The following is a 72,089-nucleotide window of genomic DNA, read 5'->3' as shown; positions in this document are numbered from 1 at the left end:
GCTGCTACATTTCCAGCCACCAACTATTTGCGAATGTCTAAGCTGGTAAAATGGTGCTGCTCTTCATCTACTCAAGACATCAGTGGGTGCAAAACTGTAGTCAACTGTGATCTTGTACAGCTTTGCATTATGCTTGTGGTGCGAAATTCCCAAGATGATGCTATTACGGAGCAACACATAATTAATGTTTGTGCGAGTGCACTGGAACAATGCAAACAACCAGAATTGGGCAGCTTGTGGCTTTTTGCGTAATTACGCGAAACCAAATTAAGAGAATTTCAAACCCACCTCTAGTCTTAACTTGGCGCTTTCAGTGCTTGCTATTTGTGATAAGGCCCGAACTTTTGCAACATCACTAATATGTTCATTTTGGAAGGCACATAATGTCACATAACGTGACGTGGAATCATATGCTATAATATGACATGATATAGAATAATATATCATGACATAACATACCACCGAACAGTAGCGGCTGCTACCAAGCAGGAGTAGTGGGCCAGGTGTGGGGGTGCGATGTGAAATTTAAAAAAACATTTACCTGGGCCGGCCGGCAGCCGCCTCTTCTCCGTCCACTTCTTCCTGTCTCTGTGAGCTGCAGGTAGGAGACGGGATCACCCGGGCTACCCATAACCAATCACAATCAGGGCCGTAACACAGGCCCCCGCAGCCCCCGGTGTGGGGGGGCCCGAGCTGCAGGGGACCCCCTCCGCAGTCCTGAGAGTTCCATTGTAAATACAGAGTGGGGGCCCCTTTATGTACCTTGAAGGGGGGCCCCCTCAACTTTCGTTACGCCAGTGATCACAATGCTGCAATGCAGCGTTGTGATTGGTCTGAGCGCCAAACCACAATGCTCAGACGAGGACTGGGAGGCTTTGCATGTTCCTCACCAGGCTGTGTAAAGCAAGCCTCGTGGGGAAGATGCAAAGTCAGCAGGACTGGCTGGCCGGCCCGAGAGGGCCCCCAAGCAGTCATGCGCACTTAAGGAGTGCAAACCACTCTGCTCCCTACACTGGCCTTCCCTGCCCCGGGAGCCTCTCACTTAAATAGGAAACATAAAATGATAATAATGGTGCGTTATTATCATTTTATTTTACCTATGGAAGTCAGTGGGGTGATGCCCCTCTGCCTTAATGAGGGAGCCGCCACCAAATAACACAACTTAATGTAACGCAATGTAAAGCTGTGCGTTTTCAGACATGATGACGTGTCATTGATGTCATTTGATGTAACAACATTAAAGTTAGAAGTTAAGAAACCTGTGAGGCACAACCAAGATCCGAGTAAAAATGTTTAGTGCCTTAGACGAGCTTATTAAGAAAAGAAGAAAAAAAGTGACAGATGTAGGTGAAGGAAGGGAGGGCAGGAAGAAGACAGGGCCTTCTCTTTCATTTTAGTCTCTTTCAAGGGTTTCAATAACATAAAATGTGTATTTGTAAAGCGCACGTTCACCACTAAGGGTATCTTGGCGCTGAATAACAGATGTTTGTTGTTACCCAACGGTACTCATTTTATCGACCTCAGATGGATGAAAGGCTGAGTGGAACCACCAGGATTTGAACCTGTGACCATGAGATTGAACACAGGCCCCTGCAGTAGACGCATTAGTCCACTGAGCCACCAGACCCGGCATAAGACTTCCTAGCCTGTTAGAGTTAGTTCTAGTATTGCAAGGAGAGAGGAAAGCTAGATGCCTAAGGGTCCTCATGCATGGGGTTCTCCATTGCCCACCATCTGTAAAGCTTGCCCAGGTGTCACTATGCTTTGGGGGCAAACGTCCATACACTGGGCCAGTGAGTCTACCAGAAGGCAAAGAGAAGCTTTAAAGTTGTGCAGGGTGACTGAGGTAATTGTCTACTCACAAATTCATGAAGCTAAACTCTATTTGGAAGGAGAGTGTGAAAGAGGACTTCGGCTTATCATGTAATATGAATCATGGCTTAGTTACTGTTAGTCCTACACAAAATTGGCATTCAAGGGTAGGTTGCAAAAACAGATGCAATTGTTTAAATACAACTTGAATCAGGGGCATAGCAAACACTCTGTTGCCACTCCGGTGCACCAGGCCAGCTCATTTCAGTGAGTCCTACTACTGCTTTCTGTTGGTGTCGTGGCCTAGAATCGGTTTCATGCCTCATCAGGGGCACTTGAGCTCTGTGGATCAATGGGCCTGTTGCACAAAAAGCATTACCTGAGAAGCAGCAGCGGTGTCTCACCTGAATCTCTGCTGTGTCTGGTCACCTGTGCCACACGTGGGGTGTACACACAGCCACTTTTTGAGTCGAGAAAGCAAGCGATTTGGGGAAACACATGGAGTCACACATTTCAAATATATTAACTAGAGCACCATTTATTTCCAAGGTGTTCTGAAGGGAAATTTGATATTTTCTAACACATATGAGCCTGGCACAGTCAATCATTTGTTTGTGGTCTGGAGAAATACTGGAGACACAGCAGACAAATATTTGCACCAACTGTGTGAACTAATGCCTTATGCGGTGTGCGACAGCACTCCAGGAAATTGTAAACAATGAAACATTACACCAGGTTTTTGTTGTTGTAAATGATCTTTATTGGCTTTTATGCTTTCCACAACATTACAACAAGCTATTCAGAATAAACTGTACAAGTTTTTGAGTGATTGTAGGGTCATCTGTGAATCACCTTGTACTGTTTTCAAGGTATCCGATCTGAGCTGGATCCCAGCAGTTCCGCGCGGTAATGCCCAACATGAACCAGCTAAGACATTATATGCAATAATAGAACAGAACTCTCTCCCCCCACCCCGTGCTCCATCACTAGGTTCGAACAAATTATCCCATTTCACATTCCCTCGTTTTATTATGTCAGACAGGGATCGCGAGAACCATGTCCCCCACTCACTTGCTGTTAATATTTGGGACTTGTGGCCAGTCCCCGACCACTTCAGGGGGTCCTAATTAGGGGTGTTAAATGTTTTAAATGTTAAAAATCTCCGCAAACACGCGGAAATATCGCGAAGATGCAGAAGTTTTTTTCCCGCCCGTTCGCGGTATTTTCTGCGTGGTCGCGGCTCGCCAACTTACCCATGCGGTTGCTCGCGGGCGCGGCCATCTTGTTTTCACTCTTCTCGCGGTGCATGATCACGAGAAGAAAGAAGTGATCGCGCGACCAATGACATTACTGCGTGCGCGAACTGTCGCAAGACAGCGCAAATGGCTACCAACAATCCAACATCTCGTGGAGAACGCGACCGGATCGGGAAAACTTGTCGGCGAACGCGGGGATTCAGGTAAGGCGATCGTGCGCGCGCGTGAATGTATTATTTTACAGCGCGAGCAAGAAACAAATTATCGCTAAGCTGCGGAATGCGGAAATTTTGACATTTTCGCGTTCTCCGCGGAACGCGAAAATGTCAAATTATCGCAATTTCCGCGAGCGGAACGGAAATTTAGCCCAGGCCTAGTCCTAATTACACCAGTTATAAGTAATGTGGCAGGCAAGAGGATTCATTTTGTTAGCATAAAAACTAAAAGGCAGTTGAAAAACATGTGCCATAAAGTTTGTTTTGGTTGCTATTATATGCAATTGTGCTGCCACCACATGCTGGAGTACTTCTCTCTCTCTCTCTCTCTATATATATATATACATATATATATATATATATATATACACACACACACACACACACACACACACACACATACACACACACACACAGACACACGCAGACACACACACACACGCACACACACACACGTGCTTATATATGCATTAGCTACTGCCGGTCGTCAGTAGGTAGTAAAAGTTTTTTTGACTTGCCTATATCTTTGGTGCCGTTTGACGAATCTTCACGAAGATTTCCCAAAAAGTGTCATAGTGAGCCTTGCTGTTCATGGAAAGTTTAGGGGTGATCTGTCAAGCGAGGGCCGAGAAAAAGAGGGGTCGAAAAAAAAATATGATTTCCCATGTAAATTCCCAAAGGAGCTTTGAACACATCTACAGCCAGAACCGCTGGACGGAATTACACCAAATTTGACAGAAAGGTAGATTTTAGTTCGCTGATCAAGCTTTCATTTATCCGGTATAAATCCAGTCAGTAGTTGTTTAGAAATTTAAGGGAAAGCAAATAAGGATATCTAGGCAGAGTCTAAGCACAGATCTCACGGTGAGATTGGAATGACTGTCAGCACTTCACCCAGGTATTGTTGGCAGCCATCTCAGGACTCGGCTTCAGCCGAGTCCCACAAAACAATTTTTAAAAAAAGAAATGGGTGCAGGGTAGGAATAACCTGTCTCTCTAAGTGTGGTGGTAGGGTCCCCATGTGACCCCAACAGAGCCAAAAATCCCTTTTTTAAAACACTTTTTTCCGCAAAAACGCAAAAGAGCCACAAATCCACTGCAACCTTTTTCTAAAAAGCAAGCTCAGGCTCCTGTGCTTGTTTTGAATGCAGCCCCGGTTGGGCCAGGCACCGGAGGGATTTTTATTAAAAAAGGGAGGGGCGCATATGGCCCCTCCTCCTAAGGCTCATTGAGCCCCAGGGACCACCACCTCCCGAGGGCTTTATTGATAAAAAGGAGGCGGTGCTCAGGTCCCCCCATTGGCTCTATAAGCCCCAGGGACCACCACCTCCTCAGGGCTAAAAAAAAGCTAATGAGGAACCCCACAGACACCCTTGGGCACTGGGAACCACCACCTCATATTTTATTTAAAAATGGGAGGGGGCGTCGCACAACTCCCATTCCTGGCCATATACGGCCCGGGGATCACCACCTCCTTGGGGACAGGCCATGCAGATCAAAGCAGGGGGTTGCACAGCCCCCCTCCTGCAGCCAATAATGGCGCTGGGGACCATCACCCCCACAGCAGGCTCCTGCTATATCCCAGGGTACTGATCCCCGGGACATAGCTGTTTGCTCAGACTTGGCGGGAGCTTAGACAGCTGTCGTCAAGTCAGAGCAAACATGAACTCCACTCTCAGCAAATGAGAGCTGTGAAACTACTCCCACATGCTGAGAGCTGAGTTTGTGTCTGTTTGCCTGTCCACTCTCAAGTGGGCAGGAAAACAGACAACATTATTGCTTTGACAGACAGGAAGCTGCATGTTTAGCAACTCCCTGTCTGGGAGAGCAATGCTGGCTCTCATAGGAGGCGGGGAGCCAGCTAGGACCTTGACGCTTCCCCAGAAGTCCCGAGGGGTAAAGACAAGGAAGTGGCAAACTAAAGGTGAGAAACAAGCAGAAAAAGGCAGAATAAAGGTCAGTAACGAGCAGAAAGAGGCAAAATAAAGCAGAGAAACGAGCTGAAAGAGGCAGAATAAAGTCAGCAATGAGCAGAAAGAGGAAATTTAATGTAAAAATTGAGCAAAAAGAGGCAGAATCAAGGTCAACAACAAGCAAAAAGAGGCAAAATAAAGGTCAGAAAGTAGCAGAAAGAGGCAAAATAAAGGTAAACAACAAGCAGAAAGAGGCAAAATAAAGGTAAGAAACGAGCAGACAGAGGCAAAATAAAGGTCAGCAGTGAGATGAAAGAAGTATGATAAAAGTCAGAGATGAGCAGAAAGAGACAAAATAAAGGACCGAAATGAGCAAAAGAGGCAAAATAAAGGTCCGAAATGAGTAGAAAGAGGCAAAATAAATGTCAGAAACGAGCAGAATGAGGCAAAATAAATGTCAGAAATGAATAGAAAAGAGGCAGATAACTAGGGATGGGCGGTAAACTTCACTCTGCAGGTGGGGTTTGCGGAGTTTTGCCACTCTGCGTGGAACGCCAAGTTTGGCAAAAACTCCGCCAACCGCTGGTGGAGCAAAGTTTACCGGCGCTCACCCTTAGACTTCATCCACCAACCAGTAGTGTGCCAGGAGGCACATTTGCAGAGTAGTGAGAAAGGGGGCGGGGCTTCTGACAAAGTCTCAACAATCCCACTGTGGGGGACTTACTTGTCCAACAATAGGGGTTCTTGGCAGGGGCGCACCTAGACCCAAACATTGGGGAGGCTAAAACTGCCCAGCGCTGCTGGCGGCTGTTACGACAGTCTGCTTTGGCACTCTCCTCCCCCATATCCTCCTTCTCCATGAATTCCCTCACTACCACTCTCCAACAGTGCACCTCATCATTCCATAGTGTCTCTCTGACATACATTTTTTATAGTGCTACTCATAGTTCATTCACACTCAGTTCTGGGATCTGCATGGTACATGTTCTTTGCAGGAGGCACATTAACCCTCCATTCTACTTCACAAGGAGCCAAAGCTGCAAGTAGACAACATTCTGATCTCTCACTAGATGGAATATTATTCACCAGATTTATCTTGATAGTTTTATTGTTGCCTGAAAACTACCTGATGCACAAGGAAGTTCATCTGCTTTTAAACCAAAAATTATTTTTAAACACAGCGTCACCCAGCAAAGTCAATACCAGGTGTTGCTACACCAGTCACACCACCCTAAAGCCAGTCCTGCTCCCAGCAATGGGACAGGACAAGCATTTCCGAAAATGGGGCGAGAGGTCACCACATACCCATTATATAAGGCAGAAGATCTATGTAAGGGGGGGTGATACTTCCCCCCCCTTACACAACAAAACAAGTTAACAGATTTCTTGTAGATGATTTAAGGGAGAGTAGACTTCTCCCCTGAGAATTTATTGAAACTTTTGAGATTACATTTTCAAAATTGCTGCAGACACTTATGGGCATTCATGAAATATTCCTATACTTTCATGGTGCACCAGGGAAGCCTGGCCTTTCCTAGGAGTAGATCTTGTTTTTTTCAAATGTCTTAACTCAGAAATTACTTCCCTATACCAAGGTCATCATTTTTTTATGGGTGAGCCCCTCATGCTAAGGAGTACATTCAACAGGGCAGTACCCGAAATTTACCATGGATACTTCAGCCACAGCAATGGGTACCTCTAAAAGTTCCCTCTGGTGTACAAGGGTCAGCATTTTGCCATTGACACCCCTTATAAAATGAGTACAGGAAATCTTATGACGAGTTTTCTCAAATATCAGTTCCAACATTTTGCTATGGATCCACCCTATATGTTAAGAATTACTTGCGTCATGTCAGGGCCTTCGGCCAGGTGTGGTGGTGCGCATTCTGTGTCCCTGCCGCTGGGTACGTCTGGGCTAGTGGCTTTCTAAGTTAGTCAGTTTGAGTCTACACAGCCAAATATGGTGTCTTATTAGAAGCATATCAGTGCCTGCAGTTTGCCATTGGTAACACCTCCCATCCATATTCTATTAGTGCCCTTGTCCATAAGGCAAGAACAGCCTCCAGTATGCCAGACCTGCAGCACACTTGCACTCATTACAAACATACACTGACACACACACATTCCCTCACACACACATTCGCTCTATATCACTTGCACTCTTTCGTATATAATAATAATAAATTGTCTTGTCAATGTTTGTTACAAGTATGATATGAATGAAAAGTAGACTTCCTTAAAATAGCTGTACCGGGGCTTATAGTTGGTTTCACGTAGGGATCAAGCAGTTACTGTATTGGAAATGAACTAATCCACATTTTAACATGTACTATCACAGCATCCAACTGATCTAATGAAATGCTTGACTTCTTCGGCAACCATGGATTTTATCCAGTAACACTTTGCATTTTGTGGTTTTTGAGACCCAAATTACCATGTAAAAAAAACTACAAGTCCCAGAATAAAGCATTGCGGTGAATTGAAACCAGTAATTGCTGAAGGTGTCACTCAATCCTAAATCCATTACCATACTCCAAAGCCTCAGCCCTGGCTTCCCTATTTGCACCATCCCACATTCTCAGTCCACTTTCCTCTCTTGCACCAGTCCTGTTGTTGCAGATGGAATTAAGTAGGCATCTAGTACTATGGAAAGAGCAGGTATATGTGTATATTCATGAGAGTTGTGTAGTTTTTATATGTGCAGAGTAAGAAGTGTGCTCATGTGCGTGCTGGGTGATAGTGAATAGTGTGAGTGAGTGCAACATGACTGGTGTGAGTGTAGGGTGAAAAATGTGCTGATGTGATTGTTGGGTGAGCTGCATGAATGCAATTTGAGAGGGGGGCCCATGAGTGTCGGGTGAGAGGAGTGTGTGCAGAGTGAGAGGAGTGAGTGCAGGGTGGAATGAGTGGTGTAGATGCAGGGTGTGTATTGTGCTAATGTGTGGTGCAGGCTGAGCAGTAAGAGTGAAGGATGACTTGTGAGAGTGACTGGTTAGTGCATGGTGAGAGGAGTTAGTGCAGAGTGAGTGGTGCATCAATATGAGTTCCGACAGAATATTGTCCCTGTGTGCAGGCTGTATGAACAGAGTGCCTGTATGAATGCAGGCTGAGAGGTTTGACCATGTGAGTGCAGGGTGAGAGGAGGAAGTGCAGGGTGATTGCTGTGCTTGTTTGCGTGGTGTGAGTACCCTGCCCAAGTGAGTGATGTGTGAGCTGTGTGAGTGACAGGAGTGCCTATGTGAGTGCACAGTGTGCGATGTGACAGTGTGAGAGTCGGGTGAGAGGAGTGACTGCAGGGTGAGTGATGTGACATATATATGTTTGGGTGAGGGTGAATTGCAGAGTGGAAGGAATCAATGCATGGTGAGTGATGCACTTGTTTGAGTGAGATTGCAGAGTGAGTATTGAGAGTGACAGGTGAGTGAAGTGTCATATGAGTGCAGGGTGAGTAGTGTGCCTGTGCAAGTGGAATGTGATTACTGTGAGTGCAGGCTGAGTGGTGTACTCATGTGACCACAGGGTAAGTGAAGGGAGAACAGTGTGAGTTCATGGCAAGGGGAAGAAGTGAAGTGTGGTCCCTGTGAGTGCAGGGTGAGTGGTGTGCTTGTGTGAGCACAGGATAAGAGGAGGTTGAACGGTGTGAGATCAGGGTAGCAGTGTGAGTGCAGTGTGATCACTGTGAGTGTAGGGTGCGTGGGGAAGTGGCAAGAGAGTGGAGTGTCATGTGCGTTCAGGGTGAGCGGTGCTCTCGTGTGAGTGCAAGGCAGGAGGAGGGTAAATGGCATGAGTGCATGGTGAACAGTGTGATCGCTGTGAATGCAGGGTGAACATGAAAGCAAAGTGGTAAGAATGAGGAGGGAGTTCTCAGAATGCAGGATGCATTCCCAGACACCTGGATTAATTTAGCATTGCATTGACAGCTGACGTAGGATTTCAGATATAGGTTAAACTATTGCTATTTTTGCTATCAATCAGGACTGGAGGGTGAAGGAAATAAATAATGTGCTTATCCTGCAACAAACCTTCAGTCTCCTGATTGGGGTTGCCAGCTGGTTGAATTTATACTGGCACCACCAGTATTTTGATGTACCAGCCAGTACAAAAATAAGCAAAATCACCTAACACTGATATTTGTAGCACTTATTTGTGCATACTTCAAACAGCAAATATAAAGTGCACTTCTAAATGTGTTCTAGGGCTGCATTAATGGTCCACGACTAATAATTAAAGGAAACAAAAGCAGAAACGTCATGTTACAAATGAATACATATCATTTTATTTATAGCCCTATTTAGTGTCACAGCAAGGCCTTTGCATACTCTTTAAACAACAACAAATGGGCGGTATTTTTCTCTTGTAAAGGTGGCATCCCTACTCGTGAGATGCCTTTTCACAAAATGCATTCTCCCACTATGGCAGTAAAAATAAAATACAAATGTAAGGAGTAGGCAAAGTGTGGACCTAGGGATTACTGGAACCAGTGAAAAAACACAAAGCCTCGTTAACCAGTTCACAAAGGCATGTAAATGGTCTTTAAAGATTCGTGAAAAATTCGGGTGTGGTGAGATAAGAGTCCAGACACTGCCCAGCAGAGCCCACAGAAGCTCAAGCTGCAACAGCCCAGTCTGAGACACACAACGGGGGAGAGGGTAAAGCTCTCTTAGCCCTACCGGTGTTGCGTGCCTGGTTCATGACCCCCAACGATCCTCGGCAGCCAAGGGGACTTCATCCCCCAACAAGTAGTGCACCAAGAAGCCCCTTTGCAGAGTGGTTGAGAAAGGGGGTGGGGCCTCCGACGAGGTCTCAGCAATCCCACTGCAGGGGCCTACTGGTGGCAGAAATAGGGGTTCTTGGTCCCTGGTGATCCTCAGCAGCCAAGGAGAGTCCATCATGCAACCAGTAGTGCACTAGGAGGTGTGTTTCCCCAGTGATTGAGAAGGGGGGATTCTAACGAGGTCTCAGCAATCCTGTTGTGGGTGTCTTACTTGTGGCAACAGTAGGGGTCTTGGCCCCCAACAACCCTCAGCAGCCAAGGGAATTCATCCCCCAACCAGTAGTGTGCCAGGAGCCCCTTTGCAGAGTAGTTGAGAAAGGGGCAGGGGCCTCTGACTAGGTATCAGCAATCCCTCTGTGGGGGACTTACTTGTGGCAACAATAGGGATTCTTGGTCCCTAAAAACCCTCAGCAACTAAGGACATTCCATCCCCCAACCAGTAGTGCACCAGGTGGCGTGTTTGCAGAGGGACTGAAAAAGGGGACGGGCCACTGATGTGGTCCCAGCAATCCCACTGCAGGGCACTTACTTGTGGCACCAATAGGGTTTTTTAGCCTCAATGACACTCAGAAGCCAAGGTGACGTCCTCCTCCAACCTGTAGTGCACTAGGAGGCCCCATTGCAGGGTGGTTGAGATAGGGAGTGGGGCCTCCAATGAGGTCTCAGCAATCCCGCTGTATAGGACTAACTGGTGGCAACAATAGGGATTCTTGGCCCCCAGCGACCGGCAGAATTTTGTGGAGTTTTTCAGTAACTCCATGGAATTCCACAGAGTGAAGATCCATGAGCTCTGCCCATGCTCCAGAAAACGATCAGAAAATGAGCAGAACCTACTCAGTAACTCATACACCCACTTACAGAACAACTCAGATACTCTCACAGCCACACACAAACCCATTCACTCATGCACACACTCACAGATGAACTAAGACATGTACACTCACTCACAGACACAGTTACTCATGCACCCACTTACAGAGTCACTAATACTCTCTCACCCACTCCTAGATCTACTCACTCATGCACTGACTCACAGACCCACTCAGATACTCATATTCCCACTTACAGCCCCACTCATACTCTCTCTCACCCACTTATAAACCTACTCAAACACTCATACACCCACTGAGACACTCATACACTCGCTCACACACTAAGTGTCAAACGTTAGTGGTTACAGCTATGAAATAAAATTAAAAAGACCTTACGAATTCACTTAAAAACCAAAGGTTACAGTTATGTTATAGTTAGGAAACAGAATTTAAAAAACAGAAATTCACAGAAAAAAACAAAGGTTACAGGAACGTTATAGTTAGGCTCAAATTTCACAGCTGTTGTGGTTTCCATTCCTGATGAGTCTCTCCAAAGGGGAATATGTCCGTTCCTCCTTTGAACCGCCTTCTGTTCATTCTTCCAGCCATTCGATAAGACACCTCAAATTAACGTCTTGGAATCTGAGAAGGTGAGCTTGGAGCTAGGCTGCTCAAAGGTTATTTGCTCTTCATGTTCAGGCACCATGAAAGCCATCTGCATTGAATTTTAGGGTCCTTTCCTTTGATAGTGTTCATTCAAACATCTTGATCCCTTAGATATTGATCCTTTCAATATTTTGGAATTCCTGAGAGATAGGTTTGTACAGGGACTGTCTCCACCCACTTGTCTTCTCAGTGGGCAGTCATTAAGGTTCTAAATATTCACCCTTCGAAAATCTCCCCCTTGGTCTCTAGACTACTGAGCAGTTTTAGACTAAAACAACTGATTGCTGCAAATCGGATTTCATCTTGGGATCTCTCAATGGTTTTAAGAGGTTTGTAGTTAGGAGTCTTTGAGTCACTATAGTCATCAGATATTGCATGGTTATCGGCTAAACAGCTTTCCTGGTGGCTATTGCTTATGCAAAGAGATTAGGAGAGTTAGGAGCCTTGATGTTGACTTTTCACTAAATTTGATCCCAAATGTATTCCTGAAACCCATTTGTCTTTTTATCTAGCCCAAAAGGTTGACCTGCCTGTTTGCCATTCAGATACAGATAGTGAGGTTCCTTCCTTGTTAGAAGTTTAAAGAGCATTGACTGTAAATTCGTAACAGAGAAACTAATTTAGATCATCCAAATCACTCTTTGTGTCATATGGGTCTGCCAATAAAGGTAAGAAAGTTTCAATTCAGACAATAAGCAGAAGGGTTAACCAAGCAATAACCCAGGCATACAAATCAGTTGGGGATACCATTCCGTTGAACATCCAGGGACAGTCCGCTAGGGCTGTTGCTGCTTTTTGGGCTGAAGGGATTGGAGCATATTTGCATAAGCTATGTCACGCTGCAATTTAGTGTGCCTGCCAAACATTAATTTAACATAGGTTAGATTGGACAGATTCAGTTGGTTCGATGGTTTTGAAAACAGTGTGTTGTTATTGTTGACCAAATAAATTTCTTTTGAGCATCACTTGGTGTTGGTCCAAATTTTGTGTCAGCTTCTGATGGGCTCCTCACTATTTAGGAATGGGAGGAGGAGGACGAAAATGAGCGGGTAATTATTCTATTACTTACAGGTAATCTTCATTCCTCCAATTCATAGTCGTCTTTGTCCAGTCCACAACCCTCCCTCCCATTCTGCACCTTCAATCAGGTTCAACTTGGTATTACAGGAGGACGGGAAGGGTTAACTTATACTATTGATAAGAATAGAAGTAGTCTGCAAGCAGACAGAGTCTTCAATCCAAGGTGTTGGAAAACACCTCTGTCGGGCGGAGTTGCCTCACTATTTAAGGCTGGGAGGAGGAGGACTACAAATCAGGGTAATTAAGATTACCAATAAGTCATAGAGTCATTTGCCTTCACAACGCCTTATAAATAAAATTGGGGGACATGGAAGTTGCAGCAATGTTGGTGGATACCATTCAGCACTCCTCTCCTCATCATCACCACCACCCACCATCTGCATCAGAGGTCACACCACTGTTCAACCATGCATCTGTAATGAAATACTGCACTGCTCCCATGGGGCTGCACTGAACATATTGGCTTCAGCTGTGCAGATGGAGTTGCACTGAGCTTATGGATTAGCACTATAGATATGTTTCCTCACTGAGTATATGGAGCGTCACTGATCATATGACACTTCATTGAGCATTTACAACACCACTAAGCTTATGGGGACTCTCTGAAAATGGTGAGTATCACTGTACACATACAGGATTAAGGATATTGGGCTGTAATGTGCAAACTCGCGTTAACCAAAAGGGATGATACTGCGCCTTTAAGGCTATATCATCTTAGGGGGCGTGGCTTGGCGCCCGCGGACGATGGCGGCGTTCGCCTGAGGCTCCGAGGCGGCACCGGGAGACCAGCCGGTTCCCGTTCTCAGCTCACGACAGAATTCAATTTAAGATGCGTCGGAATCTGCACTGACCTCGTTGGTGTCGATGAAGATCTCAATTCCTGTTCGTGACGCTTCAAATTTCACCTGTAAGTTCTGACAGGCTTTCCTCTATGATGACAGCCGCCATCTTAGTCATCCTGACTGACGCGCGTTACACTGTTGAGGTCGCGCTGTTAAATTAATTGCTGGTGCAGTTCTTTCACCTCTCAATTTCATCGATGCTTCAGTACTGGCGTTTATATTTTTGACTCTCAGCATGTGATACATCTTATTTTTCGAATGAGTCGCCTTCTTGCAGACCCCTGACTGGACCACATATTTACATTTTTTTTTTTTTTTTTTTCCGCCTGCTGTGACCACGTCGCGTCTATAACGTAGTGGTGCTTCATACATAAGTGGTTACTCTGCACTGATTATGTCAGACGCCTATTTCTACCTCACATTTTATCTCCTCAGTCTCTGTTGTAGATACTAGGAGCGCGTGTGGAGATTACCTCAGATGTCTTTTCACCGGCTTAAGGTGGCAGCCTGCAACTAGAAACCGCTCATATATAGTTTTGCCTGGATGCTCCAGAACCCATCAGGAGGCTTCACAGCAGTTTGACTGGGACTATTTTAGAAGGAGGTTCTGTGGTATTCTGCGCGTATCCTATTTACAAGCCACCATATAGTGTCTTGTGTTGCTAATGGTCAATTCCACTTGTTGTTTGGCCCTTGCCTATCATCTTTTCGAGACAGCGCTGACCAGGATTCTTTCCTTTTTACAGTGCCCTGGTGACAACATCCTTTGAGTTATTTGGAGTAGGTTGTGCGCTCTTACACTTTGCTTAACCAGCCTTATACGCCTGCTTTGCCAAGCCTGGTGTTCTTCACACTTTGTCTTTTTCTTTTTGCACCTGGTTGGGCTACTATTCTTCGGATTGATGCATGGGCAGACTCAAGTCAATGTCGCATCTACCCCGCTCGACCAAACTTCGCATTGTGAAGAATTCCAAGGTTTTTTCGGCTTTTTCGCAGTTGGAGGACTCTCTCACCTCGTCGTCCTCAGATACACCAATGGATCCTCCCAGATCTGCGCAGGACACTTCTAAATCCAATCCGAAACGGCTTAAGTCAAATTCTCTCTCACCTCCAAAGCATCCAGGACCAGTTTCCATGGAATTATTGCTGGAAGAAATAAGATCCCTGCGTCCTTTTATGGAAGAGACTAACCTCAAGCTTCAGGTCCTTACAGACAATTGGTCACAAATGGAAACTAGGGTTACTTCAATCGAGAATTCTGTTCAGTCGTTCCAAGAGACTTCCTCTGCTGTTTCAGCCTTGAAAGCTCAAGTTTCGGACCTACAGCAACATGTGGAGCAGTTGGAAAACAGGAATAGGCGCAATAATCTCCGCATTTACGGCCTAGTTGAAGGATCAGAGGGGTCTGACCCAATTGCTTTCTTCAAATCTTTCCTCCCCAAAATCCTGCACTTACCACAAGACAAACTCCTTAACATCCAGCGTGCCCATCGATTGGGTCGGCCGCCCTCCTCTGCTTCCTCCTCACAAAAACCCAGAGGGGTCATCCTTTATTTTCTGGAATACACAGATCTCCTGATGGTTTTGACAGCGGCCAAGTCCCTTCCACATCTTACTTGGTCTGGTTCGTCCCTGTTCTTCGCCCAGGACTATGCCAAGGCTACTGCTAATCGCCGCAAGGCTTTTCTAGGATTCCGAAATGATCTACGGGCGATGGGAGCGCGCTATGGCCTCTACCATCCTTGTCTCTTTAAAGTAACCTATAACAACCGTACCACCACTTACGAGGATCCAGTGTGTTTGCAAAGCTTCATCAACGCGCACAGATCATCTGCTATGGACGCCTCTGGTCCATCCTCCTCTGCTCCTGGTTGATTACAGACCCTCTGATTTTGTTGATTTCTTTACTGTAATTACATCTGAGTTTTCCTAGTCTCTGGATGTTCACTATGCCAGTCCTCAATATGTATTCTTAGTGGTTTGCCTTTCGTTTTAGTTGTTTCTTATGGTCTCATTGTATTTCCCTAATCCACCTTAATCCTTCCTTCTCCATTTGTTCTACAGGTAACTTTGTTTTCGTGTTCTGATGATGTCTCCCGGTCCCTGCCTCGTTGCTCCTCGATGTGTCGCCTCATCCAACTGGCTCCTTCCCTCCTCCACCCTATCTCGCACCCTTCCTTTGTAGGTATGTTCCTTTTCTATTTCCTCATTTGTCTCCCCTGTTCATCCGCTGCTCCTTCCTCCGACTCTTTTCCTCCTCCCTTCTCACCTCTAGTTGGTTTTCTTTGCCTTTGTAAGAGTTACATTTCCTGTTTTTCTCGATGCATTTGTTTCTCATCCTCTTCTTCTTTTTCAATTCTCTATCTCACTCTGGATACATTTGTTTTTTATTCTCATCTTCTTACTATTGCTCTCGTTTTTACTTACCTATTCCTTTTCTTTCATTTTAATATTTCTCCACTGAACCTCTTCTTATCTTATCTTCACTCCTTCTCAGGACTCTTTCCTTCTCTAATCTTGTTCTCCATACTGTTTTTGGTTAAGTTATTGATATGTCATTGAATTTATTGTCATGGAATGTGAAGGGTATCAATTCTCCGATTAAGCGTCAACGGATTTTGTCACACTTAGCTAAACTAAATGTTGATATTGCATTTCTTCAGGAAACGCACTTAACTGATGTCGAATCTGTTAAACTCAAACGTGGTTGGGTGGGTGAACTTTTTTACTCTCAGGGTGATGGCAAACGAAATGGAGTAGCAATTTTGTGTCGCAAGTCCCTTCCCTTTCAGGTCCTTACCCATGAATCGGATGCTTCTGGTAGATGGGTTTATGCTAAGTTATTGCTAAGAGGTGTTCCAATTTCTTTGCTCAACGTCTATGGCCCGACCACGGGTGAACCTTCTTTTTGGGCTGTTTTTTCTCCACTCTTAACCAAATTCATGGATCATAATTTTGTTCTGGCGGGGGATTTTAATCAACCACTAGATCCCTTCGTTGACAGGTCGTCCAAGGCTCCATACATTCCCAACAAACCTCATAAGTTATTCAGTCATGCCTTATCGCAACATAAGTTAATAGATTCCTGGCGCCTGTGCAATCCAAACATACGGGAGTACACTTTTTACTCTCCCTGCCATCACTCCCAATCTCGACTCGATTATATTTTTATCTCCCACAATCTGGCCCAATCACTCCTACACTCTGAGATTGGCCCTATTTTACTTTCTGACCACGCTCCCGTTCTTACAAGTGTTGATGTACTCCCTAAACCTACTGGCCCTAGAAGATGGCGGTTCAATAATTCGCTCCTTGCTGATCCCAAGTTTACGAGCACTTTCTCCTCATTTTTTGATGAATTTTTTCAGATCAACGACGATGCCACTCTCCCTGCTCACATTATTTGGGACGCTTTTAAAGCAGCTGCGCGTGACTTTATTATTAGTTACGTTGCGGACAAACGCAAAACTGCACGAAGGTTCACCAAAAATCTCCTTTCTGATATTAAGAAATTGGAACACGCATATTTCACCTCTCACTCTGCTGATAGTTTGACTGCCCTTGTTGCTGCAAAAATGAAATTTAATGAGAAATCAACGGAGGACGCCTCCCTGTACTTGCTGAAATCTACTGCTAAGTTTTATGGGGGTAGGAATAAAGCAGGAAAGCTTTTAGCTAATTATTTGAAAATTAAGCATAATAAGTTGAACATTGAATCTGTGTATGACTCTGAAGGTGCCCTGAAGCATACAGACGTTGATATTCTTGCCGAATTTTCAAGTTTTTATGAAACTTTGTACACATCTGAAACTCAATCCTCCCCCACCTCTCTTGCACATTACTTTTCCAATATTCGCACACCATCAAATTTCCCCCCCGATCTTTCCTCTCTAGAGTCTGACGTCACACAAAAGGAATTACTCACTGCATTACAGCGCCTCAAACCCAACAAAGCTCCCGGCCCTGATGGTTTCACCGTTGAATTTTACACCCACTTTTCTAAATTATTGATTCCCCGACTTCATTCCCTTCTTCATACTTTTACTGTTCAGGGTGCCTCTTCGGGGACGTTCTCTGACGCCCATCTCTGTCTGATACCTAAACCTGGGAAAGATGTTAAACACTGCAAAAATTATAGGCCCATATCTTTAGTCAATATTGACTATAAACTCTTCGCTAAAGCCTTGGCGATCCGCCTAGACCATTTTCTCCCCGACCTTCTTGGTGAAGAGCAATCCGGGTTTGTCAAGGGTCGGTATATCACGGATAATACTAGACTTCTATTTAACGTCCTGTCGAAATCCTCCCGTTGTCAACACCCGCTCGCAGCAATCGCCCTTGACGCTGAAAAGGCGTTCGATCGGGTTGAATGGCGCTATCTTTTCCATACTCTTACTTGGTTTGGTTTTGGCCCTAGATTTATCTCTCTAGTTTCTCTGCTCTATTCACACCCTAGAGCTGCAATTTTTGCAAATGGTCAACTCTCCTCTTATTTCGATTTAGGCCGTGGTGTTCGCCAGGGATGCCCTCTGTCTCCCTTTCTCTTTAATCTCGCTCTAGAGCCTTTTCTCTCCAAGCTGCGTCAGAATCCCGCCCTTCACGGCTTTCAGATTGCAGATTCCCATATCAAACTTGCTGCCTATGCAGACGATATTTTACTTTTTCTTTCCAACCCTGCAGAATCTATTCCTGCCTTTCTGAATGAAGTCCGTAACTACTCCTCTATCTCTGGTTATAAACTTAATCATGACAAATGCGAGATCCTTCCCCTGACCAAGTTCACTTTCAAACAAGACTTTCAAGATTCCCAGTTCACTTGGTGTCCCTCCCATATTAAATATTTGGGTTTATATATTACCTCCTCCATTCCAGCCACTGTTTCTTTATGCTTGTCCAAATGCGCGCAAAAGATCGCTGATCTCACTACAAGATGGCATCCTCTATACCTCTCCTGGTGGGGTCGTCTTGACACCATTAAAATGATGATTTCCCCTATTGTCCTTTATACTCTCTCCAATATTCCTGTTCCTATTCCCGCGAAATTCTTTACAAAAATCAACTCAATCCTATCTTCATTTTTGTGGAACTCCAAAAAACCTAGAATGTCTCTTGCCAGGCTTATACGTCCTGCCTCTGAGGGTGGTGTTAATTTTCCCGATTTCCCTGCGTACCAGAAGGCTTTTTTATTACGTCAAGCCTCCCTTTGGCTTCAAGACTCCACTTCCCCTTGTCCTCTATGGATTAAAGTTGAACGTGTTCTTCTATCTCCGTTTTCCTTTGCTGGATACCTGGCTTTTTCTCGTAAACCCTCTTTGCTTCCTACTTCTATCCACAAACATACTCTCAAGCTTTTGTTATCTGCTGCCCCTGGTCCACCTCTAACCGTCGCTGATTTCCTTTCTTCCACTATTTGGTATAATAAATATCTCTTAATTGGTCTTAAGCCCTTTTATTGGAAATCTTGGAGAACTAGAGGATTGATTTGGATCTCGCAACTCTTTTCTGGTTCTACTTTCCTCTCTTTTCCTGATCTCCGTTCTTCCTTCGGTTTACCTTTTTCTTTTCTCCCCAAATATCTTCTACTTAGGGATGCGGTTCTGGCGGTCTATGAACGTCTCTCGGTTTCTTCTCCTTCCCCTGCCTCGTGCACCCCTTTCTCACGCCTTCACTCTCTCCTGCACACCACACCCGCAGCGTCTCTCCTTTATAAATACCTTCACACTCACCACCTGCCTAGACCCAAATCCAAGGTTGAATCTCAATGGGAAGCCGACCTTGAAATAGTTTGGCCGGTTTCCTTGTGGGACAAAATTTGGATAAAGTTACGTAAAACCTCCAGAGCCGCCTCCTTGACACAATCCTTATTTTTTATTTATAACAGACTTCTTCACACTCCCGCTACGCTTCACAAACGATTCCCCAATACCTCACACAATTGTTGGTCTTGTGACTCTCCTAATGCTACCCTGCTCCACATGCTCTTCCTTTGCAAACATGTGCATGCTTTCTGGCTACAGGTGTGGGCTCAAATTAATGTTATTTTCCATACCTGCATTCCTTTTTCTCTTACTCATCTTTTTTTGGGCAGTTTGTCTCCCAGTTTTGATGATGTAGATATGTATGTTCGCATTATTGATTTATTATTAGCCACTGCCTTCCAACAGATTACTGTTAACTGGAAAAATACGTCTAATATTTCCTTCAAAGCATGGTGGTTTAATGTTTGTTATAATCATAGACTTGACAATGCCTTTGTTTTCCCTATTCAAGTAGCTGCTAAGCGTGCGGAGCTCTGGCTCCCAATTACGTTATACTTAGATAACTGTGTTGCTCGTTCCTCTCGTCCATCACCTGACCAACAAGAAGTTTCCAAACCCCCATGATACCCTCCCTAAGTCCATAGTTCTCTATACACATTGCTTGTTTCTTATTTCTTTTGTACTTAGATGTTTAGGTTAAGATTTAGGCTATGATTAATGTAATTTTTACTTCGCTCTCTTTCAATTGCTCATGATTACTGTTTGGATTGTATATTCCCTCTTGCATATTGTTCTCAATACTCCCATTCCCTCCCCTTCCTTTCCCTTCTCCCCTCTCCACCCCTTCTTTTCCAGCGGACACTTGCTGTACTGTATTCTCTTTTTTATTTACTTAATAAAATTCTTTCAAACTTAAAAAAGGCTATATCATCTTCACCCAAAATGTGAAAAAGATTTTGAGGCCCTAGATTAGAGATTCTTATTCTTGGGCAAACTCCTGTTAGAGAGTGGATCACAATTCGAAGATGTACAGTAAACACCGCATCCCTATAATTTTGGCAGGTGAAACCTAACTAAACTGACAGTGGAGCAAACACGGTAAATTTCAGTGCATGTGGAATTCAGCATGTGATTCCTCATTTTCCAGGGAAACTGGAGTTATTGACATACTGTACCCTTAATATTGGCATTTACCTGATGCAGTTTCCCTTTGCTATAGTTTATTGGGTTCAAGATGGTGAATCAAATATCTGTCACATGGGGTGTAGGGCAAATAAAATATTTTCTGGAAATGGAAAGAAAATAGGAAAACGATTTTATTAAAATTATAATTTCCCAACCTTACATATATAATTGCAGTGTGATAGTATGGAAATGCTCCAGAATCCCCTTTTTAAACAAAACAAAAAAAAAAAGACGAGTGGGAAAAGTAAAGACATTTCATAGAAACACAAAAACCTGGAAAAGCATTACATGTTTGGCTCTGCCCTGGTTTCAGGAGGCTTTGAAGCATCAAGCTATTTGCCTTCTTCTCCCTTCTGCACTGTTGGCTCCACATGATCCTGCTCTGGCTTCTGTCCAAGATTCAAAGACAGAGCTTAATTTGTGGCAGTGGTTGCAGGTGGTGGACAACAACATCATTTTTGAGGACCGGGACTTTTGAAACATCATCAGACCAAGAGCAAGAGTAAGAGAAGCAGATAAGAGAGAAAGAAGGTAGAAGAGAAAGCCAGGAGCAGAGTGACAAATGTAGTAAGCAAGAATAAAAATATCCTGTATAACCATCAAAGACCCAGAAAAGATCTAGGGAAGGGAACCAGAGGCACGGGGTACTAGGAGCAGGCAGTCTCCAACATATAATGTTCAGCACAAATAGAGCCGCTCCCAGTCCGGTGACCTAGGTGCTACAGTGTTAATTTGTGAGTGCAGTCCTCGCCCTCTAAAAACTTGGTTTGATAGAGGGCGGGAATACACCTGACGACAGGCATGCACTTCTAAACTAAGTGGGGGCCCCCACCTAGTGGAATCATCTCACCACAGTCTGGTAAGAGTGGAGCCCGTTTTCTGATTATTTAGGTCCTGATGAATGCCATGGACCCTACTGGGCCAACTGCAGAAACATGTCGACCATATACACCACGGTGGGGGGACAATAGAATCCCAAATACACCGATCATTTATTTTAATTACCATATAGATGCCAGTTATATTAAAATTGGTTTGACATCTATAATGGCTTTTTAGGTTCACTTTTTGTCTGTAAGGGTCCCCACTTAGTTTAGAAGTGCATCCCTGTCGTCAGGTGTATGCCCGTCCTCTATCAAACCAAGTTTTTAGAGGGCGAGAACTGGTCAATGATGAACCATGACACCAGGTGGTGTGTGAGACCTGTCTTTCACTTTTTGTGAGATGCCTGCACTCACAAATTAACACTGTAGCACCTAGGTCACCTGACTGGGAGCGGCTCTATTTGTGCTGAACATAAAAATAACCCTCACAGCAAGATAAAGAGACAGGAAGTGCTGGGAGGTGGAAGAAAGTAGCCTGAGGTGCTACCAAGACCGGGCAACCTTGGTATTTTGCTGCAGCGGTGACAGATTCATAAGAACAACTTTAGTCCCATGTTCTTATATATTGTTTTCCACAAATCAAGCATTGGCTACTAAGTAACTCTTTTTATGATGAAGGGCAATACCAGATCTTTATTAGTTGGTGGTCATCTACCTGCAGGACTCACTGAAACAATGAGATTGAATCAAAAGGCACCTGATCATCGCCCTGTGGCTGAGTCCCAAAAGCATGGGCTACATAACTGTCACTGCCCAACTGCATGCTCATGCTGGTGCCTGCATAAGGAAAATGCTGATAAGGCAAGATTTACCCGAGGCAATTTCACAGGTCACAATGGGGAATAATGTGTGGTTTCTGTTTTACAGATGGTTAAAACTGTATGTGATTCACCTTGAACAGTAGTCTCTATACAAACTCCTCCATAATATAATATCCAATGTATTGTTTAACAAAAATATCCTTTCCCAAGAATAACAATAGAAGATCTACTTCCAGTTGGACAATATATTTGTAAACAATAATTAGGACACAATCGGCCCAATTACGACTTCGGTGCAGTTGCGCCAGCTCTCTGCCAGCACAGTTATGCCAAAGCCGCGCAAGAACTGGCCGCCATATTACAAGTTGAACATGTGTGAGGCAGACGGTCCTTTGCGCTTCCAATGGCGGTGCCTGGAAAACGGGCATGGCAATGAGAACTGCGAAAAAAGATCCAGCAGGGCATGGACGGTGACCTCCATGCTGCGGTGGAACTTTGGGGGAATACAGACAGGGGGGTGGGCCATGTTGCACCCCCCTGAATGTATCCCCTTGGAGGCGGACAATGTGCACTGGCAGCCTTTGTATGGCGGGGCTCCTGCCATTAAATGGTTGGCAGTGCAGGATCTCGTAATATACTCAGCAGGACTGGCACAGTTCCGCTGAGCATTTTACATAGTGGTGCAGCTCAGCCACGATCAGGGAACAACTGTCCCCTTGCGCAGCTGGTGGTCCACCGACGGTATGACTTTGAAAGTCCTATTCTAGCGGATGGTGGACCGCCACTGCTGCGCCATTTTGAGTGCGGCAGTCGGAAGACAGCCACACTTGTAATCAGGCCCAATTTTTCTGACAGACAATATTTTTGCTAATGAAATTCTGAACTACAGCTTCCTCCAAGTAATAATACCTATTGGGATCTGCATGGGGAAAAAATTGTGGATCAATTTCAGGCACAATCTGAACTCTACTCAGAACATAATATCGGATGTAAACAATGATTGTGGCCAAATTCATAATTGCTATAGTGCCCTTAATAATACCATACAGGGGGCGTGGCCTGGCGTCGGCCAAGATGGCTGCATAGAAGGAGAGCTCCTGCGGGGCCGAGGCGAAAAGCCCACAATATCCTAAATTTCTCCGAAGTTGCGGTGTGGCGGTGATCCGCAGCTGCGGCGGAAACCAGCCGGAGCAGATTGAGCCCGAAATTAAGGGGCTGTGCCACGCAGCGGCTGAATCCACTACACAGCACGCCACAAGGCAGAGAGCGCGCACAGGGCTCTGGAAGTGAGGGGTGGTGCTCGAGTGGCGCCTGGTGGGTGCAAACCAGACGGAGCAGCGGCAGAGCCGTGGAGCATGGCAAACGGCGGCATAATTGTGGCTGGAGGCCCACAAACAGCACTCGCACATGTGACTGGGGAAACCGAGTGCCGCCGGACACCTGCTGTACAGTCGGGAGGGGCGACGGCTCACGGCAAACATCCAAGGCGACCAGGACGGGGTGCACCCCCCCATGTAACCTCGAGTGGCCTGAGGTCGGGGCTCCACCGATTGCCGTAGAGCGGCTCAGCATCGAGCAAGAGGCGGTGGGCTTTGGTGCCGCTGGGACATTGCTCCGCAACATAGAGCAGCAGGAGCTGGACAGGCCGCGTCTGGACCCGCCGGCCCAGGGGCGGGAGCAAGGCTGCGGCGGATTGTGGAAAAGGTGGGTTACCGCATAGGAGCCTGCACGGGAAGGTAAGAGAGTCAGCTGCCTGCACTGTGGTGGCCCACACCACAGACCTGTCCGGGATCACCTCTCCCCGCGCATGATATCGCACCACACCCATAACCTGAGCATCGGTTGATCGGGGGCACCGGAGGAGATTGACGGCCCTGGGCCTCGCCCACTGCAGGGCTTGGACTCCGGGTGCGGGAATGAGGGGACAGTGCTGCCGAGGTGCCACCGCCTTCAATGTCTTGCTTTCTCCTCTCCGGTAGCAAATTACAAGCACCCATCCGTCGCTTTGGCCTGTTCGCTGCCTTTGACCAGCACCATCTACAGATTACTCGCCGGGAGTTCTTGGGGGACTCACTTCAACAGCAGACGGGACGGACTACAGGCACAAAACCCTGAGTAATCCTCCATGTAGGGGGACAAATCTCACTTTACAGAATCCCCTGCCACCACTATACTACCATAGTGTGATCGCCCTTGGCACCAACCTACCTGAGTGGCCCAGCTGGTAGTGGCAACAGTATCCGCGCCCTAGTGACCCTCCCTGAGGATGTGACTCTTCCGGACCGTACTGAAGGGGTGAAACATCACAAACTCACAACCAGGCTCCGAGGGCAGGGCGACCGGGCCAGGTTGGTATACTCTGCTACCAATAACCCCAAGGCACATCACAGGCAGACGGAAGTGACTCCTTGAATAACTGACCGACCCGGAGGTCTCATCCAATTACCACAGAGTTTAGGTGGGAACTACAATAAAGATATACCAGCCAAGGGGTGAGGGCCCAGAGGCAGATCCCTTCCCCTACACCCCCTCCACCCTCCTCCAGGGAGGTCTTGTCATCAGGTATTTTTTGCAGTGGCCGGAGCCGACTGGAAGGAGGTGAAGAGGCTGGGTGACCGCTGGGGGGCACTCCCAGAAACCTCTATTATACCGCCATGAAGCCAAAAGGGGCCTAACTGGTGCAGTCGAACAAACTAGACAAATAAACATGCCCGAAACAGACATCACAGGAAGGCGGGGCCTCGGGTGGAGAGGCAGACACCCCCGTGCTATCTCTCGGCTCAATCATGGCGTCCATCCAAGTATTGGGAACAAAAATCAACAAAATCTTGATTGAAATGAACCTTCTCAGGGTGCATATGAATAAGACTTCAGAAAGGGTCACAACGGTAGAAACGAACGTCACAGAACTGCAAACTGCCGCACGTAAACTAGAGGAAAAAGTACAACACTTAGTCCACCAGCATCATCAGGTGGCCCTGAGACTTGAAGACCAGGAAGGTCGGGCCCGCCGAAACAACATCAGAGTGGCGGGGGTACCAGAAGGACTTGAAGGAATCAGTATGGACCTCTGTCTTGAAGACTTAATTCTTAACCATCTTAAACCCAAACAACTCTCCGCCTTCTTCACGGTAGAAAGGGCACATATAGCCCCGGTCCCTCCGCCCAAACCTGGAGCCTCCCCGAGAACCATCATTGCCAGGATCCTTAATTACAGGGACTGAGACGCCATCTTGCAAGCCGCACAACTCCATGGGCACCTATCCCTTGAAAATGCTACTGTGTGCTTTTTCCCAGACTTTACCCTCAAGGTGCAGCAGGAGCAACGCTCCTTTGATGGAGTGAAGCGAGCCCTCCGGGTAAGAGGCATAAAGTACATGATGTTCTTCCCAGCAAAACTCAAGATCATATCTAATGGGAAATCTTGGTTCTTAACTGCCCCAGCTGAGGCGCAAGCCTGGCTGGATGAAAGGTGCCCACAGGCGACGGATCTCCGTGATATGTTGAGGGACACCCGCGAACGCTCACCGGGCTCATCAAACAGGCGGGAGGGACTAGACAACCGGAAACCACCGCTCCTGGAGATCTTGATTAATGAGTCCTGTGACCCCAGAGACTCATGAACACTGATCCTGCCGTTAAGAACACTGGGACACTGGGACATTCTGTGCCTCTCGGGGATCATATTGTTAGAAATAGTAAGTGAGGGAAACCATGTTGTATTGTTGGCCGTGCCTGTGGATCTGCTGCTGCACTATGATATACACTCTTTAAACCGGGCTTACTCACGCCTCGGGGAGCCTCAATGAGGTGACCCCCGGCAACCCCCGCACTAGTTGATTACTTGTTGGGGCGACAGGCGCTCTGCTTGTTGGGGATGTGGGTAGTTTCAAACCTACGTAGCAAGGAGGGGGGAAATGTTTATGGGAGTTTCCGTTTGATTAATTTGCTGCAAATGTTTTTGTGGCTAGTGTACATAGACACTATTCTGAGTCTTGGACCACACTGTATCACACTGCGGCACAAGGGTGTGGGGCGGCCCAGCACTGGGAGGTTGGGGGGGGAGATTTTAGACTGTTACAAAGAGTATTGGGATACAGGGAGGTGGGTTGTTGGGGGGAGATAGATGGTCACGCATTACAAGACTGCGACTGCTGGGACTGGGATACAGACGACGAGCTACAGACTTACATCACCTTAACCTAAATGAGTACGAACTGGGACAAGAGCTTTAAGCTCCTGAGTTGGAACGTCAACGGACTAGGGGACAAGGTGAAATGAAGTATAGTGCTCCAATATATAAAACGACACTCCCCAGACGAAGTGTTACTCCAAGAGACCCACCTAGTTGGAAACACCTGTAAGGCCTTAAATAGATGGGGGTACAAACTTGTGGCTCATTCTGGTTTCACTTCAGGATCAAGAGGGGTTGGCATTTTTTTCAAACATTCATTCCCACTGTGCATACAACACACTTGGTCCGACGTACTGGGTCGCTACTCCGTTATCTCGGGACAATGGGAGGGGCACACACTTACAATACTGGCAGTTTACGTACCACCGGGACTGCAAGGACAGACCTTCAAAGACCTAGGCACTCTCATGCTCTCACTCCCAGAAGGCCACATGTGGGAGGAGTCTTCAATTCAGTGGTCTCAGGACATCTTGATCTGGGTCCTAATGGCCTACCAATCGAGCTGTACAAATTAAAACCAGATAAATTATCCCCCTATCTTAAAAACATGTTCGAAGAGAGTAGAGAACGAGGTCAACTCCCATGTGATCAAAGGGTGGCAACGTTGGTTACTTTACACAAGGAAGGAAAACCAAGAGACGAATGCTCATCCTATAGACCTATCTCCCTTTTAAATGCTGAACCCAAAATACTATCTAAGCTACTTGCAAACCGGCTGACGCAGGTTATATGCATATTGGTACACCCAGACCAATCCGGCTTTGTACCCCATTGGAACACAGCCTTAAACCGACGTAGGTTACACGGCGTGCTGGGATGACTGGACGCGATCCAGGAAGATGCAATTGTGGTCTCACTGGATGCCACTATGGCATTTGACACTATTGAATGGCCATACTTATTTGCAGTCCTTAAAAAATTGGGCTTCAGCCCTGGCTTTATCGTGTGGGTACAGCTACTCTACTAGGCCCCTCTGGCACAAGTAGTAGTTAATAACAAGAAGTCAGACATATTCGCCCTGGGTTGGGGGACTTGGCAGGGCTGTCCGCTCTCGCCCTTGCTCTTCGCTCTCTCCTTGGAACCGTTGGCGGCATGGATACGCAGAGATCCATTTATCAGGAGGCTTAAATGGACGGAGGGGTGGGAGGACCGTATCTCTCTGTACGCTGATGATATTCTCCTATACCTTGGTTCTCCAAAAACATCACTGCATGCAGTTCTTGACATTTTTACAAACTTTGGGAAAAACTCTGGGCATACCATCAACTGGAGCAAATCTCTGCTTTATATTCTGCATGGGGACCCTCCCACCCCTCCTAGAAACTGCCCTATTCAAGTGGTACGAGAGGGCTTTAAATATCTTGGAATCTTCATCACCTCTGATGCTAAACTCCGCTACGAGCGCAACCTCCTCCCTCCGCTGCAAAGACTGAAGCGCGATGTGGCGAGCTGGAAGATGCTGCCGATATTACTGGGGAGAGCTGCACTCTTTAAAATGATGTCCCTGCCACACTTCCTTTATGTCCTGCAGAACTCCCCGGACTTGGTCCCGGCTAAATACTTCAATGACATAGACAACATCCAGAGAGAACTGCTTTGGGACGGTAGACCCCAAATAGCATTGCATAAACTCACATGTGGCTGGTATGATGGAGGTATAGGGCTTCCAGATATTAGAAAGTATTACTGGGCGGCCCACCTGGCAGCCATAAACCACTGCACTTATCGCCTCGGGGACGATCCGGGGTACAGAATGGACAGATGGATACTCCCCGGAAGCAACTTCAATAGAGCGCTCTACTCCAAACCCCGCAGATACTGTTTAACAGGCCCAACAAAGCATTCAGTCCAAATCTGGCACGCAGTGAACCGTAGCCTGGGGAGGGACCGAAAACTCACACTGGCCACCCCGCTATGGGACTCGGAACAACTTGGCACTCTCGGAGTTTCACAGGGGTTTGATAAGTGAGACCTCAATGGGTTATCACAGATCGCCGACTTATGGGAGGCAGGCATGGTGGTGGCCTTTGCATCACTCCAGCGCACACACCAGTTGGCAGACACTGAATATTTTAGCTACTTGCAAGTCCGACACTCCCTCCAATCGAACCTTACAGCGGGATCATCCCCCCCCAGAATCCTCTCCACTGGAGGATAGATTGCTTGACGGTTACCTGTCAGATAAAATAATATCCCTTACATATAAAAAAATTAGAAATAACACTACAGACCCCTAGGGACACTACGGGAGCGATGGGAGAGGGACAGGTTGGAGCTGGACGACGAGGAGTGGCAGGAGGCAACAGCCTCACCACGGGAAGTGGCGATTTTGTCTAGATTGCACCTCGTCCAACTAAAACTTTTGCACAGAGTCCACGTCTCGGGACCCAGATTAGAACAAATGGGTAGGGCGACGGATGGACAGTGTAAGAGACTGTGTGGTCAAAAGGGCTCATTTATTTATATGGGAGTGTGGGTGCATCCAGAAATATTAGAAGAGGGTGCATGACTGTATGAGCGAAGTATTGAAAATCGTGATCAGGCCTGAAGTGAAGAGATGTCTCTTAAATGTGTGGGAACCCACAGATCTTAACAGTAAAGATAAATTATGGGCAACCCTGGGTCAAATGGTAGCGAAGAGAAATATCACAAGACTATGGGGGGCTGCAACATCACCGAAGCTCAACGCCTGGAAAGCAGATATGGACTGGTGCATGGTCAGGGAAAAAACTGTCTATGTTGCACGAGGCTGCCCTAAAAAGTGGACTATGATCTGGGGCAAATGAAATGTCTATCGAGGGCATATATGTGAACCCCCTGTTCTCCCTTCCCTAGACGATCCAACGTCACCATGATTGGTATAACTTATCATGTCTCACTGCAAAGGTGTTTTGTAAAATGGAATTGTAACCGCTATCTCTCCAAAAGTCTGCATCCTGATGTATGTAGTTATGTGAAGCTGTGACCATCTAACGTTTAATAAAATGAACCGAGAGAAAAAAATAATAATAATAATACCATACAGTCTGACTTTGACTGTTTGCCTCATAAGGCTCCAGATACCCTGTTAAATTGGAGGTGAGAGATGAGGAATCATTAATGACTCATTCTCTACTAGTTAGCTTTATTACAGTGAGCAAACTCTGCAATAATATAGCAACCCTGAGCTTAGCTATCATAGCTCACATCATTTGCTTTGTACATGTACTCAATGGTGATGCCCTTCCTTAACAATTGCATCATTAATAAAATGCTTCATTGTGTATGCAAAATCTGCCAGCAATTCAGCTCAGCTCACAGTGCCTTGCCTGGGTACCAGGAAACCAATTTCATCAGTCACAAATGAAGATGGAGATTGTCATTATGTGGATTTAAACATACATTCTAATTTATGAACACAAATGGTTGATGTGAATCAGGCCGCTAATGAGTGGGAAAGGCTAGATTTAGAGTTGACAACTGCAAGACGGTCACAAAGAGTGGCCTTGAAGTTGTAAATCATTTTACTTCCACATGATATGGCCCCACAGTCATTAAATATTAACCTACAGTAAATCCCATGCAGGGGTAGCGAGTGAGCACGTTTGGGAGTTTGTGAATAGTCAACAACTTGCTCATTTCTAGGCATTGACAAACTCCTCTCTGACCCTTTCCTACCCTGGAATTGGCCAGAGATCTACTCAGAAAAGGGCTGGTGTAAGTCTCCTTCAAGGATGGGACAGATTCTGCAACACCCCAGGACACCATGGGTTGTAGAAGCGGCTAGTCATAATAAAGAAAATATTTTGCCCATGGAGGAAAAGAATAAGAAAATATTGGGCTACCGTATAAAGGTGCGGGCTTTCCAAAATGTAGAATTGTTCATGTATACAATTTTTGCAGTGGGTAATGCCCAACACACAAAGAATTTCCATGGCTCAACTTTCCAGGTATAACCAGGGAAAATTTCAAAAATGCCTCCTATGATCAAATATCTTTGTGGGTAGGTTTACTCATTTTTCATGAATGGTGAGCTAAATATGTGGGACTGACCCCTTGAACAATGCCCTTCTATCAGAGAGTGATAGAATGCAGCATCTATTGTTATAGAATTTAGCTTATAGTATGATAGAATGCAGCATATATTGTAATAGAATTTAGCTTATAGTGTAACAGAAAGAATGTGGCATATATTGGCACGGCTTTGTTTGCACAGCCTCGACAGCAACAACGAGTACCCTAGTGGGGTAGGTGCTAGTATTGATCATACCTGATAAAATGCGACTCACATAGGTTAAGAATTTATTGGGGGTGCTAACCCACACCATTTATCACAGTTTCTGTAGAATAACATGCAGATTTGTATGCTTACTGAACCAAAACCTCCTGCCGTGGTAAATACTGTAATATTTTACCATGTTAAATTCTGGCTGGTTTGACCTTCTGAAATTTAAAAAAGGGTGCTGACTTTATCACACCTGGTAAATATCAGATACTGTAAACTCCATACAACCCAGCATACTGACCCCTGCACAGAACATTAGTTGGTGATTTATATAGCTATTCCACAAGACTCTTCTGAAAAGGTAACCATAGGTGTGATTTTAAAAGTCACTGGTGTGATATCCTATCAATGCGAATTCTCTAGATAACAATCTTCTATAAAAAGCAACACAAGGAGAATGACAAGCAAAGGAGGGCGCCTGCTGGTGGTTAGAAGTCAGTGGTGCACAATGATGATGTGATGAGTGCCCTTTGGGTCTGGTCTATGCTATTTAAAACCAGAAATAAGTATGTAAGAAATGGGATTTCTGGTTGGCTAGGGCATTCGCCTAAGCCAGGCAGAAACCACCACTCTAGTCAGGGCAAGGGAGTTACATGCTGAAGATAACCCCTGCTCACCCCCTTGGTAGCTTGGCACGAGCGGTCAGGCTTATCCCAGAGGCAATGTGTAAAGCGTTTGCACAATACACACACACAGCAGCAACACACTAGGCACACTACAAAAGAAACTCCACACAAGGTTATATAAAAAAATAGCCTTTGTATTATCATAAACACATTAGAAACCTAATCACACATTTACACTGTGCCAACTGGTACGGGCAATATTCACAGGGGATTATATACAGGTCCAGGCCAATCGGGCCACGGTCAGAACCATCGGAACCAGTAAGTAAATGTAAAACACAACCAGTAACTACTGGTACCATAATGACCTAAGCATTATCACATTAGCATTAAACATCATCCTGAAATATCATAACATGACATTAGGCAATAAATCACATTAGGCCCAAATCTCATTAGCATAAAATCATTACGCATTAGGCCTCACCAGCAGAAACACATTATGCCTAAACATCCTAAACATAAACACATTATGTCATAGGCAGCACAAGCATAAATCACATTACGCAATTACATTAGGCATTAATCTCATTACGCAATCACAATGGGCATAAAGCATATTATGCAATCATCATATAAGCCTAACAACATGATGCCACCTCTGCGGGCATTACCTTAGGGCCTTGCACCCTACTAATACACAGGTATCCACAATGACCCCCAGGCCAACTGGCCTTTCACTGGGGCTCAAAATGCCCTCTGTCCAGAAATGTCAGGGCGCTAAACTGCCCCTGGCAGTGTAAGCAAAGTGCGCCATTGCGCTGGGGTGTGGGAGTGTATCTCACTCCTTTCTTCTCATTAAAAACAACATGCCCCCAAAGGAAAATGGCACTGGCACTACTGTGCCTGGTGAGCTCCACTCTGGGACTCTGTAAATAAAACTTTGATTCATGTTGCAGCTGCCCGCTACGGCGGCGCAGCTGAGGAAACAAAACAAGTACTGGCACTACGGGGCCCCAGGGAGCACCGATGCGGCTCCAGGAACCGACAATGTGCCTCGGTGGAGCCAAGATTGCCCCCAACGTTGCAGATGCCTGCTCTCTCGCGGTGCAGCTGGAGAAAACTGAGCCCTGGCACAGAGTGCCCTGAGTGCCCCACCCTGGGACTCTTACTTGCCAAATTGCTCCCAAAAAGAAATCAGCACCAGGAGTTCTATTCACTGGGCTCCTTCAGGTGCACTTCTGGGCCCCTGGGAGTCCCTCACGTCGGGACCCTAATCATCACGGTGCCCCCTTTGTTGGAGCGGCCCGCAACGACGGAACCACTTAGGCACCAACCCTGCGCACATGGAGCCCCCACTCACCGGGACTCTCTGCTGGGAACTCGCTGGTCTCAGGCGATTTCCGCGGGCCTGCCTCCCCTCTGCAGCCAGACATCCTCCACAAGCTGGGCTCCCTCCATCTCTCGGGAACCCCACCTCGAATCCGGCCGCACTGGTAGCATCCACGCAGGCGGGGTGGGCTCCCGCCTGTCTTAAGCTTATTTTCTTGCCCCGGGGCTCCCAACAGCTCACAGGAGCCCCGCTTGGGCCACAAGATTTCTGCCTCCACACGCGGCTTCCGGGCTATACGTGGCCGGCCCCGCCTCCTGTCAGGCAGTTTGCCTGGCTGCCGGGCCAGCCGTACTGCCTTCTCTGGGTCGTGGCGGTGACTCTTCCTGAAAAGCAAGTGGGGTGGGCTCCCGCTAGGACAAACAATGCAGGATGGGCACCCGCTGTAACTAAAATCCAAAAGCGGGGTGGGCACCCACTCGGTACGGCATCACAGGGGAATCCCTACGATGGGGATCCCCTTTAAAAAGGCGGCAGCTCAGCGCTGCGCAGCCCACACTCTTCTCCTTCTTGGGAAAATTAAAGGAAATCGCTCACGAGGCGCTAGAAGCAAGAGTCCTGCATTCAAAAAGAATAAGTTCCAACAAAAGTTCTTCTAGTTCCATGGGGCATAGCTGGGCCCAGGGAGGCCAGCACACAGGGCCCTCCAGCAGGGAGGTAAACCCCCATTGCGGTTCCACCTGGGCCCCCGCAGCAGCAAGCCCCCACAAGTCAGGATCAGCACACCTACATTGGGTCACAGCCTCTACATTTATACTAACATTCCCTTTGTCTGCGCTGGCACAGGGGCTTGGGGAAACCAGCCAAAACTAGTCCAGGGGTAAGTGAAGTACTTTGTTTACAAGGCTCCTCTTCCCCTTTGTCAGGTGGGGGCTCGTCATTAGACACACCAAGGGGGGCGGAGCCAGCATTCACTAGGGCAGGCACAATCCTATTCAGGGACCAGGGACTTCTCCTCCCACCACTCCAAATGCAGATGTCCCATTCAGCCTTGCGCTGACTCAGCCTGTCCCTCCTGGAGCCACACACACCTCACCCCTGTCACTCAAAAGCCAGACATACAATTCACATCAGGCAGGCAGACACATAGCACACAGAAATGCTAACTTCTAAAAGTGGCATTTCTAAAATAGTTATAATAAATCTGTGCACACCACTGCATAGCATTTATTATCACTATTCCAAACATACCAAACTTGACCACACTGTGCCTCTCATATCAGGAATTACCACTGAAACACTTATCAGGGAATCCACAATGCATTCCTATGGGAGGGCAGCCCAACAGCAGTGAGAAACCAAATGGCTGTTTGTCACTACCAGGACATGTCACACACTTAAGGTACATGTCCTATCTTTTACCTACAATGCACCCCGCCCATAGGGCTAGCTAGGGCCTACCTTAGGGGTGACTGACATGCAGTTAAAGGGGGGGTCACAGACATGGCACACGCTTTAAGTGCCATGTCACAGCGGCAGTAACACTGCATGCACAGGCCCTGCAATGGCAGAGGCCTGAGATAGGTTTGAAAGGCTACTTTGGTGGGTGGCGCAATCAGCTCTGGAAGCCCACCAGTAGCATTTAATTTACCAGCCCTGGGTATATGGGATACCACTTTACAAGGGACTGACAGGTAAATTAAATAGGCCAAACAGGTGTAGACCAATCTTAACATAATTAACACAGAGAGCACACGCACTTTACAATAGACAGCAGTGCTAAAGTGCCCACAGTCCTAAAACCACCAACACCATGTCAGAAAAAAGGCTAGGAGAAAGGCAAAAAGTTTAGGGATGACCCTGCAAAAAGGGCCTAGACCAACAAAGTAAATAACTTTTTTTTGTTTTTATATCACAAACTCATTTTGAGGGTGTATTTTAGAAAAACATTAAATAATTTGCTGGGTAGGGTAAAAAAAATCTGGTATACTGGCAGATGTATTGTAGGTAGTGAGATTCACACCAGGCAAATAAGGATCTTCAAATATTTTGGGTGGTCCTAAGCAAGGGGAATACTGTCAAGACTGAACTGGAAGATTTAAGACAACACTTGGGAGACGGTTCTGGACTTTCTGTCTGAGAACATTGTGGTTGACATGGCAATTCTAGACAGAAAAGATGCCAGCATGAACGGCGTGAATGGAGTTTCCACCAGTACTGGCTCTGCCAGCTGATTTCCGAATGGTAGAGCTGGCAGGGGTTCCAGGGTCAGTTTGCCATCTTTTAAATTGAGCGACGTAAGGGATTCTTACTAGGGCCCAAGTCAGGGGTACACGTGCGGGGGGAAAAATAATAAAAAAGAAAAAGAAGAGTACACTTACCTTCCACTGCTGGCCGCAGACTCAGTGATTCTCTTGCTCCCACCCCTCTGTGATCCTCTGCTCTGCTCCCAGCAGTCCATGGGCACAAGCTCCCAGACTCCCAATCCAGATGCTGCTTTCATGCTATTACCCAGCATGAGAGAAGTACCGGGATTGGTCTGAGTGGGCTGAAATGCTGCTCAATTAGGGCCTGGGAGTTTATGCCTGTTCGCCACCTGGCTGTGCAGCACAGCTCTGGTTGGAAAAATGTAAGTGCGTATGTCGGTTTGGCCGGCCTAAGATGCCTTCCAAACCGGCATGCACACTTACTCTACATACCACTCCTACTTCCTGGCAACTGCTGACCTATGATGGCCCGTCCTAGATGTGGCAGACTCTGCTGACTTGGCTGAGTGAGTGAAAAAGAAAATGATAATAAAATTGTTTTATTATCATTTTTTTTTCATCTGCTGCCTTTCAGCAGAGGAGCCGCCGCTGAGTTGTTCCTCTAATTTTGTGAAAACTCTTTTTAATTGTCTCTTCATGAGCTAAGAGCACCAAAAAGAGAGTGAATGGGACATCCGATGATTTTTGCCAAATGTTCCATTACTGCTGTCCTCTGAACCAGGCCCTTTGATCTAAAATGAAGGATGGCAGATCCTGAACATCCCTACTAAGACCATCTAGAGTGCCATTTGTTTGAGCAAGTAAGTGATTAATTGAAGGTAGAGGCCCAACTCACTTTAGTTGAACAATGACCCCCCTCGGCAGTGACCGACATTCACTACATCTATCTGCCACATCAGAGCTGAGATGGTGGGTGGCAGAGGTTCAGATACACTTTAGTAAATCATTTGGCCTCCTTTTACCAGGTCTCTTTGAAACATGGGCAGTGCAGTACATAGGGTGCCATAAGTCTCAATGCAAGAAAGGAAAAGTAGCTTTCAAATCCCCCACTGAGGCTGTTTAAACCAATGTTCCTCACACACACCAAGGTCTTGGTGCCAATGCACCTGCTGGGTGAATGATATGTACATCCTAGTCTGAAAACCCTGAGTTAAGGTCACATCGGTCTTACGCAGGTAGAACAATAAAATCCAACCTGTCTCCAAAAGGTTGATGGCAACTGTGTGCAGGGGGGCATATACAAGCATGACATTTTGCCCCACCCTCTTATTTGGTGGTAAAAAACACAGCCTCTATTGCTGGGGAGTAGTGAGCCTGTCACACCTCTGCTGCAGTATTGATAGCTACGTCCCTGAAAATGAAAGTGTCACTCTTTTCGATCGAGCCTACCAGCGCGCATGCGCTGTGAGCCAGACCTGTTGTATTCCATAAATTACTTTGCTTCTGCCTGCTGCTTATCATTGGTTGAGGCCAGTGTCGCTCATCTTTTCTGCCTTCTAATTGGTTCATGCAGCGATATGTCACTTCTGTTTTTGGCCGAGCAGCACAGGCCAAGTACACTTTCCTTACGCTTGCATTGCTTTTCTTTTGCTTCGGGAGAACTCTTTCTCTGAACCAGAAACAATTAGGATTTTCTATTACTTATTTCACAGATTCGGCTTGTTCTAAAATGTCAGTTCCATTTACATATACTAGCGGTCACAGCAGCGGGTGGTTTCACTGTGCAGTGGTGGCCTCCTTCCATAAAGCCAACATGCTGCCCATGGTATTGCAGTGCTGTACATTACTTGACCACCAGTCTCTTTAAACAAGGTAACATTACTTTTAGGCAACGAGAGATGGAGTTATTTGCCCAGATTCACAGGATGTCGAGCCCACGCCAGGACTCGAACCTTCATGTCTTCCACCGGGCTTTGTTCCCCCCCCACCTAGTGCTGTTTGTTTACTTTTAAATTTCCTTTCCGTGGAGGCATGGGGCATTGTAGCCACTCGTAGTTCCCCTTCATAAGCATGGTGGCGGCTTATATGTCACTTGTTTCTTATTTTCTACATGCACTTGTTTCATCTCGCTCCCCCACCCGTCCCGTTACTTTACATATGCTAGCGGTCACAGCAGTGGAGGGTTTCAAAGTGTAGCCCTGTCGCTTTACATACGCTAGCGGTCACTGCAGTGGGTGATTTCACTGTGTAGCGGGGGCCTCCTTCCATAACGCCACCATGCTGTCACAGGTAATGCAGCACTGTGCATGAGCACCAGTTACTTTAAACAAGGTAACATTATTTTTAGGCACAGGGAGAAAATGTTGAGCCCACGCCGAGTCTCGAAACATCATGTCTGCCACCACGCTTTTTTCCCCCACCTAACCCGCACTGTGCTGTTTGTTTACTTTTAAATTTCCTTTCTGCAGAGGCATTGTAGCCCCTCATACTCTCCCTTTTTAGGTCTCGGCTAGCGAAGGCTGCGCCTGCGCAGTCTCGCTTGCGTGATTTAACGTTTTTCAGTAGTGGGGCTTGAACCCGCCCCTCTTCTCCATTGGCTGGCTTCCTAAACGGAGGGAGGGGCGTCTGTCCATTTAAGCCCCGTCTTTTTCGGATTCGGGGGCGTGTTTTTTAGTTTCTTTCTTTCCTCTGGAATGTAAACATTCCAGCCAATGGGAAGAGGAGAGAAAGAAAAACACGCCCCCGAATCCGAAAATGACGCTGCATTTCTCCGAGGCATTTCTGCTTAACCTTGGAGAAGGATGGTTACAAAGTCGGCGAGCTCCTGCGGGGTCCTAGGGTCGGTGTCAGCCATGCCGCTGTCTCCGAGCGCACTTATTTAGGTAAACTTAAAAAAAGAGAGAAGCCCGGGACAGTAAACACGCCTCGCGTGGCACAATGTTCATCGATGTATGCACATACCTGGCGCACATGACAATGGCGTGGCACGCGTGATATCAAATTGAACGGTAGATCCTTCTCGTGGCATTTCACATATAGTGTGTAAATGATTTGGTGTATGTGATATAAAATCGTATGGAACAACCTTCAATCAGGATAAGGGAAAGCATGATAAATATTGACAAGGCACGGCCCACGGGTGACGTAAAATGATGGCACAACCTACAGCTACATAAAGAAATGAATAACAGACGTGATAAACAATGACATGATTCAGGTGATGTAACAGCGCGCACAACCTTCGTCAAGGTAGATAAACGCAACACCAAACGATAAACAGTGACGTGGCACTGCGTGCACAGCCTTCGTCAAAGTATATACACACATATCACGCACGATAACAGTGACGTGGCACGGCGTGCATGGCCTCCGTCAAATTATATACACGCACATCGCGCGCGATAAGTGACGGGACACGGGTGCTATAAAATGGCACAACCTTCACTAAGGCATAGCAGGGCATGGCTCGGTTCCACTCAGTGCTGCTGCCTCCAAGCCACGGGAGGCCTCGCCAGGGCAGTGCCAAGGCCTACATGGTGACTTAACATTACAACAAGTGCTGTGCCCGCGGGGTGCAGGGGACAGCGTCCACCTTTGTTATGGTGCTCTCTGCGCGGTTCCCCAGCGCGACAAGGGCACCGCGGCCTTAGAACAACAAAAGTCCAAATCCTGCGAGGTATGTTAATCTCACACAAATCCCTCGAGCGGCGGCCCTGGCTGTGCACACCCCGCTCTGCTATCCCGCCCTGCACTGTGCAGACCTAGCAGCAACGGGCGAGTGATGGGAGAGCCCAGTGCCAGTGAGTCCTGTGTACTGCCGAAGTGACTGACGCTGACACCGTGCACCCTCAGGCCTGGTCGCTCCTCTGTCATTCATGCAGCGTCCCATCGAGTGAAAGCTGAGATCTGACCCCATACATCATAGTCTGGGGCGCACTCAACTCAGCAGCAGACGCCGTTCCAAGGCAGGCACTTTCAGTGATGTTCACCACTCTGTCACCCCGGAGACACTTCACTTTAAACCAAAGCCAACGAGAAAGCTCAGTGAGCTCAACGGTCGCCGCTGTCACAGTGCACTTTACCTCCGGTCGTGAGTTCGAACCCCACCTAAAACAGAAACAGTCTTACCGTACATCGTTACACTGAGTCACCTAACTTAGGAAACCATAACTTCTGTGGTTACAGTGCATAGAAATGGCATACGTTCGGTATTTATCCCTACATTCAAAAGAAGGTGCTATTAACATGCTTTATGCAGCTTGCGGGGCACTGAGTAGAGTGGCATTGGACATCTACATTTAAATAAAAATTGTACTGCAAAAATTATATTTGATTCCTGAGTGAAAACTTGATATGGCCCATTTTGTCAACTGATGCAGCTAGTTTGGGACCAATTGCTCAGAGGGCACCAAAGACAGGTTGAAAACAGGGCTCTGTAATTGCCAATATAACAAGCATTGAAAATGCAATAGGTCTCGCCTTTTATTAAGTTAAAGCCATTTCCTTTGCTGTACAATACCATTAGCAAAGCAAATGGCTTTTACTTGATCAAAGGCGAGACCTTGGTGGCTCTATGCGCGGGTGGCTCTGTCTGTGTGTGGGTAACTCTGTGTGTGTGTAGGTGGCTCTGTGTGGGTGGCTCTATTTGTGTGTAGGTTGCTCTAAGTGAATAGCTCTGTGTATGTGGCTCTGTGTGGGTGGCTCTGTGTGTGTGGGTGGCTTTGTGTGCGTGGCTCTCTGTGTGGGTTACAAATGCAATAGGTCTCGCATTTGAGATAGATTAAGCTATTGACATTGTAAATAACAATGCCGTTTCTTTAAATGTTTTAAAAACAAAAACAAAAATAATGTCATGAGCAATGCCAATAGCTCTAACTTTAACAATGCCGAGACCATTGCATTGTAAATGCTTGTTAAGCATGGCGGTGGTTCGGGGTCACGCGCCCTTCTTATTTTCTACATGCGCCCACTTTCACCTTGCTCCCCCACCCACAGCAGTGGAGGGTTTCATCGTATAGCCCAGTTGCTTTACATATGCCAGAAATCACAGCAGCAGGTGCTTTCAGCATGCAGCAGGGGCCTCCTTCCATAAAGCAAACAATGCCGCCCAGGTATTGCAGCTCTGTACATTACTTGAGCATCATCCATTTTAAACAAGGTAATGTTATTATTAGGCATGGGGAGATGCAGTGATTTACACAGATTCATAGGTTTTGAGGCCATGCTGTGACTCGAACCTTCAAGTCTGCTACCTTGCTTTGTTTATTTCCCGCGTACCCCTCAATGGGTTGTTTATTTACTTTTTTTTTCTGTGGAGGCATGAGGCATTGCAGACCCTCATACTCCCCCTGCCAAAGCATGACGGCGGCTTCAGGGTCATGCGCCTTTCTCATTTTCTACATGCACCCACTTTCATCTCTCTCCCCCACCTGCCCCGTTGCTTCACATATGATAGTGGTCACAGCAGCTTGTGGTTTCACAGTGTAACGGGGGCCTCCTTCCAAAAAGCCACCATGCTGCCCGAAGTATTGTAGCGCTGAACATCACTTAAGCACCAGTCACTTTAAACATGGTAACATAATTTTTAGGCACAGGGAGATGGAGTGACTTGCCCACATTCAGAGGATGTTAAACCCTTCCTTAGCATAGAAAAAGAAATGGGGTAGTAGTGGCCCAACAAATAGGGAAATTATCGCACTTCCTACTAACGTTGATGTCAAAAGGCAATTTTTCTGTGGGAAACACACGAAATCAATGACTAGTGTGTACACAAGAACATGCACAGGCGCTAAATTAGTTCTGGCAGCCTGCTACCCAAGGTTGCCCCTGCACATTAGTCACGCTAATGTGTAAAATATGGGCATATATAGGAACCGCAACAAGCACTCTCCAAGAAAGTCACTTTATCCAGAATAATATTTGATAGTTATTTGTATGACTACGTGCTTTATATCATTTTTATGTTAGTGACGTATTGTTGGAACACAGTTGGTATATATGAGTCCAGTCAATGATCTGTCATCTCAAAGAATACATTTCCGTTTCCATTTAAACTTGGTTTATTTTGAAGAGACAACGCCTCCAGACACAACTCAGCCAACATGTGTTTCGTCAATATTGACTTTTTTAAGGCAGGTAAGTAAAAACGTAACTGGTGTAGTGTAATTCCTTCTAAGATCGTCACATCAAATCCATACGAAAAATGTCACAGAGGTAAGAAGAAAACTCATGCACGCAAAACCAAGGCCCTCCGCGTATCTGTAATGATGAATAAAAAGGCCCACCACTGTAATGTACAATCAATTGGATTTGTTCGATAGTGTTCAGTCCACACGTGCATACGGTATTACTATAAATGAACACAATATTTCTGTTTAGCCACTTGCTAGTTAGGAGTCGAAACATGGGGCCTTCGGTAGGGAATATTCACTGTTTAAAAGTGAAGCATATAAGAAATACCTTAACTTGTTGTTGAAAAAGTTACGACATTGTGAATAGGGATGCGTGGTCTACCTCGCGTGACATACATCCCCAAATACGTACAAAGAAATCCTATCTTATGGAGAGGTGAACCGTATGTCTATATTAAAAGGAGAGACCGACAAGTAGTGAATTACCACGTTGTATAAAACTTTAAAATACCATGGTTAGGAGGAATTACAATACAATACTTGATCATGCGGTGTGAACAAAGGAGAGTGACCCAAACAAAGAAGAGTCCAAGAAATACTCATACAGTGCACTTATTCAAGAATGTGGTGGTTACGTATAAACAGATCTATTAGTACTTATCAAAAAACAGATGCCAGTAGCACTTGCCATGTATTGAGAAGGTTTCTCAATATATGGCAAGTGCTACTGACATCTGTTTTTGGATAAGTACCAATAGATCCGTTTTTAGTGACCAAATGGACACGCGCAGACAGATGCACATATAAACCAACACAAATGCGCAGTGAGGACACGTGGCAGCAATGGGGCGGGTGTGGGAGCAAGATGAAAGTGGGAGCATGTACAAAATAGGAAAGGTGCACGATCCTGAAGTCGCCGCCATGCTTAGGAAGGGTGAGCATATATAGAAACCACAAGCAGCACTCTCCAAAAAAGTTACTTTATCCAGAATAATATTGGATAGTTATTCATATGACAACGTGCTTTATGTAATTTTCTTATGGATTTGGTGTGACGATCTTAGAAGGAATTATACTACACCAGTTACATTTTTACTTACTTGCCTTGAGAAAGTCAAGATTGACGAAACACGTGTTGACTGAGTTGAGTCTGGAGGCGTTGTCTCTTCGAAAAAAAACCAACTCGAAATGGAAACGGAAATGTGTTCTTTGTTGCAGCAGATCATTGACTGGACTCATGTATACCAACTGTGTTCTAACAATACGCCCCTAACATAAAAATGATATAAAGCACGTTGTCATACAAATATCCATCCAATATTATTCTGGATAAAAGTGACTTTCTTGGAGAGTGCTTGTTGCTGTTCCTATATATGCTCACCCTTCCTAAGCATGGCGGCGACTTCGGGATCGTGCACCTTTCTTATTTTCTACATGCACCCGCTTTCATCTTGCTCCCACACCCGCCCCATTGCTGCTACGTGTCCTCTCTGCGAGTTTGTGGCAGTTTATATGTGTATCTGTCTGCATGTGTCCATTTGGTCACTAATCCCTTACTGCACACAATTTGCAGATGCATCAGTTAAAAAAAAAGCCTAATAATCCCTCAGAAAAAAACTGCTGTTGCGCTACAATTGCTAATTGTCGTAGATATCTGTACTCCGTTCAATACTTGTTTATGCAAGTGCAGCCTTGATCCGTTCCCTGGCCCTTGCCCGACCCCCATACCAGCACAGGGGGAGTATGTAACCAGGGCCGGACTGGGAACCAAAACCGGCCCTGGCAAGGTGCTCGGCCGCCCCCCGGGTTGGAGGTTCGGCCGAGCTGTTTGCCACGGCCGGTTTTGGCCGATTTCGTTAAAGCGGCCAATATTGCAGCTATGCTGCAAAAACAGCCCTGTAACAAAATCAGACCCCAGGAGCCCAAAACTGCCCCTCAACCCTGGTGGCCCACCGGGTAAATGCCTGGTGCCGGTTACGGCCACTCTGGCCCTGTATGTAACGCTTCCTCACCAATCAGCTTCCTCTCCTCTCTTACCTAGACTTATCTGACAACCTTCCCTGACCCACCCCCATGCCAGCGGTCACATTTACCTGCTGCTCATACAGTAGTTGGTAAACGTGAACATTAATAATCCCCCACAAAAGTGAAATATCGTTCGGAATTCCGCTGGGTAAAAACGGATCTGCACAGTTATTCCCCATTCTGCCGGAATTAACTTGTAACTGCATTTACTGGTGAGGTATTACTGCATTATACCAGTGTTTATGGATGCAGAGTTACCACCCCGCCAGCACCGTCACTTTGAAAACAGGGCCTTAGTCGGGAGTAAGTGAGTAAGGGTTGGCGGAACTTGCGAAATTGACTTTCGCAAATTATTGCGAAATTGCACAAAATCTCCGCGAGCATGTGAAACTTTCGCGAAGATGCGGAGATTGCTTTTCCCGCCCATTCGCGATGTGTTTTTGCATGCTCACGGGGAAATATATCTCCAACTTGCCCATGCGGTCGCTAATGGGCGCGGCCATCTTGCACGCGATGCTTATTTCCTGTTCGTGATCGCAATGACGTGTTCGCGATCGCAAACTCTCGTGGGATAGCGCGACCGGCTACCAACAATCCAACATCTTGTGGCGCGTGCAAACGGATAGGAAAACTCGTCGGCGAACGCAGGGACCCGGTAAGTCGCGATCGCGCGCGCGAGAATGCATTTTTAAAGCAGGAACAAGAAAAATACTTCCGTTTCGCGGCAGGTTACGAAAGTTTTGACATTTTTGCGCTCTCCGCGGAACACGAAAATGTCAAAATATCGCAAATTCCGCGAACGGAACGAAATTTACCGCCCAGGCTTAGAAGTGAGTGCTCTCACGCATCATTGTGATAGAAGTTACAGGAGCGCGTTCTTGTTCAATCAGATTAAGAGGAATAGAAGTATCTATGTTCTGAATGCAGATGTGAGAGAAGAACACGCCGAGCAGCATCAGGGCCGTGTCTGCTGCAGCGGCTGTTTCTTAGAAGCAGGATGATTGTCCCTGAAGGCAATCTGCTTAACCCTGAAGGTCCCGCATCTGGGATGGTTGTCGGTGTTCAACGCATGCATGTAAAACTGTTTGTAAGTAATGACACGCACCTTTGAGAGCCCCACACTTCTTTGGCGGTCTGCAAAAGCTGCTACTCATTTCATTTCCCTATCACCGTCGTGGCGCTCTCTAGCCGCTCTCCATTTCTCAGCAGAACGCAGTGAAAATGTCAAAACGGTGCCGGCTGTGGGCTGGTACTACTCATTTAATCACACAGATTCCGTTTGCCAGCTTGTGTGATAAATTGCAGGAGCCCTCGGGAGAAAATAAAAAAAGGTTTATGGGTTCTTTAAGTCCAATACCCAGGAGGGAGTGCTTTAAAAAAATTACTGGAGTATATGTATGCGTTACCGGCCGGTAGAGAGAGCGGAACTTCCACTGCCCGGAGCAACATTCCCTGACCACTCAAGTTCCGACTGAAACTCTACAGAAACTGTTTCGGGCAGCAAGGGACTGTGAGATACTATGCAGATTTATTAGGCTAGCTGACAACATAATCACAAATGGAAGTACCGGATTATCAACATGTATGATTACAAAACAGGAAGAGAACAAACTGGCACATGCATCAACAATGCCATTTGCGATTCCTTATTAGCGAAAAATAAGGATTTGCTAATAAGGAATAGCAAAAGGCTATGCATGTAGAAATCGCTTACAAAATAGCGATTTCTAAACATTCCTTAATTGCGACTCGCAAATTGCAAGTCGCAATTAAGGAATACCTCCCCATTTATTCCTATGGGCCTAGAGGCCCATAGGAATGAATGGGAAGACTTTCTCAATTTGCGATTCTCAATTAGAGAATCGCAAATTGCTCATGCAATTTCAAGGGTGCCAGGGTGTCAAAAGGACACCCTGTTGCACCCCTGAAATCTGCCTATGAGTACATCTTGCACACACTCATGCCCCAAGGGCATGTGTGTGTGTAAAATGGAACTTTGAAAAATGCACTTTAGTGCATTTTTCAAAGTTTTTGCAAATTACCATGAAGTTCAACTTCATGGTAATTTGCTCCCCCTATTAGCGAAATCGTTAATATTTTTACTTTAATGCATTGCATTTAAGGAATCTCAATTTGAGATTCCTTAAATGCTATCGCTATTTAAGTAATCGCAATTTAGAGATTACTTAAATTGCGATTTTTGCTTTTGGGATGATGCATTCTAAATGCAAAAATACCGGTCGCAAAGGGGCAGGTTCTGAGAATCTGCCCGTTTGCGACCGGTTTTTGCTTTGATGCATGTGGGCCTCTGTGATTTATTTCACTAATGCAGCATGTTCCCACAACCCTTCCCCTTCTGCCCCCATCTTGACTCAAAGAACACAGCCAAAGCATGAAACAGGCTCTTTATTTGAGTTCTAATTTTATATGCAAAACAAGAATCGAGTTCTCAACTGTACCCATAAACACTCTTAACCCCTTGCGCACTGCAAACATTCCCAGGCTGTGCAGGCGAATTAATGAGTGGGCAGTGTTCAGACGGCCCCCGGCCGTCCTCCGCACACGTCCACCATGACGTCGGACAGCCAGGGGCCGTCCGATCCATGCAAGGGGTTAAGGTAATCCATGCCAGCAATAGAATCGCTATTTACACAACAGACATTTTAGCTCATCTTGCATTCCGTGATATTATTTGCCCTTTTTCAGATGTTGTCTTTCTGTAGTTTTTAGGTCAAGCTTATACAGGTGCATGTTCAGCTTCATCAGCCCGTAGCTGCTTGCACTTATTGAAGCATTCTGTGCAGCTCTCACCATTATCTATTCACCACATAATTCCACTACACAAATATACTCCACACCACAAAATTCCACCCTACACAATTCATTAACAATCCAAATACAACTCCCAAAAGTCCACTCCAACCCACATTCTCCCACTACACTCCAAACCAAAACACATAGGTAAAAGACATCGGGCCCCATGCATCAACCTAAACACCGGTCGCAAACGGGCAGATGCGAATCTGCCCCTTTGCGACCGAAGGGACATTTGGGATGCATCACCCCAAATGCAAAAATCACTATTTAAGGAATCGCTAAATTTGCGATTACTTAAACTACGATTGCATTTAAGAATCACAAATTGCGATTCCTTAAATGCAATGCATTAAACTAAAAAAGTAGCGATTTTGCTAATATGAATTGCAAATCACCATCAAACTAACGTTGATGGTAATTTTCGATTTCTTTGAAAAATGCACTAAAGTGTATTTTTCAAAGTCACATGTTACACACACACAAAGGGCATGTGTGTGCACAACATATGGTTAAATTGTAATTTCAGTGGTGCAACAGGGTATCCTTCTGGAACCCTTGCACCCTTGAAATTGCATGCGCAATTTGCGAGTACCTATTAGGTACTCACAAATTGCGCATGCAATTCCCATTCATTCCTATAGGCCTCTGGGCCTATAGAAATGAATGGGAATCAATTCCTCAAATGCGACTCGTAATTTGGGACTCGCAATTAAGGAATTTGTAGGAATCGCAAAATTGTATGCGATTCCTACATGCATAGGCAATAACGTTTCTTTCATTGCGATTCCTTAACAATTGCAATTAAAGAATCGATATTGTCTATGTTGATACATGTGCCCCGAATTAATTTACACCGCCAATGGCTCTAACTCTCGCATATGCGAGACCAATTCCATTGCAAATGCTTGTTTCTTTAGAAGACTCGTGCTCGCAGACAGCATGGCGGCCTCGCGCGGAAAAGAAGCGATTCTCTGCTTGAGAGGAAAGTAAACCCGGCGACAAGCAGAGATCTATTATTCCAAATACGCCGACTCCGTTCTACAGCAAGCTTTATGGTACAATACAGAACCGTGTCACGTCGCAGACTGTCTCTCACAAATGGATCTCAAAACAGCGGCAAAAGGGGGCGAAATGGAAGCTGGAGGCCTGCTGTGTCGGGCAATTAGGCTGAGTCTGTGCGGCGGATGCTTGCAAAGTCGCCGATTTGTCGCTTCCGCACCGATACACCAAAGCAAACTGCGCCGCTCCCGACTGAGCTTCCGCGCGCTTTCTTCCGCCCCCATAACGGATGAATATGTTGATTCGTGGAACAAATTATTTGTGGAAATTTGAAAGCTCAGGCCCAGTTTATGTAAAGGCATAGACACACAATGAGGGACGAAAGGTTCAACGTGTGAACAGCCTGAAGGAAGGTGTGGGTGGTGTAAAGCAGGCACCGCCATTCACTGAAGATGCGACTGAATGCACTAAAAGGCATAGACTGTACACCTGCGTGACTAGGACGAGTGGCTTCTGTGCTCTATTCAAATGGAATAGCCCTTTATTGCCTGAGGGTCGCCATACATTGCTGACATGTCAACTAAGAAAGGCCCACGTCATCCACCCACCCAGTGGCTGACGCATTATATTCTGTGACTCGTTCCTTCAAGGCTATGTCATCTTGCAACCCTTTTCCAGGTATTCTGACAGACGAGTCCTACAGGAATCCAAGGTATTATGGCTGCACCCACCGCTTGGGTAAGCATTGCCCCGGCTCCGGCTCCCAGGCTCATATGAGAATGGCGGCACCGGGCTCGTAGGAAGGACCCATAATAACCGCAGCATCTTTGGACCGCTCTACCGCGATAGCTGCATCCTCGACTAAACCTACCCAAACTCTAAGCAGCACTTACAGCTGTGTGCAGGTGGTTACAAGTGATGCACATTTTTAGAGACTTGTACTTATTTTTCATCACGACTTTCAGATTTTGACCCAGAGCAAGAGGAACAAAAGTAGAAAAAGGAAAAAGAAGGTGTGAAAGAAAGATAGTAAAATAATTACATAGAAGGAATAGGGAATAAAAACACTGAACCAGCAGTGAGACAAAGCAACATGAAGTTTGGGACGAAGGAAGAAAGAAGCATGAGCTAGAATTAAGACTAGGCTTGATGTTCAGAAAATCTGTTATTCGACAATACTGGTGGTGGGCCACTAAGAAATACTTTGCGGCTGACGAGGCCCCCGCAGGGGGCCACTAAAGAGGGCAGCCCTCTAGTATCATCGGGGCACCCCACACCCCTCCTTAGGGGCAGGGACTCAGGGTGGTGTCCCCCCAGCCTTCTCGTGGCGCGCTGGGGAGCGTCACTTCCTGGGCGCTAGGACTGGGGGAGGGGTATATAGGCCTTCCCCACCATCTTGGCGCCCTCTTTCGCGCGCCCGACACGGCGTCTCCCTGACGCCGTTTGAACGTGTCCCGAGAGCTGCTGATCTTTAAATGCACGGTGAGTGCATATCCCTCCCCCCTTGCCCGGTTCCTCCTCTTCAGGGGGGTTGTATGAGGGCAGGGTGGCCTTGCCTTGGTTGCTGGCCGCCTTGGAGGGGAGTTCGGTCAGCTCCCGCTTGACCATGGGCGTCTCCGCCGGGCAGCCCCGGCCCAGAGTGGGCTCTGTGGGTGCAGGGGCTGGAGGAAGGTGGGGGGCAGCTGCATACCGAGCACCCCCGCTTTCCCTCGCCCGTCCCGGGGGTGGACTTAGAGGTGCTCCCCCCTCTGAGGTAGGGGGGCCAGTTATGGCCTATAGGGCCTCAGCCCACGTGGTCAGTGGGACTGCCCGCGGGGGGAGGGAGGTAGCAGGCACCGTGAGGCTCCCTCCCCCGCCAGGTCTCCAGAGTTGCGGCAGGGGGAGTGGTACATAGGCCGAGTCCGCTTGGGGCACCAAGCTTTCCGGCGGCGCAGGGGTTCAGATTGCTGATGGCCGCTGGCAGATGCTGCACCGGAGGGACCGTGTCCTCTCCCGTGTTTCCAGGTTGGTTGCTGCGGGGTCCCCTGCCTCGTGGGCTTTGGGCGCCCAGGCCCGAGTAGGCCATTCTGCTCTGAGTGGGGGGAGGCAGCCAGGCCTGCCCGCTGGTACACGAGTTCACGGCCTGATCTACGGGGCTCAGTCCTCCCCCAGCAGGCCTTCCCTCCCCCCCACGGTATACTCCACATGTGCCCGGGGACATGCGAGTGGTGTGGGCCCGACCGCCAGGGTTCCCAGACACGGGGGAGAGGCAGCAGTCTAAGGGAGGGTCTCTGGGTGCCTTAACGCTCAGCCTTGAGGGGTTTTAGTCATAGGGTCCAGGGTGAGGGGGACACAGCTGCGGAGTGGCAAGCCTGGGTAGTGTGGGGTGACTACTGAGGCCTTGTGTGAGCGGAGGGAGCAGCCCCGGTCCTTTGGGCAAATCCTACTCGGCGCATGGTTTGCGGGTTGCGGGGGCCCATCTATGGATTCGCATCGGCTTTCTTTGCGGGGGCCGCAGGGTCGGAGGTTGTCCCGGTGAGGCCCGCCACTGACCTGGGCCCGCAGTGGGACACAGTCGGGCATGCTCGCCCGCTCCGGTTTGGGGAGCGTGTGCTCATAATGATGTTTACTTACTCGACCGCTCCCGTGCCCGTATTTGTGTTACACCATTGCTCGGTCGCTCCTGTGCCGTCCGGCGGGGACAGTGCTCTGGGTGCTGCAATTGGTCACCTCCCCCCTGCTCCAGCCACCAACACAGTATCCAACCTGGAACGAGGCACGGCTCTGGTCGAGACAGGGATTGGTGATGGCCAGAGAGATGGGGGCCCAGGCCCTCTAGCGGCGTGCTGGCCGACGTGGGCTCCGGCCGTGGAATCAGAACTCCTCAGTCCGTGCCTATCAGTGGGGGTTATCGCTAGTCGCACTTTGTGAGATAACTCAAGGTGTTGATGTTGGAATGACCGCTACAAAATGAAACCCAATTTAGGAGAGCAGACGCAGGAGGGTGTTTAACTGTGTCCTGGTGGCGACTATCAGTCGGTGGCTCTGACCTTCTGTTGTGCTTACAGTGATGCACAAGATAGGGAGGACTGCACTGGGAGCTGGCATAATTGGACCTTACAGCGAGCGCGTGGCTGGCCAGGTGTCAAGCACAACATCCAATTAGGCTACGCCTAATACCCATGCATTGATGTCATGGGTATTTGCATTGCTGACTGTATTTTGCTGACCATGGGTCAGTGACTGGCATGCTCAGTGTGAGGCGAAGCCGGCACGAGCCGGTTTCCCCTTCAGCGCAAGGTGTGTACATCGCGCGAGGCTTGTAGTTTGCTTGTGCTCATCTCCTGTACATAACGGTGCCAGACTGACTGTGTATATTTGTGATCCATCTGAGCTACGTCAGGCTCATCCCATACCAGGCACTTGTCTCCCAAAGTATCACTTGTATGTTAATGTCACACACATGCACACCCCTAGCTCGGAAATGTCTTACAAAAGCAGCCTTAAATCTTGGTCTTCTTAGCGTTCCTCGATGGTCAAAGGGGTGAAATTACTGATATCGGTATGTCTCCCTCATCGTCATTGATGTTGCTCTTCCGAGGTATTATTCGCCTTCTATTAGGGATTAAGAGACAGATTGCAATAACAAGCCAGAGGCGGTCTCTGTTGGAGAGTAGAAGGATGCCTTTTGAGTATATTCAAGGCACTCGGTGTGAGAGCCCAGGCTGCTGGTTGAGAGTCAGCGGCTGTCTCAGCAAGTCACAAGGTCAGTGGGTATTATGGAATCCGGCCTGACTGGGCTGTAAACAAGCATGGGTGGGCCGTGAAGATGAGTGGGAGTGGCCAAAATCAACAACGTATTTGATGGGGCTGATATTTTAGATATTGGCATCTGTCTGCGTTTGACAAAATACCCAAAGAATTACATACTTCCCTTTCATTGAAGGCCTTCTGGCTTTGGAAAAGGGGAGGGACTCTGCTATTAAAATAGGATAAGATGCTGAAATTTAAGGCGGAAGCATGCTCCTGGGCATGGGCACCGAAGGAACTGTGCCTGCGGCCATTAAACAGCCACTGGCAAGCGTGCTGCTTGCATGTTCGCGGGTGCCTGGCTCGGACAGGTTCCGTTTTTTTTTTCCCAACAGCCTGTTGCGTGATGCTCTGGTGGCTGAGTCAGCTTTGGTTTGCAAGGCGAGCTCGGGCTCATTGAGGCGGTTGGTACACACTTCCTGGTGTGTGCCACTGGTTTGGGCTTGAAATCTGCTGGGAAGCATTTTCAATATTCACCCAACTAAACCATAGTTCTTATTTACGCATGTAACCAACACCCATTGACAATGTCAATAGCTCCGGCTTGCTGTAGGGGTAATGTTACAGGTGAGAAAGTGGGGCAATGGGCTACTAATGCTAAATTACAGCATCAAGTTTACCGGTGTAATTTGAGCGGAGGGGTTTCTGGTGCGCTGCACGTCACCTAATTGTCACACCGGCGCTTGTGACAGTCTGCCATGAGTTGGCACGGTCTGTCTATTGTAGAGATGACCACAACAGGCATTGATTAATTCAATTCACATTAAAATCACTATTGCCTGCTGCCCAAGCCATTCTTATAGCTTTGAGGGCTTGGAATAGGCGGACTTGTCATGTTTGCACTAGTGTCAGGGTTAGTAGTAGGGTGGGCGGAATTAGAGTAGTCGCGCTACACAAAGCTCCGCGAAACGGTAAAAAATCTCCGCGAGCACGCGGAGTTCCGCGAACATGCGGAATTGCTTGTTCCGCCCGTTTGCGATGCTTTTTTACTGTTCGCGAATGCTGTTTGCGTGCTCGGGGGGAATTATCTTGCAAACACGCATTTTGAAAGCGCGAACAAGCAAATAATTCCGCGAAGACGCGGATCGCGGAATTTTTGGCATTTCCGTGTTCTCTGCGGAACACGAAATTACTCACATTCCTCAAATTTCGCAAGCGAAACAGAATTTACCGCCAAGGCCTGGTTAGTAGTTGTGGTGTTGATAGGATTGGCAGTGTTAGAGTGCAAAAACCCCTGGCAACAGGGAAAAAGCAAACCCTCCTTACCGGTATCCTTCCCTGCGCCACAGACCTGACGTCACACCAGCTCATTCACACACGCATTCAATGGTGGGGCCCATAACACCATCATTCACACTAACCATTCATTGGTCTGCACGCAGTTGGAGGGATGAGCGGTTCAAGCGCTCGACATGTGGGGGGAACACCTTATACCCTATAGGGAAAGAAAAGTTAATTTACAATATATACATCAATACTCCTTCTACCAACAGATCTCAATCCTGAACATCAAGGCACTCCCTCCACGTGGTCAATGGACCAAATAGTTGGATTGGTTGATGGTGATCTAGAACCAGCTAAAACACATTTCCAGATTCAGATCTTAACCTTCATATATAAACCACAACTCAATTCTCGTTAATCAATATCTGTTTATCTAAATTTTCCGGAAAATGTTATATTGGCATTTGGAAATTTATATCAAACTTCAATTAAAGCACAGAACCTCATATTTACCTAATCTGGCTATTCGGAGTCCTCTAAGTCATCAGTCAAAAGTTTGTATTTCTCTGCTCAGCACGCTACAGTCTCAAAGGATCGGTAAAGACCAGAGACGTGCAAGCATCTGTCAGTGCCCATAAACTTTAGAAAAGTTCGTCGTCATCAGGTAATTGGGCAGTGTCCGGACCATCTAGGATTCAGAGAACGTAGCAATCACCCTAAGTAGTAGAGTTTGCATAGCGTCACCGTCGTCGTCGTTGTCATCAGAAAGAGCGATTGCCAGTCAATAGTTAGCCGCCGGTCCGTAGGAAGGGGGAGAGAGAAGAAGAGAGATCCCTCTCTAGTCTATCATGTACTTTAGTAATAAAATCACAGAAAAAGTTACATTTTGATAATTTCGTATGGTCGTGATTGGTCGGTTGAGATCGTCCGATGGGGTTTTAGCACAGTTTGAGGGGTGAGGTCACAAGTTCAGTTCGTACTGGTTTTTGTAGATGTTCATTGTCTTGTCACTTGGCTGTCGTCCCACCATGGCCTTGCCTTGGTACAGTGGGATATGTGTCACGAAGAGGCCATAGGCGTCTTTGTCGCTCTTGCGCAGTTCACTCTGCACCTCGTGGGACAGTGGCCACTTCATCGTGTCGCGTCGGTGGCCATTTTGGGATTTAGGCCCAAACGCCAACTTAAGCGAAACAAACACAAAAGAGTAATTAATGCATAGAAATAATAAATCTAATGTTAACCCCTTACTAATCCCTCTATGTGCTTGTATTTATCTAGCGTATAGCAACATTTAAAGCAATTATATTCACCCTTTTGGTTCTCCTCTTGAGCAACATTACAAAGACATCTCAAAAGCAACATATATCATGCAGTATTCTATTTATTACATAAACTACTGTTAGTATGCGTACGGATTTTAGTCATAAAGGTTATTTAGCCATTCAATATGCAATCTCACGTGTAACTTGAAAATTAGTAATGTTGGTTTAATTATTCATGCAAACTCATTTAATAATATTATAATTAATAGATTCGATTAGTATCTTCATGCAGAATGGGGGAGGTATACAAAATTTTGTACTACCCGCTCCATCAGCAGCAAGGTATGGTGCAAAAGGAAGTGGCCACCGGACGTGAGTCAAGGCATATAGTGGAACAAGTGCCAGGTTTTCTGTTGAACTGCCTTGCTGTAAGGTAGCGTGGGCGAATGCTGATTCTAGTTTCATGCAAATTTGGGCATCTCTATGTATGTGTCGCCGTGCACAGCTCTAGGTCAGAACTTGTGTTATTCTGCCTTCAGTTGGCGTTGCGGTGTGTCTGTCTTGGCAGTAACCGGACAGGGTGCCCTGGGTGGGGCTAAACAGCATATAAAATAGGGGTTGATTATTGGTGCGTTAAACCAATTTATACTGCTACGGTGCCATATGTGGGAAGGCCACTTGGGGGCAGTGTTTCTCACTTTGGTTGAACATGAATGAATAATGTCTTCATTCACTAATACAGGTAATGGGCATTGCTCCATCCTTTTCAGCACGGTAGACCAAAGCGGTTTGATATGCCCTTGGACTTTGATGAGCAATTTTTTCAATGCTTTTCTTTCATAGAACTAATTTCGCTAATTGTAATCAGTAATTTTGGATGGCGCCTATGTCTCAAATCTAACACTATTGCATTGGCGATCTGATGACTCGCATTTAAGGGGATTTCCATGGTTCTTTGCATGACTAATTAACGTTTCCAGTACACAAAGACACCCGTTGCTCAAGGCATTATGCTCCTATTGCTTTAGCCTTGGTTTGGTCGTACCATAATGGGGGGCAGTCACTGACGGATAAAACGTAGGTTGGCTACGTTAGATAGACTTTCTCACACCTGAGATTATCTGGAGCCCCTATAGCGGAGAATTCGGAGGAAACTGGACAGACCACCGCCTCCAGTGGGCCGGCTGTCCACCGGTTCTTGTTTAAGACTCATGGCGCCCGAGTTAAATTATGGAACATGTAGGTGTCAATATCAGTTCTGTTGGGGCATTTGATCCAATCGGTGTCACGAGTGACCACTCAGTCCCCCCTCGACATGGGCATGTCAGGGGGCCAAAGAGGGGCACTCCAGTGAGGTCCACCTTCTCTTTAGTTTTGTTGGATTCGAGGTTTCCCTGATAAACTGCTTCTAGAGGTTTCGTTTGGCTATGGCTGGGTTTTACACACATTTAGCTGCTTCATGGGGCGGTACAGGATCTCAGTTGATTCGTGATAGGATGTTGCTTAGTGGTAATGATCTCATTTGCGGGTCAACTTGCTTTCGAGTGAATTGAGACATTTTATTCAATGGTCAACACATTAAGAGTGACAGACCCACCATTAAAGAATGAAGCATTCGCAATACGCTATGCAATGAAGCTTAAATTAGGGCTTAATTTACCTTATACAACTAAACAAGCATTGTCTAAGCCAATGATAGTGACATATTGCAGGAACAGTGTGGTTGTGCAGTATATAGCTGGATGCAAAGACAGAAGCCTCGAAATGCCAACCGGCGGCACAATAAGCTTATGCAAAAGGCCAGCGTATGGGTCACCCACACACATATGCATTGACCATGCATCCAGGAGGTGCCGACACAGCATCTGTTAGTGCATATGACGGATGGGTTTGCAGGCGATAAGGACAGGGTGATCCACCCTTGCCTTGGTTTAGGCGAAATGGCACACCGAGCGGCCTTAAAGGGCATGAGATAGTGTAAATTTACGCCATGTCTACATGTTTATTGGCTTGCGCAGCGCTTGGTCATCAGCCTGTACCCTCGTACTGGGGATCATCCAGGTAAGGGAGGACATTAGGGCTAAGTCACCCCATAATGATATGCACAAAGAGGCGCTGCGAAAGGCTGAAACTGCATTGGGCAATTGGCTACGAGGGCCTTTATGAGGAACATCTGCTGGCACCATATAGAAACAGGTACCATGTACACTGGGTGGGCATTCCTCTGCAACCAAGGACAGGTATCAGGTCGCTTCAGTTAAGACATATTCACCCGCGCTTTAGCCAGGGCAGCAGGCGGGTGGTGGTAGTTGTCATCTAACAAGTGTGCTGCGGTGAAAAACAGTTTGGTAAACACTGCGTTAGAGCCGAGTGGTGACAGGGTATTATAGACCATTTGGCATTCCCAATATTCAGGAAAGGGCAGGTATTTGCACGGTGTTCCCCTCTGGTTCCCACAGACTTGTCTGCCCCCTGGGTTATCCTTCTATGGGCAAGAACCTGAGACTGGAAGGGGCGTCCTCTGCTATCGGTGGACAAACGTTGATAGTCAGCGCTGGGGTAGATGTACCAGGAAGGGCATGATTACTCCTTGGATTGCCCCAACAATTTGGGGGTTAAACTGGGTGGAGTGTTAAGTTCACAGTCCTTAGGAATCATCCAGCATTCCTTCAACCCAAACAGGGGCAGTTAGCGTCGCACAGTATCAGGGAGTGGGTAACATACACCGGTTATTCAGCTACAGCATGCCCCGGGGGCTCGCATGCTTCACAAAACACAGAGCTGCAACCAGAAAGGTGCCAAGCGTCAGAAACCAGTAAATAAGTTTAATATATGTGTGTCTCTGGCCTTACAGCGGGGTGGAGCCAATCTCATTTAGAGGTACACACAGGTGAGAATTACTGAGAGTTCCTAGGATAGGGGTAAAGTAGGACTTAGCAATCCTTATTGTTAGGCACCACATTGCAGACAGTGCGCACTGTATTAAATCAGACAGATTCTCTAAGCTGGTATGCCAAGGGGGTTCCACAACTGAGGGAGATGAGCGGTCAAAATTCCCATAAGGTATAGGGGATGCATGGCAAGTGTAGGATGGCACCCTTGCTCATTGTCAGATACTTCTAGTTGTGAGACATTCCGGTGCGTCATGATTTCAAAAGCTAAGGGGCTGTTCAAATGTTAAGGACAACCCTTCCCACCCTAATAGCCAAGGTAGGCAGGCGGGTTATGGGAGTGGTCACCCAACAAGTGGGCTGCAGTCCCATAGATGTGGGACACAGGTGTCAGTCATACACTGTGCTAGAAGGACCGCAGCTAGGTAAGAGCAGCAAATAGATGGGGCATTGTGAGCCAGGGTGTCTAAATCCGTCCCGCCCAGAGTTGGCCCGGGGCTGAGTCATGTGACACAGTGGAACTTTCCCGCATAGGGTGAATAGTTCTTGGCACAACTTCACAAGCCAAAAGGGCCTTTTGTTTCATCAGACACTAGCTGAACCAGGCTAACGTCAAGGGCTATTGGGATATAGATGGGGTCATTTATAACCAGTAGTGATGGTTCACTTTCATCTAGAGTTGCAGGAGGCTCTAGACAGGAGAGGTTGCAGGTAAGACTATAGCTGTTTTGGTGGGGGGCTCTGGAGGCGACGGTGGCTACCTCCAGAGCTGTGGCGGAGTTACAGGGCGATCTGGAAGCAGAGGGGTACCTCTGTGCCGCACCATACGGGGTGCCAGAGCCAAATCCTAGGAGCCTCATGGGAGGTTCCTGGAAAACCGTGTTGGCGCCCCGTTAGTCCTTCGGGCGGTTGTGGGCCTTGTACAACCGGGGGTTTGCTATGCTACGCTCCGCCCTGAAAGGGGCAAGTGTAATAAGGGACCATGTGTCACTTGATCCAGGAAGAGGATCACCAGAAGGGGCAGCACAGATGGGGTTCGCCCCAGTGCTGCTTGGCTCATCAGGCGGCCCAGTTGGTTGCCTGCCCTTGGATAGCCCGTAAGATAACCCACCATATTACATAACGGTGTATGTAATAAACCTGCAGCAACTTTACCCAAACAAGAAATGTTTTGTGTGTTTATTTATTAGCATGCATGTTACGTTGGAGGGGTGGGGATGGCTGCCAATGGTGATACTATGAGGCTGACCGAGGCCCCCACAGGGGGCCACTAAAGAGGGCGGCCCTCTAGTATCATCGGGGCACCCCACACCCCTCCTTAGGGGCAGGGACTCAGGGAGGAGTCCCCCCAGCCTTGTCGTGGTGCGCTTGGGAGTATCACTTCCTGGGCGCTAGAACTGGGGGAGGAGTATATAGGCCTCCCCCACCATCTTGGCTCCCTCTTTTGCGCGCCCGACACGCCGTCTCCCACCCTACCGCTTACCCGGCGTGGTTCGTGGCACGCAGGAGGCAGAGAATGTTGTAATGTTGTCTTTTTTCATTGCAGGTGGAGTTCCAGGGCGATCTGGAAGCAGAGGGGTACCGAAGGGTACCTCTGCGCGGCACCATACCGGGTGCCAGAGCCACATCCTGGGAGCCTCATGGGAGGTTCCTGGAAAACCGTGTCGGTGCCCCGTTAGTCCTTCGGACGGTTGTGGGCCTGAACAACCGGGGGTTTGCAATGCTGCGCTCCGCCCTGAAAGGGGCGTGAGTAATAAGAGACCAAGTGTCACGTGATCCGGGAAGAGGATCACCAGAAGGGGCAGCACAGATGGGGTTAGCCCCAGTGCTGCTTGGCTCATCAGGTGGGCAGGCGGCCCAGTTGGTTGCCTGCCCTTGGATCGCCCGTAAGATAACCCACCGTATTACATAACGGTGTATGTAATAAACCTGCAGCAACTTTACCCAAACAAGAAATGTGTTGTGTGTTTATTTATTAGCATGCATGTTACGTTGGAGGGGTGGGGAAAGCTGCCAATGGTGATACTATGGGTCTCTACACTTAGTTTTTTTGTTATTTTACAAATTAAGCACTCCTTGGATCAACCACAGCTCAAGAGAACAAGGGTGGTCAACTTAGAAAACAGAAGGACTAGAATGTTAAAGAATACAACTCCATCCCTCTTTAAATTTTTTGGCATATGAATCCCACATTTTTTACTTTTTTGCAAAGTCAAGTTTTGTTGGAGCTTTCAACCAAGACACTCTATCAAAGAAACTAATCAGTGTTAGCGCGCTTAACAAATGACTTAATAACATAACATAACGTATAATAAATGTTGTTTCAGTATCAGTAGCCAATATGATGTTAATTTGTGATCTAAGCATAACATACAATAAGTGAAAATGTAAAGGATCGATTTCACTTATAGGCCCGTTTTCTCAGTGCACAGAATAATTGTACAAAATAGCAACCAGTTTAAGTCCTACACACCTAAAATACAACACCAGGTATGACTCATTGGGCCACAGTTGCTCATGCTTTGAGAGAACATGCACATTTCCAGTGTCCCGTTGTTAACAATAAGCAGTGGTCTCTAAGTAATGGTAATGGCCCCCTGCCTAAATATTAGGTTTGTCCTGGCTGTACTGCCCCTGAAGGACACCTGCAGCAGGATCATGCATACCCAAGTATTAGTTCCCACTTCTACCTTTCATTGGTAGTAGCCTCTAGCTGACCCTGTGACTGAGCACATCGACCGATTGGGATTGACTGCATCGCGCTCTTCCCCTTCCCCCCCCGACCTCGCCCTGCTCTTCTCCTCCCCCCCTTAGCCCTCCCCCTTTCCCACTGCTCCCCCTGAGCTCACTACCCTCTCCATCTACTATCTCAACACCCGGTCAGCTGTCAAGCATTGTCAAGAACTCTTTGTCCTACTGGATACGCACAAACCAGATCTCTTATTTCTCACAGAGACTTGGTTTTGTGACAGTTCCCTCCCCTCCCTACTAGCTGCTCTCCCCGCCACTTATTACGCGCTGCGCACCGACCGACCCTCAGGCAAATCGAGCGGCGGTGTCACCCTGATTGCTCGTAGAGAATTCTCCTTCCAGCCTCTAACCTTTTCCTCCATTGGCTCGTCAGACTTCTTAGTTGCTCGTTCCCCGTCCTTTACGGTTCCACTCACCTGCCTGCTCATGTATCGCTCCCCCCAACCCTCTTAACTCTTTCTCGCTGGGTTCCAAGATCTTGTGGCCACCTTAGCGGTCAACAATTCTTCCATCATGGTACTAGGCGACTTCAATTTTTGGCCCTCAGATCCCGCAGAATGCTCTACCTCCAAAGAATTCTCGGACACCCTTCGTTCCCTCAATTTCGAGTCCCACGTCCACTCACCCACTCACATTCAGGGCCACATCCTTGATCAGATCTGGTCCCTCAACTGCCCCATACGTTCCTTGTCCATCTTCCCATGCCCCTGGTCCGACCACTTTTTGATTTCTTTTTCCCTACACCTCAGCCCAGCCACTAAGCCCTCTCTTCCCAAAAACATCTGGGCATGCTCTTGGAGCCAGGTGGATGCGGCCTCTCTCTCCACCACTCTCTCTTCCTCCTGTCCGAGCTTACTCGGCCAGCCAATCTCCGCGCAAGCCGACTCTATCAAATCATGGCTTCTGTCAGGCTGCGACTCGGCCGCCCCTCTCAGGCGAGTGTCCTCCAGACGGGCGAACGATGCCAACCGTTGGTTCAACGATGAATTGAAGGCCTTAAAACTCACAGTCCGTCATGCTGAGCGTGCCTGGAGGCAAGATTATTGCCCCAACCTTAAAGCTCAGTTCATCACCCTCTTGTCTCAATATAAAAAAACTATTCTGACCACTAAAACGGCCTACTTCTCCTCTAAAATCTTGGCTGCCGAAAACCAGCCCAAAGAAATCTTCTCTATCGTCCACGACCTCGCCTACTCCGATAGAGCCACCCTCAAACCCTTCCCTTCCCAGGCTCTATGCGACTCCCTTAATACTTACTTCTTGGATAAAATCTCAAAAATCAAAGCCAATATCCCCCCCACCTCCCCTTCTTTCCTTGACCCACAATGTCCTTCAGTCGAGGCTCGCCTTGACTCATTCCCCCTCCTGACGGAAGAGACTTTCCTCTCCCTCCTCCCCTTGGTTAAATCTGGCTCCCCTTTAGACCCTTGTCCTGCTCACATCCTCAGGCACATCTACTCGATCTGTGTGCAACCCCCGATCACCTTTCTGAACAGCTCTCTGTCTCAGGGCATTGTCACTTCATCCCTAAAATCAGCCATCATTGTCCCCATCCTCAAAAAACCTGGTGCCGACCCTTCCGCTCTTGTCAACTACCGCCCCATCTCCCTACTACCCTTCCTAGGGAAGGTATTGGAGCGACATGTGACCAGAGCGCTCACTGCCTTCGTGGAGGAAAACGGGGTGCTAGCCCCCCGTCAGGCCGGTTTCCGCCCGCACACTCCACGGAGTCTGTGGTGCTCTCGGTCCTCGACAACCTCAGAGAGGGCATGGACACCAACCTCCCCCAGGCCCTTGTCCTCCTTGACCTCTCTGCCGCCTTTGACACGGTTGATCACTCCATCTTACTCTTCCGTGTCAGGGCGGCCGGGGTTGGAGGCTCCGCCCTGGTCTGGCTGTCCTCCTTCCTCAGGGACCGTACCCAAGCTGTGCGCCTGGGCGACTTCTCGGCGGAGCCACGGAAGATACAATGCGGGGTCCCTCAGGGCTCCTCCCTTTCCCCACTTCTGTTTAATCTGTACATTGCCCCCCTCATCTTTGCCCTTCAGCAAATGGAGGTCTCCGTCTATAACTAGGCGGACGACCTCCAGCTCATTTTTTCCTTATCATCATCCCCTGAGCCCATAACCAAATTTCAATCTATTATGATCTTCATCCGAGACTGGATGAACCACAACCACCTGAAATTAAATCCCGACAAAACCGAGCTGGTTTTGACGGGTGGTCCCTCCAGTCCCTGGACTCCCCTCTTTTGTCCCCCCTCCCTAGGTCCCCCTCCCTCTCCATCTTCCTCCGTGAAAACACTTGGAATCAAACTGAACGATCAACTCACCCCGCACTCCCAGGTCAGTTCAGCGGTATCCTCCTCCTTTCTTTCACTTCGCACCATTCGAAGGGTCTCCCGCTTCTTCTCTTTCTCTGCCTTAAAGCTCATTGTCCTGGCAATGGTTATCTCTCGCCTAGACAATGGCAACGCCCTATACTGTGGCATGCCCGCATACAGTATGCGGCGACTACAGCTGGTCCAAAACCAGGCTGCCCGCCTAGTCTACAACCTGGCCAAATCCCATCACGTCACGCTGCTCCTCAAGTCCTTACACTGGCTCCCCATCCGAGAACGATCCAAGTTCAAGATGGGCTGTATCACTTTTCAGGCCCGGGCTGGTTCCGCCCCTGCCTTTATCTCCTCGGAAATTAAATCCTATGCCCCAGTCCGGGAACTACGCTCTTCTTCCCAACATCTGCTGCCAGTTCCCCGTTTTAGGCGCAAAAAGTGGGGGGGTTCAAAATTCTCCACACTCGCCCCCTCCTTCTGGAACTCCCTACCAGCCCACCTCAGATCCTCCACCGAATACTCTCACTTCCGAAAGGCGCTGAAAACCTTTCTATTCTTACAAGCCTTCCCACTATAAATCTCTCCACTCCCTCTTGACTTTCCTGTTCTCTAAAGGTTCAGCTCTCTATAGCGCCAAGAAACCGCCAGGTGAACGTGCGCTTTATAAATGTTTTAAACTCAAACTCTAGGGCTACCTGGGACAATCTCAGTGTTTTTGCCCTGCCCACATTGAAGGACTGGAAGCAGGATATAGGGCCAGATGTATCAAGCGTTTTTCCCAATCGCAAACGGGCCAATTCGCAGAATTGGCCCGTTTGCGAACGGGAAAAAGCCTTTTGGGATGTATCATCCCAAAAGGCATTCGTAAAATAGGGAATTGCAAAATTTTTGATTCCCTATTTTGCGTATGGATTTAAGGAATCGCAATTTGTGATTCTTTAAATGAAATGCGGGACGCCAAAAAGATTTGCGACCTGCCTTTAAGGAATTGCAAATTACCACCAACTTCAAGTTGGTGGTAATATGCGAATTCCATGAAAAATGCACTTTTTGTTTGAATTTTTCAAGGTGCCTTGTGGCGTGCATACATGCCCTTAGGGCATGTATGTGCGCCACATGTGCACACATGCATATTCCAGGGATGCAACAGGGTGTCCATTTGGCACCCTTGCACCTTTGAAATTGCATGCGCAATTTGCGAGTAGCTATTGGCTACTAGCAAATTGCGCATTCAATTTCCATTCATTCCTATGGGCCTCTAGGCCCATAGGAATAAATGGGAAGGTATTCCCTATTTGCGACTCGCAATTTGCAAGTCACAAATAAGGAATATGTAGGAATCACAATTATTATTGCGAAACCTACATACATTGCATTTTGCGATTCCATAATAGCGAATCGGTAAAATTCGCTGTTCTGGAATTGCAAAATCCAATATTGATACATCTGGACCATAGCATATTGCAATGAACTGATGGCCTCCCACTAAGGCTTGATACAGCTGACGGCCAGACCATGTGATTTTTGGGGGCCACATTTGAGCGGATTATTAGCGGATACAGACTGCAGTGCTGCCCCGAATAGTGGGGTTGGGGCACGGAAGGAGGGAGCAGGTAGTAAGCTGCTAGGCAGAGGAGGGGAACTAGTGACACCTCTGAGAAATGTGGTGTTTATATAGGTTAAATACATGTGAATATATGATGCAAAGATCATTTGTGATGGATGGTCAACTAGAGGAAAGGTGTGCTGATATTGTGAAGAAATTAAAACTGGGTTGTTATGCAATATTATTGTCAAATGTGTTGTATGCTTCATTAGAAGCTAAAATAAAGATTGAACAAAAAAGAACATTTTCAGCAAGGAATATTCCCAGGCTCATAAGGATACTACCGAGGCAGTATTCGAAGATAAAGTCTAAGTATATCCCTGCTCACTTTTCTGTCTGATGCTCAACCAACAGACGTGGGGCTTTCTTGCCTTCATTATATTTCTTATCCTGCTCAAACGAGACTGCCGACTTCGTAAACTTTACGTGGGTTTTTCAACCCTACCAACAGTCCCAACTCTTCTACCCAAAATAATACACACTTACTTTCCCGCACATATCTTCATCTTTCACGTGGAAAAACAAGATTGGTCACTTGCAACAGCTAGGTGCACTATTTGTACACCAAATCCTTTAAAAACCCTAATGGTAAAAACTCAGCTTGTATTGCTAATAAGCCAAGTCAATTTGTATTCAATTTTCTTGTATCCCAGGAAATTAGAGAAGCCGCAAAGTAGATTTAAAGATTTTTTCCCCCAATAAAATCACAATTGAAATTCCATCTAAGGCATATACAGCGAAGCCATAACACCAATGGTATTATCTTGACCTCATATATTTTTGAGTAATAACAAAGACATACTTCAATAAGTATTCTAAGAAAGTATTTCCTCAAATACGTATAAGACCCACCTTTGCTGACTTTAATCCTCAGAAAGAAATCACAATCTGTGTCTTTCAATTACCTCCAGTCTGATGTCCTCACAGTATCCGCAGCGTGCATCAAGCTGCGTTTGCTATTTAAGTGGAGTCTAATCTGGTCTAACCAGGCCAAAATATTAGGAACACAGAGGAGTCTTCACATCCCTATTTTACTCTCCATCAGCATCATTCCAAGAAGTGGTACCGGTGTCCTAATGGGACCGAAACACTAGTCACTGGTCCCATCTGGAATACTAGATAGAGTATTTCACCCAGAGACTTCAGCTGCTTAAAGCAGACAAGATCAAGGGATGAAATACAGGGCAACAAACGTGTTGAAGTTTGTGCAGAAACACTGACTCCTACATGGTATTCTGCAAAATCCAAAAAACATGAGCATTTCATTGCCTTTCGATATCTGGTATCAGTAACCCTGAGTCAGGAAATACTAGGCAGAAACCTGATGAGCAGTGATTAATTCACATCCACAGTTTGCTCGTTTGGGTGGCTTGGCCTGACTTTATACTGCTCATGCTTCTAAAATTATCAGGAACTAAAATCAGTCTTTGTGCAAAAGTAGATGAAGATAAGGGGGCTTGGAATCTATTAATGAAGAATTCCCTTTTAAGTTCAGCTTTCATGCACACTTAGGACTGTACCCTATACTGTCTTGTTACTTACCGGTAATCTTCATTACCTAGATTAGGGTCCTCCTCATCCCAGTCCTAACATATTGAGGCAATCCTGCCTCCCGACAGCCAATCAGAACGCTTATAATATTTTCAAAGGGTACATAAGCCCCTCCCACCCACCGCCATGCCTGTTATCAACAAGTCCAGACACAAACACAGCGGGAGGGAGGGAGGGAACAGGACTGGGACGAGGAGGACCCTACTGGGGGTAATGAAGATTACCGGTAAGTGACAAGACATTACCCCCTCATGGGTCCTCCTCGTTCCTGTCCTAACATAGTGATGAACTCACAAGCAGAGACCCAAGAAGAAAAAACGCAGGACACCAGAGATCCTTGCAAAAGTACAAAACTTAATCAAACAAAGGATTAAGGAACAGCAGCGTACAAAACGCCAACAGCAAAACGGGCCACAGAGGTAAGGAAAACAGCAAAGCGACAATGCCAAACAAATGTGGGAAGGGACAGCCAAGTGGCCGCTCCACAAAACACCTGGACAGAGACCCCCACCTCTGCAGCCCAGAATGCGGACACAGAACGTGCCGCACGACCCAGCACCAGAGACGGAGGAGACAGACCCACAGGATAGGCAGACCGCTAAACGCACATAGCGAGTGAAGGTGGAAGGAGAAACCAAACATCCCTGAGCCACACTCCCACATGAGAAAAACAGGGAAGGTGAATGACAAAACCCCAAGGAACGGAGAAAGAAAAAACGAAGGGTGCGACCAACCAAGGATGAAGGTACAAAGGAATCCCCAACCCCAGGCAAAATAGGAAGGAATCACCTCCAACAGCAAATGGAACCCGAAGGAATCCCAGTGAAAAAAAACAGGCCCAGCTGCAAAACAACCCATCCAGCAGAAACTGCAAATAAGGGAAGGAGAGAAGCAAAGCACCAAACTCCCCCATCTGCTGCACAGAGGAGACGGACAACAAAAAAGCCACAGTTGCGAACAACCACAGCAAACAGCCTCCAAAAAAGGCACAAAAGGGTGCTACTGCAGACCCCGCAAAACAGTAGGCAAACCCAAGGAGACACAATCACAGCAGAGATCGGATGTGGAAGTCGAAAACAACACAGAATCCGACACACCCAAGGAGGAACAACCTCCAAAGAGGCCCGAGATCCCGACAATGCCTGAACCACAGCCCAACGAGCAGACAAGGCGGAAGGGGGAAGGTCCATCGAAAACCCATCTCGGAGAAAGACAAGAAGAGAAGCCAGACCACCAACCATGGATCCAAACCAAGAGAAGAGCACCAATAGACAAAAGAGCCTCAACGCGCACCACAGTCCTTAAGTGTAGAAGGCCGACGCGACAACGGAATGCCACAGGCACCACAGAAGAACAGCCCAAAGTCACCAATGACAGTCGCTCAAGAGCTAGGCCGACAGATGCAGGCGACAAAGATAGGGCAAAGACTGGTGCTGACACAGAAGCGGACCCGGGGTCAAGAGAAGCTGGCCAAACCCGCCCCCCCAGTAGCAGCAGGAGCGGAAAGCAAAGGCAGCGAGGCCAAAAAGGAGCAACCAACAGCACAGACACCTTCACCCCCCCCCCCCCGATTCCACTGCAGCCCCCCCCGGAAGAGGGAAATAGGCCTACAGAAAGCCCATAGGCCAAGAAAACGAGAGAGCAACCCCCAAGCCTGAGGACAGACCACCGCGGAACAAACCGGGGGAGAAGAGCGTCGTGAGGGTAAGCACAAAGACAGATCCAGAGAGTCCAGATCCGAGGACAAAGAAACCGGAAAAGACAGATGGCACAAAACAGAGGACGGGAGTAAGCAGCCCAAGCCATCCCTACGAATTACAGAAGCCTCTGAGTGTAAACAGCCCACAATGCCAACAGATGAGAGGGCACCCAGACACAAACATGGAAGGCAGCAGGCACAGACACACGCACCTGGACCCCCCAAGAAGGCGCAAGTAACAACAAGCCACCTGAATGATGGGACAAACCAAGAGACTCGTCAGCCACCAAGGACCCCAACCCCAAGGACAGGTGTCCGCGCTCAACAAGAGGAGAGAAGGAAGCAGAAAACGCACTCCCACACCAGGGTAGGAGAGCAAAACCACCATACCAAATTAGGAACCAGAACAGGGTAGAGTGGAACCAGAGCCATGCAACTGATATGGGAAGGGTCTCAGCGAGCCAACAGAAGAATCACCAAGGACCTGAGGTGCAGGCGAGCGCAAGGAACCACAGCAGTGGAGGCAGTCACCAACCCCTGGACCCGCAACCAACCCTGAGCAGGGGCAAAAGGGCGACCCAGCAGGACCCGCAGAAGAGTCAAAAGGGCAGAGAACTGAGCCGGAGAGAGAAAACAGCCCCCTGCAAAGCGTCGAACAGGCCTCCGAGAAACTGAAGTCCCAGAACCGGAACCAGATGAGAGAAGGCCAGATCCAACATGAACGTCAGATCCTTGAAACAAGGCCAGCAATGCCACCACTGCCAGAAGAGCCACAAGGAGGGTGGAAGCAGAAACCAGATAAAAGCAACATAGGGAAACACTGGGAAACCCAGACTCAGCAAAACTCCCACAGCAGGAGCCAACACCGTAGAAAAACCCGGGGAGCAGTAGAGAGGCCGAAAGGCAACACCTGAAACTGGCAATGGAACCCATCCACCCCAAACCGCAAACCGCAGGAACTGCGGACCCGCCGGATAGATGGGAATGTCAAAACAGGCGACTTCCAAACCCAGGGAAGCCAAAAAATTGCCCACCAGGATGAGGGGAACGACAGACAGCAAGGGAATCATCTAAAAATGACCCAGCCGCACCAAACTGTACAAAGCCTGGGAATTCAGAAACTGAGCGGAACAAACCATCGGGCGCCGGGACCAGGAACAGAGAGAAAAAGCACCCTAGGCCCCACTCCGTCACCAGAACCAGCACAATAGTGCTCCAGGACAAAAATAGGCCATCGGCAGAGAAGATGGCAGAGAGCAACACGGGGCCAACGGACAATGGGGTAACCTTGAAAACAGTCCAAAAGGGGGACGGCCACCGAACTGAATCCTGTAACCAAGATTAATGACTGATAAGACCCACCTGGCGGAAATCAGACTGGACCAATGAGCCAGGAACAACCGAGCCGAGTCCCAAAATTGCAACATCACCAACAATGTAGACAGGGAACTCACAACCAGTGAAACACCAGGAGCGGAACACAACCCTTTGAGGAAGAGACCGTAACCGGAACCACCAGGACACGGTGACTCCTCCTGGGCAGAACAATAACTGACCAACACCCAGGGACAGCAGCAGGCACTGCAGAGGCTGGGAACCAAATGGAATGCAGCCCACCGACCACGGGCCCGACCACAAAAGGGCCGAGGAGAAGACAGAGAATCAAGAAACTGCAAAAGAAGGAAGAAAGAAAAGCCCCTCTGTACAGACCACCTTTAAAGTAAGCCAAAAAAGCCTGAGAACCACAAACGGCAGGCAACAGACCAAGGCATCTGCGCAGCATCAATGCACCATAGCGCGGTCCAGAAAGACCTCCTACCAGCCACCACCGCCCCAGCAGCTGAGGAGAGGACCCTCAGGGCAACACAGCAGACAGAAACTGAGCCAAGGCCTCCATCTGCTCCAAGATAGGAGGGAGATCCCCCTGATCCGGAAGACAGACAAAAAGGTACCCAAACCCCTAGAAGGGACCTACAAAGCAGAGACTGAGGAAGTACAAGCCCAAACCCCAAAATGAGAAGCAGCATAAGAACACATGAGAGCAGACTCCTCCTAAGACAAAGATGAGGAAATTGACATGGAGGTCAAAACAGACAGACCCCATGAACCAGAGGAAAATGAGTAACAAACACCATCAGGTGAGGCCGCTTCCTCAGAAAATGCGGAATCCCCTGCATGTCGACCTCAAGCCATGAGACAGCCAGAACCCCACAGATGACATAATGGAAAGGCAGGTCATGCACCATGAGAAACAATACAGGGAGTCACCCCTCCACAGACAAGGAAGCAGGCGTAAAGTTTTCACTGGACATACCCACCAGCAGGGAAAATGACCACATACTCCCACCCTCCGGAGAGGAGGAAGGAGAAGGCTCAAGCAGCGCAGCCCGGATGGGAAGGCATCACAGCAGAATGAACCAAATCCCGCAGGCTAGACCCAGCAGTATCAGGAAGCCACAGCACACACCAGGAAGTGCCCAGCAACTCCCCTAATAAACTGTCCCCAAACAACCAAGTCATAACAACACGAGATCTGGGAAAGAAAAAGGAACAGCCCTGCAGTCTCTCACACAGTCACAGAACAAACATTATGGGCGCGGGAACCGGATGCCGCTAGAAGACCCCATTACAGGAACAACCTGAGGCCAGAACACAAGAGAAAGCTCCCCGCCCCAGCCCAGCACATGCATATGAAAATATTATAAGAGTTCTGATTGGCTGTCAGGAGGCAGAATTGCCTCAATATGTTAGGACTAGGACGAGAAGGAGCCATGAGGGGGTAATGATTCACTATCCTCTGATACATCATTACAGAGTCACAGATCAATTTTGTGTTATAAATATTCTTGAGATGCACTTGTTGGTGTTATGTGGTCTGTGTGTGTGAGCCTGTAGTTTACATGATTTAAATGGAAGGTAAAAATGTAATGCAATTTGTGTATTATTCATTTCAAAAGTTGAATCAATGCAATAAACATGCAAAAACATCAAACAAGAATTGCTGATTTGTTGAATCTTTTAGGAAAAACAATATAAACGTTTAGTTAAATGCTAAGGGTTCGATGAGTTATATTGTCCCTACCGCTCGATGGGACAATTATGGCAATTAGAATGCGGTCTGAATTTGATTATACTCTGCTAAAAATAAACCCAATGGAAAGCAGATCTACCTTCAGGGAATAATTATCGTTGGAGTACTTAATATTCTGAATTGGCGTGTCTTAAGAGGTATGTTTCTAAAATTCTGTCTATTGCTAGAATGATTATTATCAGCTAAGGTAGTTTGGAGTGGAGAGCATCAAATGGTCTCTAAGCTAAGCAGGGCCTTTTCTTGTTTTACTTGGAGCAAGGGCAGAGAATATAAGTTTATGGCCATCAGCATAGCACTTGTAACTGGAGGTGCCCAGTGCGACAACATTTATTTGGCGCCCCCTCCCTCTCATGACCTATTCCTCGAATGCCCTCACTACCACCTGGCAAAAGTGCCCCTCATCTCTCCATAGCCTCTCGCTCATATACATTGCATTTATTTTAAAGCACTGGTAAAGGCTGGCTTTACTAATCTACTCAGTTATCCACATAGAATACAGATCTGCTCTTTGCAGCAGGCATATTTACCCTCTGCGGTACTTTATGAGGAGTCAAAACTGCCTCTAAAAAAACTCTGATCTCTCTCTCTAGCAGGAACATTAATCACAAGAGTTATCTTGACATTTTTATTGCTGCCTGAAAATTGGACGCACAAGGAACTCTCCAGCAGGTGCTTTTCAATTTTAAGTTATTGCTAAACATAGGGCCCCCATTGAGGTCAGTGCCCCCCTCAAGGTCAGCACCCCATGCGGCCGCCCCATTCGCACCACCCTAAAGTCAGCCCTGGTCATCAGCCATAAAAATCGTAGTTGTTAATATTTGGTGAGAAAGTAATCCCGCTGTATATGTATTTAATAATTTTCCATATGACATTTGTGCGTTTTTTTCTTGGTTTTTCGTAGGAGCCTCACAGTGTAGTCTGATGTGTTTCCTACAGATGAATAATGTAATCCCAAGGGAACTGTCTATGCTACAATTCTTACAGGACAGCCTTAAATGATTCTTATGAATCATCATTATGTATTTTTGTAAGACACAAAACATCCCCACGAGAGCAACAGAGTGCCCGTCTCAAAAATCATGAGTACAGACAAATTAAAGTTTCACAATCAAAAGGCAATTCCCAGGTAAGCAATTTATTTTCACTAACAGTCTGCAAAAACTATCCTGTCACCAGTAGGCAGTTATAGTTAGTATCAAAGTTTCCATAGGACAAGCGTTTTTTGTTTTAGCAATACCTTTGGCGCCGCTTGATGAATCTTCACAACATTTTTTTAAAAAGTCCCCTTTTTGATTCAGCTGCTGTGTTGAAATGTTTTAGGTGCTCCATCAAGCAGGGGCCGAGAAAAAAGGGGGCTCCCAAAGCATGTTTTCTGCATGCTTTATCTACGGGGATTTTTTATGTTTGGAACACGACTACAGCCCGAACCGATAAACGGAATTACACCAAATTTGGCAGAAAGCTTGATGTTGGTCCAGAAAGCGTGCTTTTTGTGATTTGGTTTAAATGTGTTCAGTAGTTTTTGAGATATTTGACCGTAAAAAAATAGATATCTGGGGACGCAAGTCCTGGTAGTGGACTCACGAATCCTACTAAAATTTGATTGACTACGAACACTTCAACCAGTAAGTTTTGGCAGCCATCTTGGGGCTCACCTTGAAGCCGAGTCCCACAAACATAGTAAAAAATAAAGAAAAGGGGGCAGGATAGGAATACTCTGAACCCTCCAGATATGGTGGGGGGGTCCCACAGGGAACCCGCTGTGGTTTAAAAGCATTTTTTTGTAATTGTGCCGCTAATTCGCAGGTGGATCTGCTAATCAACTGCAAAATTAATTTTAAAAAAGACACATAGACTCCAGCGCGCCTTTTATATGAAGCCCCCGGGTGGGCCAAATCCCAGTAGCATGATAAAAATAAAGGAGGGGGTGCATGGGGCCCCCTTCCTAAAGTTTCCCGGGGACCTCCAGCTCCCTGGGTTTTTTCATTTAAATTATGCGGGGGTCCCCGAACAGCACCTTCACACCCGGGGACCACCACATCCCTGGGGTTTCTTCAATTAATAAATGGGGAGGTCTCTAGGATAACACAGCCTAAGGCCCGCCACCTCCCTGGGACTTTTAAGTGAAAATGCAGATGGCCAGGAGGCCCCCCAACCCCGAGGGCCGCCACCTCCCGGGGGTTTAACTTTAATTAACGGGGGGGGGGCGTGCCGACCCCGCAGCCCTTGGGACCACCACCTCCCTGGGAGAAAGCAGGGCATAAATGGTGGGGACCATGCACCCCCTGCAGCCGAAGGACCACCACCTCCCTGTGGATTAATGTAATATTAATAGAGGGAAGACTCCAGCCCCCCCCCTCGCAGCCCTGGAAACCACCCCTTCCCCAGGGCAAATGGTAAAAATTAAAGTGGGGCCGCGTGGCCCCCCACAGCCCTGGGCAACCACTACCTCTTTGGGGCTATATCCTGTAATGGAGGGAGCCTGCGCAGACTCCTTCCTGGAGCCATACATGGCCCTGGGGACTGCCACCCCCCCAGGGCCGTCTCCAGCACAGTCTCGGTGTGCCCACCACCTGGCAAGTCTGGGGAGTCTGGTGTCTTGCATCCCTCTGCTGTTGAGGAGGGATGCAAGGATGTGGGTTGGAGATGCACCATAGGTCTATTATGGTACTGAAGAGGTGGTGTATGTTGTTCTTCTTTTATACGCAATACACTGGGGGTATAATGGGATAAGGAAACCCGCCCAGATAATTATTGCTCCCTGGTCATATAGAAAGTCACCCAAAGTACATCTGCTCTCTCAGAAAAAAGGGAAGGAAGTAGAGAATTGCCTGTTGGAAAATGCTTTTCTTAGGACAAGAACCCTCACTCACCTGAGGGTGACATACTTTATCATTAGGTTCACTCCTCACACCAGGCCCACAAGGTACTGGTGTGGGTTACAAATTCCCCAATGGAGAGAAGCAGCAGAGTTTTGGGTTAGATGAGCATACATTTCAGAGTGCAAGCAAAATGGAAGAAGTTGTATGAATAAAACCATCTCCTAGTGGGCTGGGTATCAGCTTTATTCTGGTGATCCGAGTGAATAGGATTAAAAAGTAGGCGAGGCAAGGGGTTTGGAAAAAATACCCCTTTTACAAGGTCATCATATTTCTGCCTACAGAGGACCCCGTGTGGAGTTCAGTGGCACTTACCAGGACTAAAGTAGTATAGTCACCCTGCGCATATAATAAAATCATGAGGGTAAACCAGGTGGTACAAGAGATGACCCACAGTAAAGAGTTCAAGCGGTCCACCGCCGTTCTGTAACACAATTGTTCACCTCACTCTCAAACCTAAAAGGCCGCCCAAACCACAGAGCTTTATCGTGTCTGGTCATATCCTTAATGGCATGTCC

This window comes from Triturus cristatus, chromosome 12, assembly GCF_964204655.1.
Source record: "Triturus cristatus chromosome 12, aTriCri1.1, whole genome shotgun sequence".
Lineage (NCBI taxonomy): Eukaryota > Metazoa > Chordata > Amphibia > Caudata > Salamandridae > Triturus > Triturus cristatus.
Note: the sequence above shows the minus strand (reverse complement) of the source record.